The sequence below is a fragment of the Pempheris klunzingeri genome, chromosome 2, assembly GCF_042242105.1.
Source record: "Pempheris klunzingeri isolate RE-2024b chromosome 2, fPemKlu1.hap1, whole genome shotgun sequence".
Taxonomy (NCBI): Eukaryota; Metazoa; Chordata; class Actinopteri; order Acropomatiformes; family Pempheridae; genus Pempheris; species Pempheris klunzingeri.
In genome coordinates this window covers 19126837-19180036 of record NC_092013.1, presented here as the reverse complement: position 1 = coordinate 19180036, position 53200 = coordinate 19126837, and the positions used below count along the sequence as shown (strand labels likewise).

The 53200-nt window shown below is 41.4% G+C and overlaps 4 protein-coding genes across 5 annotated transcripts; 3 read left to right on the top strand and 1 right to left on the bottom strand.

Annotated features, from left to right (window-relative positions):
• The first annotated feature begins 11957 nt into the window (after positions 1–11957).
• On the top strand, positions 11958–15947 carry LOC139212217 (cysteine and glycine-rich protein 1-like). 2 transcript variants are annotated; one of them, XR_011585303.1, is made up of 7 exons: positions 11958–12059; positions 13215–13332; positions 13772–13940; positions 14232–14361; positions 14455–14548; positions 15228–15807; positions 15838–15946. XR_011585303.1 is itself a non-coding variant. In XM_070842713.1 (6 exons), exons 2-6 carry the CDS (start codon positions 13224–13226, stop codon positions 15302–15304), a joined length of 579 nt encoding a protein of 192 aa, XP_070698814.1. In that variant the 5' UTR covers positions 11958–12059; positions 13215–13223; the 3' UTR covers positions 15305–15947. The 2 variants fall into 2 exon arrangements, 1 of the variants encoding a protein (XP_070698814.1); XM_070842713.1 differs by having other exon boundaries at positions 15228–15947.
• Positions 15948–17882: 1935 nt separating this feature from the next.
• Positions 17883–22547, top strand: LOC139211342 (troponin I, slow skeletal muscle-like). Its single transcript, XM_070841634.1, has 6 exons — positions 17883–17902; positions 21463–21502; positions 21610–21741; positions 21841–21930; positions 22155–22331; positions 22443–22547. The coding sequence occupies exons 1-6, from the start codon at positions 17898–17900 to the stop codon at positions 22545–22547; spliced, it is 549 nt and encodes a 182-aa protein (XP_070697735.1). The 5' UTR covers positions 17883–17897.
• Positions 22548–34903: 12356 nt separating this feature from the next.
• LOC139210584 (troponin T, cardiac muscle isoforms-like) lies at positions 34904–39213 on the top strand. The gene is made up of 10 exons (XM_070840647.1): positions 34904–34926; positions 35058–35082; positions 35180–35243; positions 35352–35468; positions 35609–35686; positions 35929–36030; positions 36117–36226; positions 36303–36393; positions 37124–37164; positions 38840–39213. Exons 4-10 carry the CDS (start codon positions 35370–35372, stop codon positions 38877–38879), a joined length of 561 nt encoding a protein of 186 aa, XP_070696748.1. The 5' UTR covers positions 34904–34926; positions 35058–35082; positions 35180–35243; positions 35352–35369; the 3' UTR covers positions 38880–39213.
• A 976-nt stretch (positions 39214–40189) lies between these two features.
• On the bottom strand, positions 40190–48882 carry pkp1b (plakophilin 1b). Its single transcript, XM_070845084.1, has 13 exons — positions 48688–48882; positions 47632–47726; positions 45919–46352; positions 45691–45832; positions 44464–44671; positions 44021–44180; positions 43204–43321; positions 42495–42671; positions 41896–42066; positions 41631–41784; positions 41350–41536; positions 41127–41211; positions 40190–40703 (listed from the first exon to the last, which is right to left on the bottom strand). Exons 1-13 carry the CDS (start codon positions 48875–48877, stop codon positions 40629–40631), a joined length of 2196 nt encoding a protein of 731 aa, XP_070701185.1. The 5' UTR covers positions 48878–48882; the 3' UTR covers positions 40190–40628.
• Positions 48883–53200: the final 4318 nt, after the last annotated feature.

The window sequence follows — 53200 nt, the reverse complement described above, 5'->3', positions numbered from 1 at the left end:
AAGCTTTCTGTGTTTCTAATTGTCATCACCACAACATTATTACCTTAACTTAACTGTACATAACAGTTTGCAGTTATTCACTGTGGCTGTTTTGAGGACTTTTGCTTGTCTGCTTCATGCTAAAACACTGACGGTGTTTCAATCATGCAGTGACCTGGTTTTCTTTTTAAAGAAACAGAGGCCTGGAGGAGCTGGTTTATTCAATTAAAAAAAAAAAAAAAAAACTCATATCAGAGGCAAAACTCTGATTTCAGTTTATCAGAGGCCATTTAATAGGAGCGTCTGCAGCCTTACAACTGAATGGGGTCAATGAGGCCTTTTCATATATCCTAGGTTACATTGCTGGTCTGACATGAATAATTTCTTTTAACCAGGAAACAAAAGTGGGCATTGGTCTATAAGGATCAGAAAAAAGATCATAAGCAGCACAGGATGTTGTGTTGTAAAATCCCTTATGAACACTAAAACAACCTGCCTCTGCAGTTATGCTGCTGTTATGCAACCGGCACAGTTCTCTGAGTGAACTGTACCTCACGTAGAAATAGGAAGGCAGTATACAGCATACTGCAGCACGGTGATGAGTCAAAGCGTGGGCAGTAATCTGTAGTGGACCATCAGTCTGGTGAACTGGGTCATTAGAGCAGGTAGGAGAAGAGAAGCACATTGGAAATACACTTGAAAGCCGTCCAAACTATACAGCTACGACACCTAAAATAGTACAAGTGATTCAGTTCATGCATAAGCAAATAAAACACGCTTTTTCACTTTCACCCTCGAGGCTCACAGGAAAGGCTGCAGTAGAAGTAAAAATGTGTGCAGCTCCCTGTGTCATTGTGTCTAGATCCTACTGAAAACATGTGAGTGGTGGCCCGCGAGACGATATCTATAAACAGATATCTGCATATCAATGCAGAATTCGTAGACGAGAAAATTACCTTCATTAACGTGCAGATATCTATAGAAATTAGCCAAAATGTCAAACCCAACCGAAACCAAGTGACCCAACACACAACAGCTGTTTGTTAAAAAGTGACAGCGGTGCTTCCTTCAGTTGCCACAGTCAAAGTCACAGTTAGTATGACCTATTGAGCATCTGCTTGTCACTTCTGTCAGCTTGTCTCAACACCCAGTAGAGTAAACAACACAAGGCTTTTCTTTTTTCATCCGGCACTTGGGGCAAAAAACGAAAAATAGTTTTTTTTTTTATCTACAGCAAAACAATATGCCGAGCAGTCGTGTGGAAGTTTCCCATTCATACCGAAGACTGTTCATTGTACTAACAACACACCTTTAGCCAGAAGGGGAGGAACTAATTAGCAAGAGCAGTTAACTGGTTGGAGTGAAAACCTGCATACATATGGCTCTCAGTGGCACCACTGAGCTCAGTCTTTAGCACCAGAGAACCAAAAATGACCAACTGAAAAGTCGACCCTCTCCATCTGTCAGTATTATATACATCACACCAACTGCGGACTTTATTTTAGGAAGCACACGGCCCACGGTGTGTTGATGTGAAGTGAAATGCACACAAAAAGTGCCTCGGCACATCTTGGAAAAGAGACTAAATCAGGGACAATCCAACATGGTGTGTCATACCTGCTACAGCTATAATATATATGGTAGGCCATAAACCAATTATTTTAGTTTCCTTACCTTAACCAAAGTTAGCTGCCTAACTAACGCTGCTCTTGATACGCCGCTGTACATGATGGTCCCCCATAGAGGCGACCAACGCCAGCATTCCTGTCAAATACTCAGTACATATTCATTGTTCATACAACAATGTATATTTGCCAGCTAATAGAACACAGGTACATATATTTTGTTACTGACAACATGCAAGTGATGGTGTTGCAAGGTGGTGCAAATCCTGCTCATACACTGCTCCGTAGTATAGAAATCAACAGTTTGACACAAAGTGCTTATTTGAAAAATATTTTATTGATTTAAAAATTATTTTTTTGTTGTCGCTATCAGACCTGCGTCCATAGCAACAGTCTGTTACACATGGCAACGGTCAGTTACACAGAAATAACAGACCACAGGATGCCATAAATGACCGATTAGAATCATGTATTCAACAAAGCCATATGAAAATATGTTATAGCATATTGGTAATGGAGCAGGCCGAGATGTCACTCTGGATAAGAACCAGCATGATGGTGTGATTTTAATCTTCAAATAAACCCTCATTCAGCAGTTCCCTGCCTCCTGGACTTGGGAGTATAATGGATTTCCACAGGAAAGTTGGATTTAATTCAATCAAAACTAAAATACATTTCAGGCTAAGTGGCCAAGCAACTTGGATCGCGATAAAATGGTCGCTGTAAGAAGGTAGAATATTGGAACTGGAAGGTATTGAGGCCTAAACTACAAAAACAAGACATCGCCTTTAAGTTTCGCATGAAAACACAGCAAATGTAGTATTTATCCTATTGTCACATAGTTCTGACATTGTGGAGCTTCCATCTACAGTATCGTCTACGTGGTGCAGTCCATATCTGGGTTTCAGAATGTGCTCCTTTCCTGGAAATTGGTGAGACTGGAGCTAAAAAAGTTACAATCTCAGCTGCGCAGCCACATACCAACAGCAGAGGACCTCCACTATGGCCGCCACATGCTGAACTAAAGCTCACTCAATCAGCAAGGTGAATTCCGTTAATTCCCCAAATCTCTGACATAACACACTGTCACAACATCCATATTTTCTATCACATTTTTTATCACCAAGAGCCTCTTGAGCTCTTCCATCAATGTCTGAGTCAACTCGGCGTCTGCTCACCGGGGGGGTCGAGCTGCAACCCAAATGTCAGTTCTCCAGGGAGGTGCAGTGGCAGTAACATGTCACTCAACAGCTGACAAGATGTTCACAGTGACATAAATTGTAACCTGAAGACTTAATAAACACATTTAATTAGGTTACAGAAGTTCAAGTCAAATGGTTTCTATACTCAAATCTGACTGCACTTCAAGCAAAAGCAAGCACTGATAATTATATATTAATTCAAGAAGTCAGAGCCGATGGCAACCTTTGTTTTCCAAACTCAAAAAACAGGCAATTAAATTATGTTTAATATTCTAGTTTTCAAGAATACACTGCACTTCATTTGTATTTGAATGGTTTTGGGTGAAAATGTGTCTGTTGGAAAAACAAATACACCATTCAAACAAGCGTCGCCAGTGGCAGCCATTACAGACTGTAGGTCAAAACAAAGACAAAGCCAGACATGCATCTCTGCACAATACGGGAGGAGACATCTTCACCTCAGGTCGCCTGTTCTCTGACAGGTCTCTGTTGTGAACACTCGATATTGTGTAACAGCTTTATATGGAACGCGTAACATAAAATATGTATCAGGTTTTCCAAGACCAGCACACATGTCATTTTGGGTTAGCCAAGGTGGAACATGTCTGCCACTGGAGCGTGTCTGTGGGCAAGACTTTCCAAACCAGACAAACCACACACACGCACACGCAGTTGGATTCAGGACACACTGAGACGTGGCATTTACGAGGGAACAAAAATCGCCCTTTGAACTTGATGCTCCCCAGTATTTGAAAACATCCCATCATACCATCCCTGCGCATTCATTGAGATATTATAATCATAATTATTTTGATATGTAATTTGAAATCAGCTGTGGATTTACTGTGCAGTAGCTCAATGTGACCACAAAGCTTGCAGTGGTGCTTCTTTGAAGGACTGATGAAAAGGAAGCTGCAGCATGTGTCTTGTGAATGCAAAGCTTTTGTAAGTGCCTTGGACATGATGCAGGTTGTTAAGAAGGGAGAAAATTATGCCCTCAGCAGCATTTTTCACCACCATAATAGATGTCGTTTTACCACGGGACACTATTTCTGTATTGTCGTACCATAATCCAGGGTGACATTGAAGTTAGTCAAGTTCAAAAGTGCAGCAAAGTCGCACACACAAGCGATATATTTGTTTTATTGGCAATGACATCACCCACCATTAGTGGTATTTTCCAGAGCCAAGCATGGACTCCCGATGGAGAATTGAATTACTTTATGGTCTGTATTGTGTGCATCAGTGCATATGGAACTTCAATACTTTTAGGCACCGACTAGAAAGCGGTGAAGCGCAGCGAATCAAACACTGTCCACTGTATGTAAAGCCAAAATCAATTTTTTAGTCAGTTTCCTTTTTCACTAATTAGCAATGTGAGATGTCCGGTGGACTATCTGCACATTTTAACAGATATTCACAGTTCACAAACTACACATTAACTAATGTTAATGACTCTGGGTGATCCACTTTAGGTCAAAATTTCAATTTGCCCAGTACTTTGGTTTATGTTAAATACCTGTAAAACTAATGACATTCCCATTAGCTGCAGATGCACTTTCTGTATTAGCAAATGTTTGCACGCTAACATGCTAAACTCCAGTATGATGGCGGACATGGTGAACATTGTAGGCTCCCTGCTAAAACTCTTCATGTTACCATTGTCATTGTGAGCACAGCTGTAGACTTTAGACAATTTCTGATTGAAATCATAATGTTGTCGATTTTGACTTATTTCAGCAACATTTTTAGGCCACTTTGGTGAAACATACTGTAAACTGTATATATTTTTTAATTATTGTTAAATATTGCTTTAATATCAAACTTAAGTTTATTAATATATCATTTAAATGTATTATTATCTAAACACATCATCTATTGATAAAGTTGGAATGGGAAACATGTTGGCAAACAGCTGCAAACAACTACATTTAGCGACATTTGTTCAGCATTTGTTTGTATCTGAAATTCAATCCATTATTCACACTCCTTTAAGCCCTGCTTTGGTCACCACCATCAGAAGGAAATATCTTGACATTTAATTGCTAAATGTTCCTCTGTGTTCACCAGCTAGTCGCTAATTTTGTCGGCCTGCCATATGGTACTGGGCAGGTAACATGCAGTGGGTTTATAGAGCTTCTTCATTGTGTTCACACTGTTGCCCCTTTGTCTGAAAATGACACAGAAGAGAGCTGTGAAAGTGAACCATAACCAAACAAAACAATGTTTAAAGACACTAAAATGTAGGGCTGAGAGGAACTACAGATTCAGGTGACAATTCTCTGTCAATATGAGCGCAGACATGACATTTAGTCAGTTCATCAGTTGTTAAGAGCAAAAAAATGTATCAGTGTAGGCAGCTTTAAATAAAAAAGCATGCATTTCTTCTATAGGTATTGGGAAGGTGTCCTTCTGGTATGAGAAAAAAAAAATGAAACTGATTAGAGGATTTAAAATGATACACACCCTTGTGCATGTTTATGTTCGCATATCACACAGTATGTGTGTTTAACAATGTGTAAAATATTTAAAACAAACATGTTAAGCCTCATATTTCAAAGAAATTGCCTCTGGCACTGAAAGAACAGCTCATGTTGATTCACCCTTTGATGAGGACATCAAACAGCGATGCATGAATGATCGCAGTCTGCTGCATCCCGGTGTGAACTTGGGAGACGTGCAGGGTGAAGTGTGAGGCTGATGCAGTGGTAGCCTGTAGCGCACACACACACACACTGGCATGAGTCAGCAGTGCATCCCAGACAATTACTGAGCGCATGACTCTGTGTCCCAGGCAGGACAATAAAAGTCCAGCACGGGACCACAAAGTCTTCGAGGGAATTAGTTCAGCAGCCTTTCCTCAGGCCCCTCTCTCTGCCGGCAGCCACACACATGACACAAATATCTCAGTCAACCACGAGATACTAGATTGTTCCAGGATTTCGGACTCTGTCTGCCAACTGCTCACATGCTGAACAACCACTACTGTTTAATGCACTTTGCAGTCGTTTTCTGATGCACTTGTTTATCTGAACTGTTTCAGACAACAAGGTCATTAAAGGGAATGGAAAGTTCGGATCAATAAAATGATTTAAAATCCACTTTAATTAAAAATCCAACTGTGCAGCCGGCATGCCTCTCACTAGTCAACTTTTAGTAAAATATACTATTATTGACATTATTCGTCCTCGGTATTCAACAAGGAACTCAAACTTACCTAAAAACGAGGTCGACAAAACTTAGTGATGTGATAACAAGTGCAGGGGAGCAGGCTGGGAGCGCTTGGTGATGAGGGTGCCGAGCTGAATGATGAGCGTTATCTTCAGGTGTCCATCAGTCCGTCCCTCTCATGCTCTAGCTGTGCAGGGTGGCTGCTCCGAGCCCTGTGCCAGTACAGTACACTATCCGACGTGCAAATTCCTATATGGGCCAGCAAACGGCAGGCTGCAGCTCAAACAGCACTGAGGACCGAAGCATTCCAGCCTCCGTCCGACGTCTGGATCAAAGTGGGACTGCTCCCTTTCTGCTTGCATAACAATACTCTAGACAGATCCTCTGCTGCAGTTGGTGCCTGTGGATCAGACTACTTAGCCGGCAGGCGCTCTCTCTGACTTGCAAATGGACCTGGAGCTGTTCCAGTTCAAGTTTCTCTGAACTAAAGTGCTGAGCTGAAACTGGGCCATATACCTGGTGAAACGCTCATAAAACTGTCTGATACTCCGTCTTGTCACTCTCTCTTTCTATCTGTCACAGTTCAGCTTGGCGGGTTGCGTATGCATCTTTTTCCGCCTGGCGTTCAGTGTCCTGAGTCACAGCCAGAGCCAGTGAAGTGGACTGATTTGAATTGTCACTGCATGTTTGTAGTTGGCTGCCTACAGGGCACGGGCTCCCTCAGCACGACCCTCAGTGGGAATCTGGGCCAAAGGAAGCCGAATCAGAGGTGTCAGCTCAGGAATAAAAGAATGACAGGAGCGATGACATGGTGAAAGCATCACACACACTTTTTCGCGTTATCTTTGAGGTGGGGATTACAACCTGTGACTAAGACAACCCCCCCTTGTGTGTTGTGAGGCCAGATATTGCAAAATGACTCACACAATCATCTCACAAGGCAAAATATGTGCAGGCCAAGGACATGCGGTGGATCATGACCAAATTTAGTGTGCGCTGAGAGCAATGAAACAACATGCATACTGGTGTGAAGACACAAGGCAACGGGTGGCGTGATGGCGGGTTATGTTATATTCCCTCTTGCTCGTTTGAGCAAATTGCCTCTCCGCGAAGTTTAATCGCTCTGCAGGATGACTAAAGTTCATGAGGAGAGATTATAGACTGAGGCAGTTTGGAAATCAGAGCCCTACATCCTCTGTGTTGAGTCACAGACAGGAGATAAGTGAGGATTACAGTCAAAGATGTGTACTGGCTGGACATAGAAATATTCAGTAATGTGTAATTAATCTGCACACACACACACATAGTAGACACATGCAGCCTGACCTTGAGCGGTACAAATTGCTATCTTCATTATTAGATGCCTTGTACGGGGCTGAACATAATCGCAGCTTAATTAAAAGTGCTAAGATAAAGAATCGGTGGGTTCACAGACAGGTACACACAACCCCAGTGAATTGAATTGATAGCAAAGTCCTTCATCCCTCACCCAACTCTCACAGCTTATTAATTGTGCACTTCACACTCCGATGCGTGCACTTTCTGCTTCAGTTAGTAAACCGTGTCACCTTTTGCATCAGCGCAGCTTACAGCGAGTAGAACACACGAAAAGACAGCACAGAACTGTCAGAGAGAGAGAGAGGGAGAGGGAGAGGGAGGGAGGGAGGGAGGGAGAGAGGAATCAGGGTGTGTCTCAGCATCACTCACACATAATCTCTGCCCATATGTGACCTCTACTGACTAATTTATGAAACTGCATCTCCTCACCTCCCATTATGGCCACAGTGCGTGCCGCAGAGCAGGAGTCAGCAGAGAGCACATTAGACCCAGTGAAACAGCAAACTGCTGCTTGTTGAATGAGACGGAGAGGGTCGTCCAGCTCAGACATCCTGCCAAACTCCCTCCAACTAAAACACGATTATCTCATTTCTCCCCCTCCCCCGGAATGAATCTAATCATGTTTATCGGATGAATAGGGGTTATATTTTCACATCCTAATAGGTCTGAATGACATTATATGAAATCTCACAGACGTTTTTGGCTGCTTTTGTTGGAACAGTTTGCTTTTGTTTTCTCAGGCAGACTTGGACAAGGGCTTCATTGCTAAAAACTTACATTTGGACAGATTAGTTACTTGATTACTGACGTCTGTGGAGAAGAAGGCATTTAGTTTAATGAGTGGGATTTAGGTCACTGCTGACCAATACAACATTCAAAAAATAAATCAGCAGAGTGGGGCTGCAAATAGTGATTTTTTTTCATTGTCCATGAATGTGTTAATTACCCTCTCGATTAATCAACTGTACCATAATATGGTCAGAAAAAAGTATAAAGTGCCAATTACAATTTCTCAAAGCCCACATCAACAAATTCAAATATCCTTTTTTTGTCCAACAATGAGTCCTAAATATATGCATTTTGATATCAGGACCAAGAAAACCAGCAAATATTCACATCTACAAAGCTGGAACATGTGTATTTTTTGGCCATTTTGCTTTAAAAAAAAAAACAACAAAAAATGGCATGATTATTAATAGTTTATCAAAATAGCAGCTGATTAATCTTCTCTCAATCTATTAATTGACTAATCATTTCAGCTCTGCAGCAAAAATAAAGCACACATAAAAAACCACACACTTGGAAATTGCTGAAATGAGAATACATGAGATTATGCTGGCAGAAATAAGACACAACAACAACAACATGGGCATCGGCCACAGCGGATTTAACACTGAAACACCACCGTGCACAAACCAAGATGCACTAACGCACTGACGGCTATTGCCATGCAAACACATTCTCAGCGTGAAGTCAACTCACCTCTTCCAGCTTTTTTTCCCTCACCTGACAACTTGGCAAAGCTTCTGTGAGAAATGCTGCCAAAAGGGAGACCATTACCGGGGGAGGAGTCCTGGCTTCAAGTCAGGTCAAATGCAAAAAAGAGACTGTGCTGAATTCCTCCATGAGACTCCAATAAGCAATCACCACTCCTCCGTACACTGACGGATGGACCACAGCCCAGCCCCGTCCCTGCCTCTTATCTTGCTTTGCCTCTTATCCTCTCCTCTTCCTCTGGATTAAATCCATTGAGTCTCTGTCACTCTACTCCTCTCTTCCTCCCTTTTCCCTCTCTGTCATGAGCATAATCACATGTGCACATACTACACAACTAGCCAAGGCGGATGTCCACAGAGCAGAAACAGAGGGCTAGTGTTGGCCAATCGCTGGCTATAAATAGGCTTCTTGAGTTCATCATTGTCTCTTCCTATGATGTTGAAGAGCCTAGAGGGCTTGGAGAGAGGGAGGAAGCCAGACTAAGCAGCAATACTCTCTGCTGGCTTTCCCTCCCCTCCTTTTATCGACTACACTCTTCCGATCAGTTTCACCTTTCCCGATTCTCCACTTTTGGCTTTAGGTGGGAGATATCTGAGCCGTGCTGGGAGCGCTAACGTCCACATTTTTTTTTGTATTTGTTTGTTTTTTTTACTGTATGACAAGACTAAATTCGGAATAAATGCTTGATAATATGAGATTTTACCTTGGAGCTTTATTTTGGTGAACAGGCTTTACATGGTTATTCTGACCATCTATAACACCAATCATAATGTAAAGGTCACACATGTGATGTGCTCTAATAAAGTGTGGGAGACAGTGAGCCTGCCAATTGTTGAATGTCACAGTGGGCAAGTTCCCAAGTAAAATGCCAACAATGCTCTTTATGTAGTCGTTGTTGTTGTTGTATATTGTGTCATGTAAAACATAAAATAGTTTGTCCTCGCTGTCCAGAGAAAGATCTCTAAAGCCGGTGATTTTTAAACCATTTTCAAACCATAAATCATCCAAACGATTTCCCCTCACTAGTTCAGCGTGTTCCTCGTGTTGTCCATACTTGTTTGCTGATTATAGCTAGTTCAGGTGTCAGGTCAATATCACTAGAGAGAAATATCTGATTGACCTATTGCACTCACTGTAAACCTCCTGAGTCCACCTCACTATCCGCCATTATTTATTCCTCACCAACACCCGCTGCCGCTAACATGAGGATGTCAACGGCGAGAGTGAAGCAGGAGATTGTTCAGTTCTTCTAAAACAGAGCATTCAAACAGAGGCTGAAAACAGCTCCAGTCATGTCTGCTATGAGAAAATTAATGTGTTTCTTGAATAATAAACCTGTTCTAGTAGGACCTCCAGATACAAGTAAGACCAGAATATGGGACCTTTAACCCTAGACAGTACTGCATTACATTCTCATGCACATTGGGCCACCGTAGAGGGCACTTTGTCATGTTTTATCTGCCATAGCAGCAAGCAAGAGGGCACTTTTGAACCTTTTTCCCCTCAAACATGGGGGCACCCCAGTTCAGTGACTAATCCACTGCGCCATAAGGGACAGCCCATGCTTTCAGCAGAAGCTCGTGAGGCAACGGCCACTGCGTTTGTTCACGGATCCAACAGATTTATAGGATGCCCGTTTTGGATATCACTGCTGCTCATCATGCTTTCTCCTTTATTAGCCTAATGGCTGTCAGAGACACAAGAGCATCAGCAGGGAGTGCACACATCCAGCACACAAAGTCACGGAGTGTTTCATGAGAACATACGTACGACCCCACAGAAAAATCCACTGCAGGAGCCGTCACGAGATAATGTCAGACGTGGTTAAGAGCAAGAATCTCAAACAAATACAGCTGTTATCATGAAAGGAAAGGTTGATTGCCTGCTAGCGTAACAAAACATGGTAGTATGTTTCTACATTCTCACACTCAGTAACTCAGTTTGAATCCAGTGCAGCCATGCTATTATTGTAGTATTATGAATAGGGCAGATATTTTGATTTTTCACCATTTTGGCTTTGTTTTGGCATCACTGACTATGAGGTTTAAGTGTACCCTCAGCTTTAAGCGTGTTTGAGGTTGTTCACATCCATATTTGGTGAATAGTGTAGGATCTGTAGCCTTCTTTTATTCATAGAGTATGAAGTTAAGCACAATACAGCAGAACTATGATACCAAATTGACGTAAGCAGCAGTCAAAGAGGTTTTTCGGTGCTAAACAGTGGAATGCTCCCAACTTGCCAAATCGTTCATCTGACCTGAGTTCAGTCGATCACATGTTTCTTTTGCTTAATACCAGACAGACAAAAGGAAGAAAAGCAATTCTCAAAAACAGGCGGGGGGGGGGGAAGATGGCTCAAGTGCAGGCCTGGCATAGCCAAGATATCTGTGAGTCATAGACTGCAAAGGATTTGCAAATCAAAAGCTTCATCTACCACATTTGTTTTGGCCCATTGGGGACAGCAGAAACAAGATTTAAAGACAACATTGGCATTTTTCCCCTTTTTAAGTTAATATGATGAGCTTGATAGCTACAGTTGAAGTATTTACTCATCAATTAGACTTCAGCATTCACTTGGAGACTTCTTTCTGGACACCGGATGAACGTGAATCCAATATTCTCTCCTCTTTTTGCCAACTCCTGAGGAAATATCGAACTCTTTAGCGCTCAATACTAGGCAGGTAGCATAGCGTGGGTTTTTCAGACGTCACTTTTTCAAAACGTTAAGTAGGAATGAAGTCAAGCTAACATGAAACCCATATAGATTAAGGCATCCTTACCCATCCTTCCATTTATCGAAGTACTGACATTACTTTGGGGTATGGAGAACCTCTTCTTTCCATTTGGGGTCACTAATGTGCAGAATTACCTTGAGCCTCAACAGTGTGGGCTCCCTTACACACACAACCAGTTAACATCAGGTACTTTGAATGTTAACTGGGGAGGCAGTGCTGTGATTTCAGCAAGTAGGTCACTTCGGGACACATGGCGATGGCGGATGACTACTTCTCGTAGTCTTCCATCCTTCCTGTCCATCAATAACTACTCTCACCATTTTTGTCATCCTTTTCCTCCCCACTTGACTCTCCCTTTTTTTCTATCTGTGTCCAGACTCCTCCCTCAGTTCAGCCTGGTATCCACTCCTCCCTCTGCCTCTCCTCATCAGACAAGTGTCTTTTCTCAACTCAGTCATCTCTTAACACCAGTGAACAACCACAGAGAGGACCAGCCTTTCACTTCAGGGCAGGTAGGATTGTTTTATTTTTAAGGACAAAGGGTGTATGTAAGTTCTTGTCTTGATTTGTGTAATAAATGAATTCAGAAAGCCTATATCAAAACAGTGAAATTAAGAATAAAATGCAATGCAAGCAACACATTGTTATGACATTTGAGATTTAGAAGTTATTTTAAATCAAATAGCTATGAAGTGGTTTGCACACAGTTAAGAAGCCTAACTTTACAGCTGGAAAATGTCTTTCTCATTGTCTTGGATAGAATGGATTTATCAGAATTACTTTAATAATCCCCAGGAGGAAATTGCTTTTTGTTACACACAGCTCCAAAAGAAGAATACACTTCAAACACAAGTAAAATATAAATATATAAAAGTATGAATAAAAAAATTATTACAAATTATTACAGAGGTAAATTACTGCACCAGGTGAGTCCAGAGTCTTATAATAATAATAATAACAATAATGCCACTACTATTACACATTATGCTTCAAACCTGTTTCCAGAGCATCAGTGGGAAAAGCATCAGATAAGAAGCAACCGTGAGAAGTAGCCACTGCAAAAACCCCATAAGCTCTCCTTTTTTGTAGTCAAACTTGGAGACTATACTGAAACTATCCAAACAGTCTCTTTACTTATTATTTCCTAAAAAAGAAAATGTTACTGGGTAGCTCATATAATCCGTATCAAAGTTTGTCGGGTTGTCTGAGGTCACGACTGTTGACATATGTAATTACAAAATGAAATGCAGGGAATTTCCTGTTTATCCAGCTCGACCTAGTAGATCGCTGACTCTCTGTGTGTATTACATCATTTGGCTGATGTATGTTAAACATTGCATGAGGTCATCGCCATGAAAAAGACATTTAATATTTGAAACTGTATGAGGTGGTTTGGTGTTATCTGACAGACACCAGCAGGTACTTTGCATTTTACAATCGGGAATGAACAGTCCGTCAGACATCCACTCACGCCAGTGTGCTACAACAAGAAAAGGGAAAGAGAGAGCAGTGTGTCACAGCAAACTGGTACCTCTCCTTTTATAGGTATTGTTGTTTCTAGCCTCAAGTGTTGCAGATGGTCCCTGTCTGCTCACTGATCTGTACTCCAGAAGAGAGACATTATATATACAGTGAGTGAAAAATGTACACACCGGGTTCTCCTGCAGGCTTACAGAATGCCTTTCGGAGGAGGAAACAAGTGCGGCTGCTGCCAGAAAACCGTCTACTTCGCTGAGGAAGTGCAGTGTGAAGGGAAGAGCTGGCATAAATCCTGTTTTCTGTGCAGTAAGTATTGAAGTTTGCGGGTTAGCTGCTTTATTTGTATACTGACTCCCAGTACGTAAACAACTGTGAAATCACACTAAGTACCAGGATGGAATGCAGAGTATTTGGCATCAGGGTAGGAAAGTGAGCATCCGCAGGTTTTCACTCAGACATCTAAGTCCTTATTCGGATCCCGTGGAAACATGTGACAGGCTTGGTCTTCCTTATATGGCAGAGGAAGGTGCACAGCAATCCCAACCCACGCAAAACACTGACAAGTATTTATTTGAGTCGGCTAAGCACATGGAGGATATGTCTCTTTAATGCCATGCATAGTTTGTGTTAAGAACTGCTTCTGAGAGTTTAGTGTATTTGGTGTGCTGTCAAAGAATTATGTGTAAATTTCTATTTCTGATTTGTTTTTGTTTTTTTTTTCATTTTCCTTTTTCTTTGTTGTAAGTGGTCTGTAAGAAGAACTTGGACAGCACAACAGTGGCCGTTCATGTGGACGAGATCTACTGCAAATCATGCTACGGCAAGAAATATGGGCCAAAAGGCTATGGCTTCGGAGGTGGGGCGGGCACTCTGAGTATGGACACGGGAGAGGGACTTGGAATCAAGCCTGAAGTGTGAGAAAACCTGCACGTCCTCCTGTTATTCTAGCTAGTGAGAACAGTACATACCCAGATTATAGAGAGAATAATGTTTGAGTTGACCTTTTTGAATTTACAGTGTACAAACTAAACTACCTTTACATAAGCAGGATCAAAAATCTTAACTGAGCGATTGAATATAAAACATTCACAGCTGTAATAGTGGCTTTTTGATCATTTAATTAGCTGCTGTTTCAGTCTCAGAGCTTGTATTCCGAGTAGACTTCAGCTTGCTGCCTTCTTTAAAGCTCTGTTTTGTCTTGACAGACAAGCTCCTCATCGTCCTACAAATAACCCCAACGCCTCAAAGTTTGCCCAGAAAGCAGGGGCCTCAGATGTGTGTCCTCGATGTGGGAAAACAGTGTACGCAGCGGAGAAGGCCATCGGAGGAGGCAATGTAAGGGGGATTCACGCATTCCATTATCTCAGTTTTGTTTGCCAGTTTTCTGCACGTCTTTGAGCTTGAACCAACTCTCTGCTCTCTCATCAGTCCTGGCATAAAGGCTGCTTCCGCTGTGCCAAGTGCGGCAAAGGACTTGAGTCCACGACCGTCGCTGACAGAGACGGAGAGATCTTCTGCAAAGGTCTGTGTGCATCAACGAGAGCTTAATGACGCACGGGCGGGGGGGATTGTCTTATGCAACACTGAATTGAATAACTTTGGGGTGCTGGAAAAACAGGCCTCAGTAATGGGTATTTTTCACTATTTAATGAGTTCTTATGTGCTAAATGATGTATTGATTAAATCAAATAATTGGCAGATTAATCAATGAAAATAATTATTAGTTGCAGCCTGACGAGATATTTGTAGTATGCTTTATGAAACAAATGCAAACTGGGAAAACTCAAATGTATCACTACTGCATTACTTTATTGCAGTCGTTTTGAGGTGGGCAGTGTGACTGTGGGACAAACAGTACTTCAGATGTCACTGGTTGAGTTTCAACTGAACTGTGACATCTGAACCTCAACCTGCAGAGCAGAAGCAGTTGCTCTAAATTACTTGAGACAGAGGCCCAGCAGATCATTGGCCCCGCTGACCTTTTGCCATTTAGAACATTTCCATTCGCATTTGAAGTGGACTTTGTGTTTCTAGTTACAGAGTTTAAATAAGCCAGCTGACGACTTAAAAAAAAAACAAAAAAAACTCTGATCCTGTGGCTCTGCAAGGTTTAATAAACCATTAGTTTGTGTAATTCAGGCTCCTGTCTACCAGTGTGTCATACACAGTGTTTCTCTGTGTCTCTGTAATGCCATTCACAGGCTGCTATGCGAAGAACTTTGGTCCTAAGGGGTTCGGCTTTGGTCAGGGTGCAGGAGCCCTGGCTCATTCCCAGTAAAGCCTGAAGTCTCAGCCCACCTGGGACTGACATCTGCACTCTGATATCATCGCTTCCAGGATCCGTCAGTCAATATCTAGCCTATTTAACGCTGGCCTTTCACTCTAGCTAAAGGCAAAGAGGAATGAAAGAAGCACACACAACACACTGTTTCTGCAGGCTTCCCCGGGTAGATTTCGCTCCATGTGTTGCATCCAAATCTGTATTATAATGTCTTTGTTTTTGACTGGGTAACAAACAAGATATCGTGCTTAACCATTAACAGCACACAATGTATTCTAACTCCGTCTTTGGATGTGCACATTGTGTGTTTAAACTGAGTTAGAAGCAGGCTGGCTCCATTCCAAAAGAGAAAAAAAAAAAAAAATGGAAACAAATTAAATTATGGTTGCAAAACAATGAGACACTTTCACTGTAATAACAGAACAGAGTTTGGCAACTGTTGAGTTTGATTAACATCTGAAGCAGTCGGTGTCTGAGTGAGAACAAAATAAGATCAACACGTTGCAAGACTGTCAGCTCTGAAAAAACAGCCTCGCATCACGCCTCAGTTACACTCAAGATAGTGCCGTCCCTTCTGCCTTACATGTCAAACGGTGTACATATGGTCTTAATACTTCTATTATTGCTAAGACACAAAATAAATAAGCAAAAAAAAAAAAAAAAAAAAAAAAGCAGTGGAATTTTTTTTCTTGTACCGATGATGCAAAATTTAACATCCTTTACACAACTGTCATTGTTCATTTGTGGCTCTGATCTGATGAAATCAGTGCGCATGTTTCTGTGGTCTTGGGTGTGCTTGTTATTCTTTCTTATCGTCACCAAACAAGGCAAAATGCCAGCTGTTGTGGTGAACAACGGCGTCGCAGTGCTCAGCCCCGTCTCTGCCTGCGCCGAGGAGTTGACACAATGGCCACAGTGCCGGGCAGCTGTGGTGGCGTAGGGATGGTGGGTGCAATTGTTTGTTTTGGCACCAAATACAACATGCGTGAGTCACATCAACAGCAAAACTAGGTCTGAAAGCCATGCAAAGATAAAAAGGCATTATTATTCTGGGATCTGTTCCAGAGCTTCCATAGGTTTAGATTCATAATAATTAAGCAGGACAAAAATGTGTTTCATCTCCAACTACGTAGACCTCTTAAAATGGACATGTTTGATCTATATGTCCTGCTGTAGGTATGAAAATACCATGAAGGCATAGAGTTTATTTCCCTTCAGCCCTTCACCCACCAGAGGGCAATAGAGAGGCCTTTATCATTCCGGTGAAATGGTAAATTAATTTGCAAAAAGTCATGTTCACTTGAAAAATAAAGCTAATAATGATCTTTTTTTTTTTTAACCTGTGTATAATTTACTATAATACAAAGTGAAAATTGCATCACTTTGACAGTTTGTTTTGCTTTTGTCATTTTGTATCTGTTGCAATGTTTTTAAATTCTATTTAGTGACGCCTTCAGAGTATCTTATTATTGAAAATGAATCTCTCCCCCAACCGCAATTGTCCATTAGTAGGTGAGCAGAGCAACCATAGCCTAGCTACTAGCTCAGCACAGGCAGGGTCTATCGAGCTTTGGGTCTCTCCACATGTTGAAGTGGTGCGCATGGGGGCTGCAGAAAGAGCAATAGTCTTATCCTTTCCAAAACCGAGTGGTAGTTTTGTCTGCTTTAAACATCAGCTGCAAGTGTTAGCATGCCCAGCTAAGTAGCTTACCAACAGCAGAAGTAACCGTATTAGGAGGTTTGACAGGCGTAGCAACAGTAACAGTAAGGAAGCGACAATTTGCTTTCATATCAGACTTAACATTGCATTCAAAATATGAAATTGAACCAAATACTGCTGGAGTGAACAATTCTTCTGTAGCACAGAAAAAGCGTTCCTTGTGAAAACTCCTGTACAGTAAAGAGCTATATAATCCACTGGCATCTGTATATGAGTCAAGGTTCAGTTTCCTAGAGACAGACCGGCAAACACACATAGCACTTTGTTAATCCTGCTGCCATATATACTGTGGAATTATAATCAGCTGCCATGAGCCAACAGCCTGGATCTCAGTGTTATAAATCAAATCAGCACGAGGGACTTAAAAGTCCTGACTCAGCGGGAGCAAAAGATCAATCAGAACTGAAATGTTAACAGTCCAATAAAAAAAAAAAACAGAATAATGAGAATAAGAGAACAGTTACAGACATCCATCTGCAGATTCATTTCACTAGAGAGACTGATTCAACACGAGCAGTATTACAGGGACAAAGAGCAGGGTTAGTGGCCCAGCAGGTCACAGTCACTGTGGTCTCGAGAGGCTGACAGCTCGCCAGTTATCCCACTGAACTGCCTGCTGCTCCACTCTAAGATGGAGACAATGAGGCGGCCACACATGTGTTTCCATAAATATAAAGCATGTGTTTGGTGTCTTTAAGGCATGTGTTAGGTGACAGTAATACCATAGTAAAAATGGTAGTAATAATACCATATGACTGCGCATGCGATATACAGACAAGAGAGAAACCTGAAAAACATAAATGGAGGAGCAGAAGAGTGGAGATGCTTTCATATAGGAGGTCGTACAGGAGTGGTTCGAGGAACGTGAAAATGACGTGAATCTTCTGCTATGGCCATCGCAGTCACCAGCTGTCAGTTCAGACCAATGGGATGTTTTGGACTGACCTGTTTTGTAGGACTGTGCATTACCATCATTAAATGACGACATATATTTTGTGTGTTCATCCCTTCACTTTCAGACTCTGAACAGAGTCCGAGTTCAGACTCTCCATAAACATGGAGTGTCGCATGGCTGTGGGTTCAGTTTCTGTCGTGCCAAGGAGCAAAGAAGCTGCTCTGTCTTTGTCATCAGCGAGCAAAACAGACTTTCACAAAGTTGGCCCTAAAGGTTTTTACTGGAAGCCGTTTGACGCTGTGAAAATGGACAGTGTGTTAATGATAGTGGTTAAAAAAAAAAAAATCAGTGTCATTTTGTGAGCAAAAATGCCAAGAAACAGAGAAAACACTCTACCCTCTACCAGTAATAGTTAATCTAGTAAACATAACGAGTCCACAGGGGAAATGAAATACATAACGTGACACAGTAACCTTTAATGTTGTCTTAGCAACACATTATTCACACAGCTGGTTAGCGCTAAACCAACAGCAGAAAATCTTATTTATCTACCTAAAATGACATACGCAGAAAACAACAGTCAAAAAATATCTAAAATAAATGATGATGCTACAGAATATGGACCTACAAGGCTCCGTGGTCAGGTCATTGTGTATACCACCGCTGACTGACTGCCTGTCCGTTTTTCAGTCTAACAAATAAACTGTTAAATGCCACTATCATATAAATATCAGCATAATAGCCGTCAAGAACCTAAAATAATCTTTTGGTCATAGTTACTGCTCACTCATGTTTAAGTGCACAGGCACAATGCACGCAGGTACATGGATACACAGGCAGGTAGACCTTTTAATCACTTCATTAGACCTTTATTGATGTTTGTTGGGCTATTACCCAGCTACATACCCACCGTTTAATATTTGTGTCACAAGAAACAAAAACAGATAAATGATTAAACTCACATTTACTTATCAAAACGGTTGTGGATTCAGTTTGTCATTTGCGAGTGTGTCACTTGTTTAGCAAGTTTTAGAACCTTTTAGAACCGACTATATATAAGAAAAAGTATCCTAACAACCAATCTAGTGACTTTTGGTACTTCAACTTGTCCTTTAGGAGAGTTGTTAATACTGCGATCCTCCATCCTTCCTGATCGTTGTGGCTCCGGTTACTTGTTACGGCCTCATATTACAAACAGGCAGCACTTGTGCTGCAGGAAAACTAGAGTTTTGATCAGACACATTCCCAAGGCTCACATTAATAGATGAGAGCAGCAACAGTCCACAGCTTTCCATTTTTCAGTCACGCTAGCGGCGATTTCAATGTCAGTCTGCTGGTTGGCCCACTGCTTTGGTTACCTCGAGATCAAAGCTGCTGAGTTATGCATGTGACCGACATTCAAACTGGACTTCTAAGTTTGTGCCACTGCTGTACACGCTCAGTTAAATCAATTAAATCTCTAACACAAACATGAACCAGACAAGTGATTTGTGGATTAATTAAAGGATCTATTGTCCTTGTATGAGTGAACTGAGCATTTAGGTGTGTGTTCACACTGTGTGTGCACAGACCCCAAATACAGAGCACACACACATATATGTAAGCTGGGACCCAGTATCAAAGAGTGGCAGCATCACATGGTGCTGCAATTTGTCTATGTTTAGGTGGTAGGCCTTAGCTAAATGTGCACTGGAAACTGCATTCCTGCCTTAAAACCACGGCTTAGCTTTGTCTGCAGCTATTATCCTAATCAGACCGAGGGGGCCTGCAGTCTCGGGGGGGGGGGGCAGGGCACGTCTCAAGCATCACTCTCAGTAGCCAACAAAATGGCAGAAAATCATCCACAGTAACAAGATAAATTGTTTGGCTAGGACTGATCAAAGCTAGCGTCGAGATGTGTGTCACTGGAACCTTCTGTCTGTTAAGATGAACAAAGCTGGCATAACACTGTAGGGAATATCCCACCTACAGCTTCAATAGCTTATGCATGTAAAAGAGGAAAAAACAGATTAACGACTGGCTGCTGAGGTGAAAGTCGACAACAATATTGTTTATCTCGGCCTGGTACACAGAAAACCCCACGCGTTATTATGAAGAAGCCGAGAGTCGTGATCTGTCAACACAACAAGAGAATCATAATCACTGTTATCCTGAGACCACTCCCTCTCATAGTGTGTGTACTTGTGTGTGTGTGTGTGTGTGTGTGTGCGCGTTTCTATTTGAGTCTCCTTGTGATAAAGAGGAGGGCCAAAGGGGTGGAAGGAGATAAATATTCTGGTGCGTTCTCCTCTCCATCACTTTGTGTCTGCCTGCATCCAAAGCATCAACACAGCAAGGTAAGGACATGAACCTCTGCTACACTAAAATCGATGCAACTTTTCAAAGTCTTTAACTCTGTGTTGAGTTTAAATTATGAGACTATGCTGCTTTTCTTTATCTTTTGTGAAAGTAAAGTGAATTTCTATACATGTTAAAAAGTGGTGATCAGACAAAACATGCCTTTGATATCTTACAGACCAAAACAATTCATCGCAAAACAAGAATCTTTCTAGTATGTATTAGTGGGTCAGTTGCTTGGTTAAATCAATGTGGGGCCAGAACTGTTCTGAGAATTGGGGGCTCTTGTCTATATTTGTGTCTTTTTCCAGCGGAGAAGTGGGGGTGTAAGGAGGAGATGTTATCTATCTGGAATGGCTGCCATTGTTGGGGCCTTGCATGCTTCTCCCTGTCTGCCATCACTTTGCTTTCTGGCAGATGAGTGTGCTATCAGCACTGGGAGGTGGCAGGTTGATTTTGTCCAGCAGGCCTTTCTACGAGTGAGACAGCAACAACAACAATACCTGATGAACAACACAGTTTAAAGGCTGGCCGTGTGAAAAGTCACGTCCCTTAGTAATTCAATACAGAATTCATGAAACATTGCTGAAGCACAATAAAAGCAATGAAGTGGCAAGTTAGTTAACACTAGATAACGGCCTTTAACAGATCAATGGATGTCTATATATGGACTGCACATTTCCATCCTTGTAACACAATACAGGCGACTGTGTGGTGGAATACATCTACACTGGAGCTAAAAGGGAAACCTTAGTTAAGACCCACTGGGGCACCAGACCCAAGTGGTCCCCACGGTTGAGCACTTCAGAGGCAAAAGGTTTTATTTTTGTCTTCTAGGGGGAACTGACATAGCCAGGATGCCTGAGAAAGCGTAAGTGTATTGTGTTTCTGTTATTCTTTCCATTTCCAAATCAGAGTATCAGTGTCATACAGCAAATGGGCTTTATGTATAGCGACACATACTGGCATATAATTTGGTGACTATCAGATGCAATTCATTAAATCTTTTGCAATTGAATTCTAATGCATCTTCACTATCCTTTCCTTATTTTCTACCCACAGGCCAGAGGTAAGATTTCACAAGACAACTCACTGAGAAACCTCATAATTCAATCTAAAGCACACATATTAAGAATAATATGTGTGCATTGTGAATAAAGTTTAACATGAAATTAAATAAACTTTTTTTTTTCCCCCCCAGAGGAAATCTAAAATCTCAGCCTCCCGCAAGCTCATGCTGAAGGTGAGTCCTCAGTCCAATTTGCACAGACTGCATCTTCAATTGGAAAGACAGTAATTCTAAAAAGTTCTGTTCTAAGTTTTACAACTATTTTGTGTGTGGTATTTCAGAGCATGATGGTTGCCAGGGCTAAGGAAGAGCTGGAGCAGGAGCTGGAAGAAAAAGAACAAGAGAAAGCAACGTACCTGGAAGAAAAGTCTCCTCCAATACAAACCAGTGGGATGTCCTTAGCAGAGCTACAGGTGTCATTTTACATAAACCAAAGAGTTGCTCATAATTGCAAACAAAATCTTCACTGCACTTTTGTTATACTCACTGAAATCCTCTTATTTGCTTTATAGACATTATGTGAAGAGCTGCATGCCAAAATAGATGTGGTGGACGAGGAGCGGTACGATATTGAAGCCAAAGTCTTGCACAACAGCAGAGAGGTAAGAGAACACAGCCAATTTCCACAACAAAGCGATGATTGGACAATGAAGCTAGAACAACACACTGATGTACGCCAACAAGCACAATGTGTCAAAACACCTACAACTACAGTTAAGCTTTAAATCAACTGATCCTCCAATGAGACAGTTGGTGTTAAAGTTGAATAGCTGTCACTGTCTGTGGCAACTGCCCGAGATTAACTTCCCCTCTACTTTCTCCACAGATCAAAGACCTGAACATCAAGGTGCTGGACCTGCGAGGGAAGTTTAAGAGACCTAACCTGAGAAGGGTGAGGGTCTCCGCAGACGCCATCCTGCGCTCCCTACTGGGCTCCAAACACAAGGTCTCTTTGGATCTGAGAGCTAATCTGAAATCGGTCAAGAAGGAGGACACCGAAAAGGTGAGCTTGAGAAAAATCAAAGTAAAAACTAAATACAGACAAACCTAAGGAGACGCTTTTGGCCAAAACACAATGAGAGACTGTGACCTCCCTGTGATTCTCTCTGATCAGGAGAAGACGGTGGAGGTGAGTGACTGGAGGAAGAACGTGGAAGCCATGTCGGGCATGGAGGGCCGGAAGAAGATGTTTGATGCAGCAAAGGGCCCCAACCAGTAAGCGGGTGATAAAGAGCTGGCTTTCACCTGAGATCAAACCAGCAAACAAGAGCCCAGCACAAAACATAAATGCATTTAGTCTCCAGTACTTCAGTACTGTTCAGTTCAGTTCAGTCTCAATTAGATTTTGTCTGATGTTTTATACCGAGTACATTTTTCCAATAACCACTCACATTTACTATGTTTTGTTTATCACTGAAATAAACACAGCATTTACGGCCTCTTTTTTGTTGGTAGTTTTGCATTGACACACGTTAATCAGCTGTTCCGATGTATGGTCAGGAGATTTAGGATTTTGTTTTGATGCACATGCATAGTTTTATGGACCGCACACGCACATTTTAAGTGAAGATGCAGAAACACAGCTCAGTCAGATAACTCAAAAACTAAGATCAGTGATCTAACGTGCTTATTGAAGACCCAACTTTCAATTAAACAACAAGACAGAACAGCAACAACTGTGGCTATAATTCACCATTACGTATATTATCAGTACTACCGATGCAAATAAGGTAGATGCAAGCAGATGCTAAAACACTGCAACACTGTACTTAATGCTGTGGGTAATCCAAACTAGGTCCCTCTCCTCGTAAGGACAGTATCTCAGATGTCTGTCATATACCTTTTTTTGTGAATGTTTGGTCTTAGCGTCTGATCTGGCCACATTCTGGGAAGCTGCAAATAGTCTCTTTTTCACAGAGTTGGCGTACTGTGCTGGAGACTCGTGGGGGTGGAGCTGTGGAGGCGTAGGACAGCAATCAAGCAGATATAGTGGAGGGTTGGCCTCTCAACCGCGTGCCACATGAAATGGCGTGAATCCAGTTACAGGGTGTTGGTATTACATGCCAACTCCACCTGATGAGGGTGCTCATCTCAGGCACTCGCCTATTCAAAGAGCAGCTTTGCCAGTTCGTTTTTTTTCATGGGGCGGTTGAACTGCTCCACTGCTTGATCACACTGGGGATGGTATGCTGTTGTCCTGAGTTTACACAGTCCCAAGAACTCCCAGAGGGGCAGTTGGAGCAACCTGGTTAGCATAACTGTTTCAATTTTTAATGGCCTGCTTTGATCCTCTTTTCAGCTTTATTTGTTGACTCCATCCTTCTGGTCAGCGCTAAATCCTGCAGTTTTTTTTTGACCGCCAGCTCCCACCAACCGCCAAGTTGACTGCTCCCACTCCCACGAGATTTGTGTAAGGTGCCAATCCTGATGCAGCCCCCTAGCTTGCAGCAGTCAGACCTTGTGATGCTATGGGTCCCTTGTCCTCACCTACAGTCCCACAGACACGCAAAGCAAGCATTTCAAAGACGGGTTGCCTATGAACCTACATCAAAAATGTTCAAGCCCTTACTGTATTTCGACCACAGCAGAAAACAGAGAGAAAGAGGAGATCTGCCCGTCTCTGCCATCCACTGCAGCAGAGGAGGACACACAAGTGTAGTGGAGGGGGCATGCATCCGCGCTGCCTCATCCTACCAGGAGTGCCAGAAGCTTTTGTGCATCCGAGCAACCAGCGTGCCATCAGTGTTGAGCGCCAGCGGGCACATGTCTCCCCCTTGCAGATAACTACTTAAACTGGACAAAAGATATTATGTACATTTTCACATTTCCACCTAAAGTGAACAAAAGATGCTCTCTCTCTCACACACACACACACACACACACAAGGCCAGCATTTACATATTCTGTGTTATTTTAATGTCAACACCTACACATTGGATTTGTTTACATACTGTTGTATTATTCTCAAATTGCTTTGTTTATGATGGTTGATTTGCTTGCTTAAAGTTGTGTTCATTGAAATCTGCACGGGGGAAAGTTTTCATGACAAAAGAAAATCACTTCCTAAAGAAGCTAAATCACAGAATTTGGCTGAACAACAGCAACATCAGCGTTTTTCACTCTGCACTATTGTCTTATTGCTCACATGTGTGCTACCTACTGTGCTGCAATGCTCAACACCTGCTGCCGCAGGTGGGCAGCCAATACTGAAATGAATCATAGGAAAATAAGTGCAGTCTGCAGCAGTGGTGGGTGGACAAACAGCACTGTAACATGTTGAACCAATCGTCTCCACAGCAATAGTGTCCACTGGTTCCTGGAGAGATCCTCAGACCTTCACAGCTTGGGGTATGACATAGAGGTAAGGTCCACAGTGAAGGGGAACGTGGAGGGCCTGGGCCGTCCTATGTATCACTTAACCCATGACTATCCTCATATGTGGGACAAGTTAGCTGTGTTGCAATACTCAACACCTGGTGCTGGAGGTGGGCAGCAAGCTCAGGTCATCCACAACTAGCTGTATTTTATGTCCAGTTCAGCTTTAACACGTTGAATAGCAGTGGGAGGCTCTGCCAGAATTTGTGGAGGGGAGGGATGTGTCATTGGTGAGGCAGCAATAAATATGCAGGGTGCTGGGGATGCTACAGTTACAGCCAGCTGTGCCCTTTCACGCTGCCTGGCCATGTTCGATGCAGCATCAATAGTTGTTGCTCAATGTTCATGAAATGTATGTTCAAGAGAGGGATCTAACCAATCCACAAATATCCAAAATAATTCACACTTCTGAGCCTCGTTAGCATAAGAGGGGGATGACTTTTTAATGAGACAGATTAATTCTGCTACACAGATCTCAAGTGGTTCACTGCGTTTACATGGGCAGGGTGTTAATATATGTCTTGACAGCAGCCAGATATTGAGTGCCAGCAAAAACAGCACTGACACTTTGTTTTGATTCCACATAATAAAAACTGTGTCCCGGAGACGGCTGGATCAGCTAGTTTAACGGCCAACAGACTGCATTTATCATTTATTAGAGCCACTCTGAACTGCTGAATCAAAGTCACCCCCCCCCCCCATCTCCCTGACACAGATGGGAAATAGAGGACACTACCTGACAACTCCAGCTTGAAAAGATGCAAGTTGGAATCCCGTGCTGGTGTAGCGTGCATGGGCGGAATTGATTGGCAAGACTGCTGCAGCTGACTGCAGTAGAAATGCAGTAGAAAAAATAGAAACAATATAGTGTACTATATACCTATCCTTATCTTTTCTCTGGCTTTGGGAGGTTCTGAGTATCCCCTCTTCAATTTGCACATTTGGATCATTTCCCACAAATACATCACAAACTACTCTGAACTTCTGGGATTCGCTACCTCCTAGATATAAACGTGTATAGTTCCCCTTAAGTTCAACCTGAGGCTACAGTGACAATAACTTCCGTCTTCCTGAGACACCAATGTTACTTTTAGGGTTCAATAGAGAATAAGGCATGTGCATGTTTTGTTCTCTCAATACAAAGCACAAAAGATATTCAATGTGCAATGACAAAAAACCCCAAATTACAGAGGGTGGAATCGGTTCATTTTTGGGCGTTTTAGCAAGAAAAATTACGACAGCAGTTACTCACCAGGGGAGCTGGTCCATACAAGCAGAGGAGGTTGCTCGTCTATTTTTGAGAGGCAAGAGGGATATCAGTATGTACTGGTTGAAATAAACTATTACCAAATCTCACAATCAATTAGAAAATACTTTTTATTATTATTAAATATTATTGTATCACATAATATTATTAAAATGTTTCGACAGTGACACCTGCAGGCAAAGGGTAAAGAGCAGTCTGTGTGACGGGGCGGTGAGAAGACAGGACACATCCATGACAGGACCCTGCTGTGCTCCCTTTGGGCAGGACCTCTTATGTGGACTTAATGCTTTTCTTGTTTTAAATGGTAATCTGTTATTGGCCAAACAATGTAAAATGATGCTCCTCCCTAACCAATCAACACCCAGAATATTGACATTGCGTCGCTCCGATGACAATCTCAGAGGATCCCTGTCCTCCCTTGTATGTGGCCTAATTGTTAACCAGATATAATCAAAATCTCTTACCTGGTGTTTGCGATATCTCACAAATAAACACATGTGGCTGACATGTCTTTGGCTGAGGACAATATAAATAGGAAATGTAGTACTGATCCGACTTTGCCTTCATCTATAATAATGTCAAACTGAAAACTGGAAACCAAACCGTGTGCTGATTTCACTTTAATGCCCTGTTAGAGACTCAATGACGGCTGATGATGAAGGAAGCGAGAAAATGTTTATGTAACACACATCGCCCTCGCAGCAACCTCTCCGCTGCCATTACGGCTGAAATGCAGGACTGTCAATAGACACCTTTAAGAAACGCAGGTGTTCCACACATGTTGTGTAGATGTGAATAAACACAGGTAGAGACAACATATAAGAAATCTGTGTAACGTAATTCTTGTATTGTGACGCAGCGCTGCCATCCAGTGACTAAAAAGTGCCATTAGCCATTAACAGGACAGAATCGTCAAATACAATAAATAATAGTTCCCAGTTGATTAAGTAAACCAAACTAAAACTAGTGCAGTCTAATACAACAAAAAGAAATTCTATCTTCATGAAGGTTATAATGTTTTGGGGATTTAATGTTCATGTGTTTTTACTCTAAACAGCAGAAAAGAAAAACTAGATTCACATATGATGGAGCTGGTGAATTTAACACATTTTTCAAAGCATAGCTTTTAGTCTGCAAAAATTGCTTGCATCATACTACATCAGCAAATTTTGTTGTATTGCATATCCTTTATAAAATAACAGCATAAGCAATTCCTGGCAAGATCTGGGACACTTTATCACCAGAATGTTTTATGGCTGGAGTGCTCTGAAACCAAAATACACCAAGGACCACTAACATTTTTCAGCTACACACTGTGAGGTAGTTTTCTCTCTTTAACTTGGACCAAGGTCACCTGTCACCAAGCTGATAGCTGTGCTGCAGTGTCCAGGCATTGCAAGATAGACTATCTCCTGTTGAAGAAACATGCTGATGGTGACCTGGAGACTCCATATAACACGAATGGAGGAGTGAGGTGAATGGTTGAAATGCTTTGTTTAGATTTTAGAGAGCCAATAGACATCTCACACATATTTGTGGTGTAGAATGACCACATTTGAGCATGCAGTAAATTTGGCACGCCTATCAGGGTTAAAATACTGATCACAGAAAGCAATCTGGAGAATTAAGGTGGCATCCAGCAGTGCTCACTCTGTTTTTTGCTGCCGTCTCTGTTCTCCTTGGCCAAGCATCAATAAACATTGCTGTGTAAGATATGAAGGTTTCCAGCGAGCTTTTCCTCAGAGTCAGTGCTACCCAAATCAAACATAGTGTACACGGTCTGTTGTACCTGGTTCCAGCGTGCCGTGCTCAGGGATGTTCTGGAAATGGTTCACCATGCGTTGCCATCTCAGTCTCCATCACATCACATTAGCCTCCACAGCCCCAGCCCTCCCTCCCTCTCCTCTGCAGCAGCATCCAAGGTTTTCTGTAAACCTGATTCTGATCAGAAACAAACACAATAAAAATGTTTAGTGTCATTGTATTACTTAGATTTGCTTAAATAATGGAAATATGTGAAAACCACAGAACATTTTTTTAGGGGGTATAGATGGTAAATCATGGAAAGTACCATAAAATGTATTCTTTCTCTGAAAACGTGCTTTTATTTACAACATGTATAAACAAATCCAAGTCATATTTAGTGTAATGTATAACCCAATAATATAATTAACAGCATATACAGTGAAAAACAGCACAAAATGCTGCTTACTATTCTAATTGTCATCCTATCTGGGCTCCACTGTACATCACAGTATATTTGGCACCTGCAAAACATCTACAATATATTATCTACTAGGAAGACGATGTTGTTAAAGCTGACTGTGGTCATTCACTTTAAATAATATACACTGCAGTGGACCAACATAGCATTTGGGTGGAACATCACAATTCCTTCTGTTAAAACTATGATGTCTAATGATGTCTAAAGTAACTATTAATCCAAATAATATGTTGATTTATTACACCTGACAAAATGAAATTACAAAATATAAATAAATTAAAAAAATGCCATGTGGCAACAAATTCATTCAACTATTTTATTAAAATCGTATCACATCTTAACTGGTTTTAATGATAAAAACTACTATTTAACTTACCCCAGATACTATTTCAGGTTTTTTTCCTGAAATAATTTCCCTAAATATTGATCAGTTAGTTGACTTTGGGAGCCCTCGTGACCCTCTCAGTGTCACGTGTCCATGGAAAAGGGAAGTGCAAACTGAATTTGTTTGTCATTAAATCTGTTCAAATATTTGTCCCCACATGGAAATAGACCCCCCTTTTCATAACTACGTAGTAAAACATGTTTCTATATGTTTACCTTTTAGTAAAATGGAGGTAAAGTCATTGTTGCTACATGGCAACGCCCTGCAGCAGAGGGCTAATGCTAGCTAACATTAGCCATTGTTCCTCATTAGCTGGCGGGTTTTAAGGGGTAGCTACTCTCTCAAAACAAAAACATACTTCTCACACTCAGCCATTACTGAAATATTCACGCGGACTAATTTGGAAGTTATTGAACATTTAAAAAAAACAAAACTTACGGTGCACAGTTCGCGTTTTCTTCAATCTAAGTCCTCATGAGCGGCCTCCTCACGGTCCTGAAGAAGCAGCTGTGAGTATCACAGATATCCTGAAGTCCATCACATCTCCGGGAAGGTAAACACGGCCAGGTTTTCTCTGCAGGTGCAGCAGTGAAGTCACATGATCTCTGCACCTGCGGCCGGCCACGATGCTAGCTAGCGTTAGCTAACTTTGTATGTTCAGAAAACAGTGGGCTGCACAAACACAATAACATGATATGATGTAATATATAATAATGTAATCATGATATAAGATCGCAATGTAAAACAACCGAAAAACACACCGACTAAACCACTCAGTTTCAGCCCCTCAGGACCATGTGACCATGTGACCCGGTGGGTTTGAGGAGCTTTGCCTGAAACATTGACTGTATAGATTTGTGGCCCTACAGTGTTGTAAGATATATGAAACCCTGCATTACCCTGTAATTTGGTTATTTTCAGACAAGTTAATGTATAAATGTAAAAAAACAATTAACCTGCAAGTTTCTCTTACAGATTCTTAGGTTCATTGAAGCTAATCAGAGGAGTTATAGAGTTTGTTTTGCAGTAACCGCAGTGTGACGTTATTAATTTGAATGTGGAAGAAGGATTAAAGCTGTATATATACAGTATATACAGCTTTAATCCTATCCTAATATATCTATTCAGCTTTAAACCTATACACACACACACACATATACACACACACACACACACACACACACACACACACATATATATATATATATATATATTAATATGTGATGTGTGCTGTTGCATGTGGATGGTAGCTGGGAGGGTGAATAAATATTTCAAGTCAAATGCATTATAGTTTTACATTAAAGCACTCTATTTGAGAGCTTGTTGAGAGATTGTCATTAAGTTTAAGAGTTTAAATAGTGTTATTTCATGGTTGTGTACGAACGTGAATTAATCTTGAATCTAATATATATATATATATATATAACATATGGTTATATGTTGTTTCAGATCTTTACTGTTTACATTTAATGATAATTCTTAAATGTGATTATTTCAATACATCCATGCAGTCCTGAATAAAAGAAGTCCCCCAAAGGTGGCTTGCAGAAATAGAGGAAAGTGCAGACAGATGCTTTGGGTGCATCCTCTTCACTTTTTATTTCTGACACCAGGTGGCAGTATCAGCCTACAGGCAGTTTACTGAGGAAACGACAAGAGATTTTCCCAAGCAGCAGGTTTCAGCCTGGCAGCTTCAGATCAAAACATGAATCAAAGTTTTGTTTAACTTGGCAACTGCACTGCTTATTGATAAGTGCATATTAAAATAAATCTCATCATCATGTCAGGGTTAAATGATATAAGGATGAGGAGGTCTCTGTTGTTTATTTTAGGTGGCTCAGGTGCCAGATGGGTGCGGTTTGCAATAATACAATCAGGAGGAGAGAGATTACACAATCAAATCAAAGCTCCCAGAACTGAATACTGGGATTTTACTGCCTTGCAGATTTTGTTGCACCCCTCTCAATGGACTCCCACAGAGGTGCCTTATTGAGGAGTTGAAAATGTATCATACGTACCTATCAGTTTATTGTATATGCATATTTCTATGTCTTCCATTTGATGTTAAGACTGTCAAGCATCAACTAATTAGACAGCTTAATCCACCATTTTGAAGGCATTGGAAGTGTAGTAGATGTCTACTGCAGAGCAATGGATTTCTGCCAGCAGCTGTCTTATATAACAGTATTTAATACACAATATTTAAAGATGTATCATCATGTATAAGCATGGATAAACTGTCAACAACAGATGTCTGAGGGCTTGAAAAACTGGACTTCCTTAAGGCTTGACAGAACAAACATTCAAGTCTGGTCTTGATGTGAAAATAACCTCCTATTTAGCAATTATTAAGAAAAAGTAAATAGAAACTATATGAGCTCCTGAAATACTTAAGTTCTGTATTAGGTCATTTGAATGGATTCATTACAGGCCTCAGAGACCTGGAACACTTATTACTGACTTGCTATTTGCTTGACTTTGAGACGTGCTTGCTTTGGCAAGATATGACAGTTGACTTGAGCATTTGTTGATTGACTTGAGACCACACAAGACTTCAAAAAAAGCATCCAACAATCCGCAACCAAATCCGGAGTCGAGGTGGAGGGGTGGGGTGGGGGGCGCTCCATTAGATCAGAGATATCTTTTGGCTTTGGCTCACGAGAGACATCAGTTGAGTCATAATCCTGACTCAGGGTCGGACACAACATTAACAGCAAGCACTGGGAGTATCAGACTTGATGTGGCATGGCCGTAAAGGGTGTTCTTCATAACAAGTCATTGCATGTGAGGATTAAGGGAAGATTAAAGGCGAGGTGCATGAGATGGTGCTGGTGAAGGGAGTGAGTTTAATTTTACTCATTCCCTTGGCAACCTGCTGTGGGAACGCTCATTGATTACATAATTCATCCAGTTTAGGGAATAAATTATTGCTGTTTTTCAATGCAGTGAGGTAATGAGTGTGATACAGTAAATGTGCTTCTGATCAGTCCTACTGAAAGAGGTAACACTAAATAATGTGTTTCTTAGCTCATAAGTTAGAGGAACTTGAGCCGTCCCTTTGTGTATGTGTGAACCCACAGGAGTAGGTTTACAAGGCTTATTTCTAACCTTCCTCGTGTCTGTCAGACCTGCGATACTGAAACCTTTTGAGAGCAATAATCCTGTGCTGTTCGGTCTAGGTTTTGCCATGTAATAATAGACAATGCAAGTCCACGGAGAATGCATGTTTTCCAACTCTAGTTAATGCCATCTGCCATCTGTTTGCAGGTATGTGCCCACCCATTGTAGACATGGGCGGCTTGCCGCCATGTGATCCACTACTGGGTTTAAAAGCTTATGGCCCTCAGAGAAGGGCACAGTATACAATTCCCCATTGAACCACGTCTGCAGTGCACATCACACTCTGTGGGTAAGTTTCTGTGCTCTTCTCATATGCTTTTAAACATTAAATGGATGGATTGGTTCAAGTTCTATTATCCTTCAGACATGTGTGTTAAATCTCAGTCTGTTGTTTATGCTGTGTCACTCATTGGCCGTGCATTGGACTTACTTGTGCAGGTGGTGCATCCTAAACATGTCAGACACAGAGGATGCCGCATATGAGTAAGTAAATGGATCATTTCTGTAAAATGGAGAGTGATTATATCAAAGCAATGCCAGCACAGATTGAATCAATTGTAACAAAATATTTTTGGTGTGTGTTTTTTTTGTTTGTTTTTTTCTTCTGTCAGGGAAGAACGTAAGTCACTTTGTCAGTTCACTGAATCTGCACACATTGGCAACACAAGTCTTCACAGTTTGTAATTGAAGTGTCGTTACTCGGCTGCAGATTCAGACATCTGCTTGTTGTCAGTAAGAAATTCTGACCCGCTGGATGCTACACAGCTGCTTCACGTGCCATAATGCATGAATGCTGTGGTTTTGCTGCATGTAAACATATCAGAAATGCATTTATGGCCAGGTCAGTGTTTAATATGCGTGTGAAGTCCAAGCAGCTGACCTCTGCTCTTTACTTCTGTCTGTGTGTACGATGTGATGAAGAGGAGAATATTGCTGGTATGTACTTTAATATGAGCAATATCTACAAAAACAATGTAAAACTTTGTTTCTAAATGCATCAGCTCTAACAGGCTGGTTGGTTTTTTTTTTTCTCCCACTTTGTTACCTGCTTTACACACTTGAGCCTTGCATGCAAACATTCTTAGGTACTTAACACACTGCATCTGCTAAGCTGCTGGCTTCGACACACAGCATGCTGTATTTTTGGCATGTCAGTGCCACTGCTGAGGCAGCTGCTGTCCTTGAGCTGTCTTACCAGGCTGACCTTTGTTCTCTCAGTCAGTCGTCTCTCTCTCTCCGAGGCTGGAGACGGGTCACCTGGTATGAACATCCCAGTGGATCTCCCCTTTTAATTCAAATAGTGCAGTGGGTCGCCATCAAAGAGATAAAGAGTCGTACCTCTATTTCGGTCTACTTTGTGAGGCTGTCCGTGTGGGCCACTGTAGAGTCCCTGAAACTAAGCAGCACCTGTCTCCCTCTATGTGGAGTAGAGACGCTGTCAAAGAGCAATGTAAGTCAGCTTATGTTCTCAATAGAGGACCTTGGGGAAGATAGCGGCACAAGCACAATACCCACTTTCAATTTTTTGCCGGTTAGAGGCCCTCTAAATGCAGGTTGGCTTACCTTCTGTGCAGTGGAGTGAGGTTGAGTTACCCTCTGTGGCCACAGGGACTCTAGACTGACTAAAGGCTTAGTGTCACTTTTTCCCCACAAAGGCCCAAAGAGGAAATCAATGATGGGAACAGAAATCACAGCATTACTTTGCAAACAGTGCAGAGGCTAAATGCAACTGTGTGAAAACTGTTGGAATTCACTAACTTTCATTTTTGATCAACCTGATTTTTTTTAATTACATCTCCACAAGTTTGTGATAAAAGGAACATTTAAAATATAAGAGTGTCATTTGAAAGAAGCTGCATATCCTCCATAGCCCTCACTGCATAGTCGGGGGAATCAGTGAATCAGTGACACATTCTCAGATTAAAGGTTAAAATGAAAGGCCAGGATATAGAATATATGCAAAATGAAATAGTACAAAAAAAGAATAGAAGAAAATGCTGTGCACAAATATGTTGATGATAAAATGTTGTCTTGGTTTTGAACGCAAAAATGCATGTAGATGGTAGAAATACTGTTGATCTAAATCTAAATACTGTGTGAGATTGTCACATTGTTTGCCTGCTAACTGTACGTGCTTGCTTTGCACAGAAGAGGAGGAGGAATGGGAGGAGGAAGAGGTAGTAGAGGAGGAGGAGGAGGAAGAGGTAGTAGAGGAGGAGGAGGAGGAGGAGGAAGGTAGTACTGCTTATGCTAATATCTGTTTGCATGCATGCAATAAATAGACATTACTTTAACTGTTGTTACTGTTGGCAACCATGTGAGTCTGATGACAGTCATTAATACTTAGCTTTTTTACGAGCTGAGAAATAACAGCCTTATAATCAATTTAATGATTTACTTAGCTTAATATTTACACATAATGTGTCATTTCATATTTCATCATACATGTACATGGTTCGCAGTAGTTAGTGATAGTATATACCCTAACCCTATAATTTGATACTATATATAATCACATCAATGTGCTGTATACCTGCTGAAAATGCAGTAATTGTGAATATCTCCATTTCAAGTTGTACAGTGAGATTTGAAAAGGTAAATTTAACACTTGAACATGAATAGAAACTCATGTAGATACAGTATTTTAGATTTTCTACCTAAGACTGTCTGCGCACCAGGACCTGGGATCACTATAGAAAATAAGAATTGCCTTTTTGTACTTAAGTGTCAAAGAGAATTTATTACTCCGACACCCATAAATGAATCATATTCGAATGATTAACAAAATGAGCAAAACATTTGCTGTGGCAGACTGATGGACAAGATGGACAGCATATGAGTAATCTGTGATGATAATCTAAAGCAGTCTCCTCCAAACATGGCCACATACCTTTGTGGCTCCAGTCCATCAGCACTGACAGACGATGCTCTGATATGTTGCCTCAGTCGGCTGCTATGTGACTTAATACAATGCCGGTGTAAGCTTTATTCTCATTCTTATATCAGAGTAAAAACAACATGTTAATAAGAGATAATATAACAAATATAATAAAAAAAAACAACATGCATCCTTACAACCATATATACTTTTAGAAGACACTGTTCACCAGTGTCATCACTGTCAGCATGTCATTGTGAGCTCTCTGCACCTTTTCTTTATCACTCAATGTTGACTTTCCCCTGACCGTCTCATCTCTCAGCAGATGGTGCAGAGGAAAATGATGGAGGTATGTTACACAGAGGCTACGTGCGTGACTCAGGAAAAATGTTGCTCTGCGGACTTTAACATGCATGAAATTTTTTTTTAAATATCTCATCATCTAAAGATTTTACTTTGATTTTTCTTTTTATGGGTAAGAAGAAGACTCAAAGCCCAAGTCAAAGTAAGAACAAAGCTTACAAATATTAATATAACTCATAAACCATGACATACCATGACGTACCAAGATGAAAAGATTTTTATTTTCCCATCTTCTTCAGGCCTGGTTTTGTGCCCGGTTTGGCAGCTCCTAAAATCCCAGATGGTGAAAAAGTGGACTTTGATGTGAGTTCATCTCGGGACTGATCAAAGTTACACCTGCAAAACTGCCTTTTGGACAGATTTTTCACAAAATGTTTCGGTTCACATTTCGACCTCTTGCTGCAATTTCAGGACATTCATCGCAAACGGATGGAAAAGGACCTGACGGAGCTCCACTCTCTGATTGAAGCTCACTTTGAGAAGCGGAAGAAGGAGGAAGAAGAGCTCCTTAGCCTGACCGATCGCATTGTATGTTCACGTCGCGCTCTTCTACTGCAAAGTATCACATGTTCAGTCTCCAATATTATTTCATTTTAGAATAAAGTGGTTTCTTAAGGTCATATCTTAAGTCAGCGGGATTGGTTTTGGTCTTTTCTCTCCTGCTTCAGGACAAACGCAGGTCGGAGAGAGCAGAGCAGATGAAGATCAGGGCAGAGAGAGAAAGAGAACGGCAGAACAAAGTCGCTGTACGTATGTTTAGACAAATCACATTTACAGATTATAACTGTAAAACAGATTAACTTCCTAAACCCTGCAGGTATCCAAGGAGCAGCCATAGCAACATTTTGGAAACAGGTCGTGTTGCTGCTCTACCCCCAGGCCAATCCCACCTCTGAATTATACTTAACTTAATTATACTTTATTTTAATCAAATTCAGACAACGTAACATATCAAAATACTGTAGGCACCACGTCTTTTTTCCACCAGGAAGAGAAGGCGAGAAAAGAGGAGGAAGAGGCAAAGAAGAAAGCGGACGATGATGCCAGGAAGAAGATGATTCTGTCCAACTTGAGTTTCACTGGATACAAGGTGACGGTTTCCTTGTATTTAAACGTTGTAGACCGATAGAGGCACGTAACACGCTATGTAAGTACCTGTTTCTTCTTCCTGACCAGCAGACACAGACTGGGACAAAAAGACAAACGGAAAGAGAGAAGAAGAAGAAGATCCTGAGTGATCGACACAAAGAGTTAAACACTGATCACATGAAAGAGGACAAACTCAGGTAAAATAATCCGACCATGCGGCGTCATTCGTCATGTGAGCACTGTGAAATGCTCTCACTGTCTTGTGTGATGCAGGGAAAAAGCTAAGGAACTGTGGGAGTGGATCCGCCAGCTGGAGGCAGAGAAATTTGAACTTCAGTACAAGCACACAAAGCAGAAGTATGAGGTGAGATACCGAACGTTCTGTAAATGCTCAGCAGTGGCTTCATAATCGTGTTGACATCACTGAGTTTTCTTTTGATTCAGGGACTCGGGGACATTTACTTACATACAGAACTCAGCCAAAGATCACTCGTTTATCGGAAATAATAAATGAAGTAGTACAACAAAGTGAGGAGTGAGAGATATCAGTGTAATATGAGTTTAAAGAACACAGAAACAGTGAAGAGAGAAGTATGTTTGGAGGTTATTTAGCTAACTTCTTGTTTGTCACACATTTTACACGAGACTCTCTTAGTACAGTGAAATGGGATTTAAACAGTGTTACCACATCAAATTGCAGGAGCAACAGTTCATTCCATACACACTAGTTGCCTTTTGGCAGCTCTAGTTAGTTTAGCAAGTGTTTTTTCTCCATCACGTTGGGGTTCGACTACCGCTTTGTGTATGTGCTGGGCCAAGCTGTGTTACTAACAAGTAAGATCATCAAAATCTTTCAATTACACGGAACAGGTTGGAAAAGGTAGATACATTTATCTTCAGGTATCACTAGTTGTGGCTATCATACCAACTGGCTTTAACTTAACAGAGGATAGAGGGAAGTAACTGCAGTTTTAACATTTTTCTTTTCAGAAATTGCACATTCCTGTGGCATAATATTTTTAGAAATGTAAAACCAAAAAGTTAGATTCTCTTTTGACAAAATATTCACTGCAGTAAACACATATTTTCCACAGATCACCGTGCTGAGAAACCGGATCACTGACCATCAGAAGATGTAAGTCTATTGTATAATGGGTGCTCATATCACGGTATCACATATTACGGTTTTATTTAGTTCCTTCTATCACTTGCATTTTTGCCTTAAGTTTGACATGCAACTTCTTCATATAGTCGATCATCTCTTTTCATAACCGCTAATGTTAACCCCTGAGTTGTGTAAAAAAAAAAAAAAATACTTTTTGGACAACAGAGTGGACTTTCCATCAAGATGGATAGAAATACAATATCATACCAAAGTTGATACGAAAAGGCAGAAAGTTACATTAAAGTAGGCAGTAATCAATAAATCCTGCTCACACTCATACATCTGCCCTGATGGAAACCATTCACCTACATGTAGTGACCTCATTAAGTTTCCACCGCCTCCTATTTCAACCTCCCCTCAGCTTCTCCCACTGCACTCATCTCCATTTGTTTGAAGCGGCGTCAGTAACAGCTGTTTGTGCCAGCAGCCCAACAGCAGGACTAAAGTTTCCTAAGTACACCCGGCCAAACAGGACAGGGGAAACAAAAAGGACGAGCACATGAGAGGCGTTTTAACAAAGGGCAGGCTGGGGTATTTGAACAACATATATGCGCTCAGTCTCGAAGGAAAGACGGGCTGTAATGCAAGTACAACAGCTGAGAGATCTCATAACGGCCATGTGATATCATTTGTGTTAATGTAGCTCTAATTACACAGTGACCGGCCCCTGCTGCCATCCAAGTCATGCTACGATGAGGACTCGGCCTCTAAACAACACTTTAACAAGCTTATCATATTAGGTTTCCTGCACAGTGAGGCATTGGCTGTGCAAACCAGGAATGCTGCAGTACTGTAACTGATCATTTCAAACAAGTATCCCTGTGAAACAGAGCCTTAAACTATGCTTGACCCTTTTCTTTTTGTCTGAAACTATAAGAGCTGACAGCACTATAAGTTGTCACCGTTTCACCTACAGTTTATACATTTGTGTTCATAGGGGATCTGCAGGGGTCAGGTACCTCGGTAGCAACAGCAGATAAAGATAGCAGTCAACTATTTGGTAGCAAATCCCCTTCCAACAGCAGACTACTATGAAAAGCTTCCAGTAGCTGCAGAATCTGAGGCCAGCAGCAGCTTTCTGCTCCCAGCTGGGGGGTCTGATCCCCGCAAGGAGCTACGAGATGATTATTCGGGGAGAAAATTAGAACAAACTAAATTCTTAAACACTAAATTAGGCTTATTTTTCTCTAATCTTTGCTTTTTTTTTTTCAACTTTTTTCTTCTTCTGTATAATTTTACCTTTTGTGACGTAAAAAATATAAAGCGAAAAAAAAAAAAAAATGCAGGTATGGCAAAATTCTGAACTATGAGCATAAATTGCTTCAAATAAAATGTTAATGACATTAAATCCAAATGTTAAGACTGTTGTTCGTGGCCTCATACACCTGCGTCTGACCTTTACCTTCTATGACAAGAATTTACTTAAAATAATTTACATTTCAAATGCAGCTACATACTTATTTGCATCGGTAGAATACATTAAATTCGGAGTCCAAACAGCAGAAGCATCTTAAAATACGTGGTTCAACACACAAATATATTTCCCATGGAAGGGAATCAACAAGGTTCAGTGTGCATTACAGGTTCTGTAGGTTATGTGCTGCCTCGTGAGACGGAGCTGTGCTGACTTTCGTTTTATTCACAGTTCAAAGGGAGGCAGAAGCAAGCGTGGCCTGAGGAAGTAACATCTGTCAACCTGAGAAATACTGGCAACGTCTGACTTCCATGAAATTATTTACAGCAACACAAACCGCAGAGAAATGCAATGCTATCGAAATACTTGAACAAGCAAGAACAAACTGCTGCAAAATGCTCTTAGATCTGTGAGAGGAAGTGCATGCGGAGTTCATATGCATGAATGCAGCCGTTTGGTAAGAAAGTCTCTGAACAGGCAGCTTGTGTTTATTTAATAGGGATTTTACAGGTGTGTAGCCCATTATTCTGACTTTAGTATCCACTAAACCTGTCATTAATTGAGTACTAAAAGTGAAACTGAGACTAATTGTTCTTGTGTGTACAATTTTGTGGTTGTAATGAATTAAAAAAAAAACAAACAAACAAAAAAAAAAAAAAACTTCAAATCGGAAAGAGCGTCCTCTTTCTCTAAAGTCTTTGGTTCCGTCACTCGTGGGAACTTTAAGAACACTGACTCAGAGGTAAATTTTAAAAAAAGCCACTCCACAAAATGGCTTTGCCAAACCTGTTCATGAGTAGTTTACTTTGGCAACCAAGACATGATTTTTACTTTTATTTTCTCTCTAGCTTTTGCTATTACACATCCAGGCATGCTTAATGTGTGCCCACAGTATTACTGATTTTCTATTAATGATCACATAAATCTATCAACGCAAAATAAAACGATTATGAAAAAAAAGATCGGCTGAGCCAGAAGCCTCGTAAATCTAAATATCACCCACGACCCCACAGTTCCCTCATGGCTGTTGGCTGGATTATGTGGTTTGAACTGTAGGGGACCGAAGTTCAGTTTGGCTCAGCAATTACATTATGCACAGAGCGCAACAACAGCTGCAGTGTCTGGCTCTAAGAGCTCTTAAACCTCACAACATAAATTATACGGGTGTGGTAAACTGAATTTGAAAGATGTGTTTTTATTCTGCCCCACAGCATTTGAAACTCAGCAGCTAAAACCTAAAGGGATTTGATGAAACTCATGTGCTGCACTAGTGACCAATTGATAATGAACTGAGATTCTAAGATCTATTGATTATTCGCATATTATTAGTGACCTTTACAGCTTTATTGACACTTTTTGGGACAATACAAATAATTTTATGATCACAAACATACATAGGATTAAAGATGGAGGCACCACCAACAAACGGTTTCTTTACAAAATGTAAACAAACATCACTGCTTTAAACAATCTCACTATTTTTATAGCAAACTTAACAGATTCGGTCCTCTGTTATCTACTGAAAGTTCATTTTTTCATCATCATTTTTACTTTGTTGCATTACATTAAAAAAAGAAAAAGCTATTTCAGTGCAAAATAAAATCTCAACTCTTATCTTATTAGCTACAAAGCAAACTAATAGTACCAGACTGTCCATTTGCAAGCACAGACACAAGATTTACATTAAAAGACTTAACACTTAAAAAAAAAAAATCTTTAAGCAAAGCCAATAAAAACTTGCAGTCTGATTGCTACTAGCATGTTACATCTTAACCTTCACCCTTTATTTCCTACAAAGAAAAAGTAACCTTACAGCATGTACAGGGCTAATGATGTAACCTTTTGTTGAAGGAAACATAAGATGCAAACATGTAAAAAATCTGTGTGAAGTCTTTGTGAAATGAGAAACAGGAGAGGATGCCGTCCAGCCTCAGTGCGTTTGCGCCTCGTGCTCTCGCAGAGGACTTGCAGATGAGTTACATCGGTAAACAGCTTTCAGAGATCCGTGGAGGCAGCGGCGTTAATCAACAACTTGAAACGACTTATGCGCTGCCATGGTGATGTCATTCACAAACGAGGACTTAGTCATCCCTTGCTGTAGGACAGATAGTCATCAGTATCAACAGGCCTCAGCATTTACAATGAACTTGCTTTAAGTAACAAACCCATGAAATAATATGAGCTGTGCTCACGGCAATTTTGTAGTAATGCACCTTTTCGGTTATGCACCTTTCTTTGGTTGGGGTTGAAATGTGTGCGTACCCTCAGAAGCTGTCGCACATGTGCACACACTCCTGCAAGTGCTTCCTCGAACCTGAGATACTAGATTCCTCAGCCATATTACTTCTTCTGTCTCGTGCGCATTCACAGAGCATAATCTGAGAACACTGCCTAATCCCTCACCCTTTCTCCCTCTGTTTCTCACAAATACCTGAGAGAGGTGTGGACCTTTGAGCTGAGAGTAGGACACACCCAAACCATGACAGATCTTGGCACTCAGGGTTAAACTTCGACTCACCTTTTTCAGGAAGCTCTGTAAGTCCTTTTCTGACCAGAGGTTGTAGAGAAGCACGGCTGCAGCTTTTTTGGATTTGGGGAAATATCTTAAAGAAGAGGAAAGAATTGCTAAAGATTAGTTTGGACCACAAAACACAGATCCAGGATGAGCCATAGGTGTACCCTGTATATTCAATAATCTTATCAAATGCATATTCTGCCTCTCTGCTCACATGCGACCTTACTCGTTTCGGCTGAGATCTTTCAGTGAGTTTATCAGGTTGTTGTTTAACAAGTGCTTGCCCATCTCAGGCTCCTTCATTAGCAGGTAGTTTGCACTGCGGCAGGCCATGGCCAGCGTGTCATCAGACTCATTCCCTTCCTTGGTGCCGGCGCTGAGAATGCCCAGCAGCTCTGGGAGGGCTTTACGTGCTTCAGTAACAAGACAAGCAGAATCCACTGGCTGTTTAACACAAGCAAACGCACATCCTTTTTCAAATGAAGGTTTTGTCTTGCATGTGCTTACCTAGGGCATTGTGCAGGTTGGGGTTCTTGGCCAGGTTTCCTACCAAAGCCACTGTGTTCCTCTGCAGGTTGACTCTGTTTGACTTTAAAAGGGGACTGATAACCGTCAGGCCATTCAGTTTCTGCACAATGATCTGGCTCATTACACCAGAGACCTGTGGATACAGAAAACCATACAAGCTCCTTGTATCCTCCTGGTATGCATATATCACTTTTATAAACTTAAAAGTTGACCTAAAAGTTTTTCAGCACATTTTTTTTCTTACAATTCCCTCATGAGCAGTGAGGTTCTGCATCGCTCCACAACAGGCTTCATGTGTTTCTTCTTGCTGGCTCGATCCAAGCAAAGACAGGTAACTCTGCAGAGTTTTGGAGTGGATCAGCCAACCTGCCCCAGTGGGCTGTGGATCCTCAATGACTGGGAAGTCAAAGTGGCGCTGGACAAGAGAGGGGACAAATTATCCTAAATATATAGCTGCTACTGCATTTCCATTGATCTATAATCTATATCTGAATGATTTGTAAAATGGTGCTACATGCAACACAGTGAAGCTTGATGTGGGTTTTACCTCATGTAAAGATTTAGAGTAAATGGTAAGACCTTGGTAAGACATTCAGAGCACAATGCCTCACACTTTCATGCCAAGCATTTGAAAAGCTGACATGTAATTGTAACTGCCATAATGCTGCTAGTAACAAGTCTGCCTTAGGAACAGGCTTAAAAGAAAAGATGAGCACTGACAGATACTGTCTAGACAAAATGACAGGCACTTATGGGGATTTTCCTACAAGAATTTCTGGTCTGATGCCATAATTAAAAGCATCCCTTGGGCACTGTGTGAATATTGGTCTCTCTTCGCCTCACCTCAAGTTCTGGCAATTTGTTCTGTGGACTGAAGCAGCTGATGGGGCCGGCGTCACCCTGACTGGGGTTCCTGTTGACCGTCTTGGCCAAAGCCGTCATCCTGCTGAACAGAGCAGGAGCCTCGGCCTCCAGCTGGAACGTCAGGTTGTGCAGGATGCACACGCAGTTCTCTACGGACTGCACAACACTGAACGTGAGGGCACACGTAGGACTCAGAGTAACGTGTGTGAGTGTGTGTTGGACTCATCCTGACTAATGCATTAAATGATGACTTCTTCAGACTCGCACTGAGATATTCAACCAATAATTAAGCTGTAATACAGAAATTCACATGCAAGTTAGATTACTTTCTATATAGTGCATTGAAAGATCCCAATAATTAAGTTGTAATACAGTAGAAAGGGTTATTAAAGCCACATACTACAGCGCTGTAGAGAACATAACCACATTATGACTGAGCTTTGTCTTTTATTGCACTAGAACCCCTCTGCAAGCCACAATAGGCAGCTACATAATAGCTGCTTAACTCCAACCTGCAGCTCCTCACTATAGTGATGAAGGGTTTTTTTTTTTTTTGTTCATTTTCCACATGAAGGTGTGACGCTCATATGAGGGAGGGAGAGAGCAGGAGTGAAAGAGGAACACACAGACAGAGAGACAAATTGCACGATTAACAGTGTAAATAAGCATTGTTCTTTCTCTTGCTTACCTTATCATCTGGGTTTCCTGCTTCCACGCGGTCTTTAACGTAACCGGCCAAAGAGTCGACCAGACCTCGACATTTTCTCATCGTCTGTCTGTTGCTTTGCTTCGTGCTGCTTAGGTTTCTGGTGGAAACGAAAATGTAACATGTTAAATAATGTTTTGATTCATTTAAGAGTATACAGACACATTACTGTGAGAGATACTCTTGGCAAGCATAAATGGTATATTTTACCAAGATCATAGCCACTGCTATGAGTGTGGAAAAGTAATATTTAAAGTCCAAAAATTATACAGCATGTCATCCCGGTACGACACAGGTAATGTTTTACATCACAGCCACCTGATGGCTGATGTAGTACAAGATGACTATTCTCAAGCTAATATCATGATTGATGGTGATGTTATACATTTACATTCACAATTGTTTGAAAGCCTTTAGACTTTAAAAGCAGCAGCTCTGACAGAAAGGCTTATTTCATGGTGCAGACAGGCTTGGAAAGATTTGGAAAGATTCAGATTCAAACTATGTACCACGAGCTCAGCTCTATAGCAGCACAAACTACAGCTCCTATATGAGCATAACGTTCAATCAACATCATATTTAAAGAAAAAAACACTTTCTGTAGGAAATCATTTCTTAAAACATGCCAAATTATACACAATTCCCTAATGTATGCTTAATATTTACAGCTGTATCTATGCATTTAGTGCTTGGCTCAGAGTTTGGCTACACAGGTAATAATAATAACCCTTATGAGAGCTAAAGCAAAGACGCTGAGGTGATATCAGGTGCTTATCAGGTGTTGCATTTTTCTGCTTGCCTTAGACATCCGGTAGTGTGAAAGAAGACCTCGGGGTCACGGTTAGTCTGGTAAGGACCTGCTGTGTGAGGCAGGATCACACGCTCCATTAAGACAGGCAGAGCACTCTTCAGCAGGTCAGGCTTCAGGCTGTCTAAAGAGGACAAATTCCACAGGAGACCTGGAAAGAAAACAAAAACCACAGCCGATTAAGCATCAAGAGGATACAATATTGATGCCTTTGGTAAAAATATAAGAAGTCATGCTGATTTTATAGGTTTAAGGTTTTTGTACATTTGATGGTATCAAATATTGTAAGTACAGGAAAATCTGTACTTGGCCTTAGAGGCCTTGGAGTGTTGGCCTTAAAACAGGCCTAAGTCTTTTTTGTAATATTGAGATCAGTTATCGTTTATTAAATGCTTCAAATGTCAATGGTTGCATATATCAACACCAACTTGTACCTGTCAGCTGTTTCTGTGTTTCTACAGAGTCGCTATCTCTGAGCAGAGCCACAGCCTCTGTGATGCCACCGCAGTGATGGATCTCCTCCTTGTTATTGTTGTTTTTAAAGGACAGGTTGCGGAGGGCGGCCGAGGCCGTCTGGCTGACTTGTGAACTGGGGCTGCGCAGCAGACGCACCAGGGGAGGGATCCCATTGAGCTTCAACACCTGCGAGACAAGAAAGCTTCAGGAGCTGAACAACACAGTAATTTACCTCGATGCAAATCATGATTTATTCCACACGAAGCCTGTATTTTCTGTGATTACAATGTGTAAGATAATACTCCACTTTGTGAAAAGACATAAAAAATTTTTTTAAAAAAAACATATCAGCAGCAAGGCTACAATACAAACTGGGAAAAGTGGGCAGGTGCCCAGGGCCCCAAGGCCCCTAGGAATAAACCTAGGATTAATGCATGTTAAAGTTAGGATCCTTAGGATTTTTATCTAATCAAATCATGTTTTTGATAACATGTAGTATCAGCAGTTTGACCAACAGGCATTCAATGCATTTTTTTTTTATCCTGTATTTATCTCTCTGTATGCCAGTTTTTATTGTTGCTGGTGGACTCCGGCAGTCCCGTGCAGCAGATAGACTGATCCCTGCTGAGTAATCACAGCCATGCTGTTTATCGCTAAATAACATTACTGTTTGTCAGCCCTGGACGTAGCACAGCTATCGTCAGACCCGTGTGTTATCTTTACTGTCGCCAAACTTTCAAATCCAAGCAAATGTATACAAGCTAATTCTGAGCGGAGAAAGCTGTTTTTACACACAATATGTGTACTGCTGGCAAAATGACCCATGTTACCATCACATGCCACTGAGAATCCATGTGAGTGGGTAATATTGTGGAATCTCTGTTCAGTTGGTTTTGGTAAATAACCAAGTTGTTTGAAAGTTTGTTTAGAAATATGCCCCAACAAAGTGCAATAAACTAAAACAGGTCCTCTTACAATAACACATCATCTTGTGGCTCTGTGACGTTGACAGAGCAGAGAGTGTCAAAATCTAGATTTAAGAGGTTACAACTGGTTACCCCGAGCAGGTTAATTCAACCATGGCCAGCAAGACCTAATTTGAGAATGGGGTACATAGATAATGATTGACATTTCCACACTGAATCTTTGGTTACACTCAGGTGTCTGACAGTATGACAGGATGTTAAGATGATGAGACAAACCACCTCCTCTTTGGCCTTGTCGTCAATGAAAGTGTTGTGCTGTATGTAGGAAGCGCCGCAGTGCTGATACGTCTCGTCGTTGGAAAGAAACTCCACAGCCTCCTTCATAGTGATGTCAGCACCGACTCCACTGTTGCCATTTGACCTGGAAGAAAATCGGAATGATTTCTCCACTGAAATACTTCACTCATCTGATTTGTGATTAATAAAATGAGATGTTTTCCTACTCACCCAGACTCTCCTTTGCTTTTCGAGGCGCTCTCGCTAACGGGAGGCTTTGGGGGTGATTTGGACACGTCAACTTGGCTGTAGACCAACTGGGTGTTTGATCTGGTCTGCCCTGTGCCGTTCATAGTGTACTGAGGCTGAGGCTGAGGCTGAGGCTGGGGAACGGTGCCCATTATAAACTGACTGGTGGCCTTTTCAGCCCTGTAGGCGCTCTTGTTGGAAAGCGGTATCTGCGGAGGACCAGAGCGTTTCAGCACAGAGTGCCGCCAGGCCAGATCAGGCTCACTGCGGCTGGTGTAGGACTGACCGACCGCCATGGAGCTGAACGGGGCGTAGCTCCTTTCATATCGATAGGCAGACCCTGCTGTGTTCCTCTTCACACTAGATCCCTTAATATTGTTGACAGCTTTCCGGTTGATGGTTTTCTCTAAGTTGAGCTGCAGATACAGATCAATCAATCAATCTTTATTTATATCGCACCAATTCACAACAGCGTTATCTCAAGACGCTTTACATAAAGAGCAGGTCTAGACCAAACTCTTTAATTAAGAGAGAGACCCAACGATTCAGGAATTCAAAATTAAAAGATTCAAGAATCCCCACATGAGCAGCATCAGATATCATACTGAGCAGCAGAGGCAGGAAGAACTCCCCTTTAACGGGAAGAAACCTCGAACAGACCCAGGCTCAATGTGGGCGGCTTCTGTCAGGCTCCATGTTGGGTGGAGGTTGGTGGAGAGAGAGAGAAAAACACAACACAAACAGCAACCAACATACTAACAGTGACTATAGCACTAACAACAGGAGTGTGACTACAAAATTTGCATTAGCAATATGGCAATATGCCAAAGAAAACATGTGTTTGTAATGAAAGATAATCTGGTCTTGTGAAGGCGTATGTCACCAGCAACAAATCAAAGAGGAGGAGTGATAGGGAGCAGGCAGTGACAAATTAAATTGTGAAAGAACTTTTTGGTGTGCAGCTGTGGGTGGGTTATATGAATGCCAGGCAGCCTGTACAGGAGAGGCTGGTAAACACATTTCAATGTGATGAGACACAAAGAAAAGTGAGAAAAGTAAACAGGGAACTGCACGTTTCTTATCACCGGTGCTGTATTCACACATTCACAATGCATTAATGCTGTACTAAAGTGCAAAAGGAAATTCTTGTGTTATTTCTACAACAAGGACGCGTCACAAAGTGGTGAAATATAACACTTTCACAGGGAATTACCTGTGAGCCCTGAGTGCTTCCCTCAGACCACAGCTGTGGGCTGTGAACTAAAGAGTCCCCCCTCATGCTACCCACTACTTTAAGAAAGTGTTGAGTGGCCACCAAAAGAGTTTATACGGTTTTCATTTCATATTTTCACATTTCATTTATTCATCTTAAACGTGCAATACTTGATTCTGTTGATTGATTCATCAATTGGTTGGCAGAAAGTCATAGGAATTTCTCATGTAAAAATGAAAATAAGAGTCAAACATGTAGAAATAAAAATTTCTTTAAAATAAGTGTTCATATAATAAATCTATTTAAATATTTAACTTGTATAAAAACCAAAAGATATCAGGTACTGTCCTCTGTGGTAGCCACAGCCCTGCCTGAGAGTCATAGTATTTTCTCTAGGACGACACTGTGATGACAATATTACCAGGAAAGTCAGGTCATCCGGTCAGTGGTGTGATGGACACATAATAAGCTCCATATCTTACAGCTTTAGAAAAGCCATTCCCGAAGAAGACGCTTCCATCTGGTGTGCTCCACGGTGACTTCAAGCCATCTACAAACACGGCGTCATTCACTGGGCCTGAGGACAAATGTGGAAAGTTATCAGCTATTATCATGTACACCGCATACCTGAGATCAGTGTCACAGATTTATTGCCCTGAAGAAAGAGGAAAAACACCTATCACCTATTCAGTCTTTGGTTCATCCTAGTAGTACTAAATAAGAAGTCTAAACCGGCCTTTAAATGGTAAATGGTCTGTATTTGTATAGCACCTTTCTAGTTATTTCAACTACTCAAAGCGCTTTACATGACATCCTCATTCATACAGGAGGGATCTAATTTGGAGGAGACTATTCTTTCATACAAGTTGGGGTTCAGTGTCTTACCTTCTGATTGAGGGACGACCCACTTTACCACTGAGCCACAGCCGCCCTTTAACACTCTAACTGGTATATAGTAGGATTACTTAATCATCTCATTACTTATTTAGACTAAAACTAGTCAACTTTGAACATATTCAGTCTAAAAACACTGGGGAAAGCATTAAATAGTGGAACAAAAAAAAATACTAAAGTCTGCCAATCCAATTCAAAGATAGCTAAATAAATATGGATAAAAACGAAACTGGGGTCCATTTCCTTCAGGGCTTTAGCCGGGATTTCCAAAATAATGACTAATACCACCCCCCCCAAAAAAAAAATAAGCAAAGAAAATATAAGGTGGCCATATTTTTTGTACTCATCTGAATTCTTCCAAATGTTCCTCTTCTCATATTAAATGATATTTTCTGCACATTTCATTTAAAAGGAGCACTTCCTTGAAGGAAACTTCCCTAATTTTAAAAACATTTTTTTTTTTTTTTTTTTAAAAATCACCAAAGTAACAAACTGTAAACTCCGACAGCACCACTGTAATTCCTCTTTTAATTACATTCATTCTGATTAGTTAGATAAAGCATTACAGATGTATTGCCAAAGTAACCCCCGCCCCTCCTCAGAAAACAAACCAGCCCTTGCTGGGGCCCATTGTCTGCTCTCACTTGTTGGAGATAAAGAAGTAGATCCACTCCTGCTGCTGAAATGCCTCCCCTTGGTCCTCCTCATGGTCTGCACTTGCTCCAGGACGCGCCGCGGGCCTGAGCGGCACTGGTGCGCGGAGGGCAGAGCCAGAGACGTGTCGTCCACATTCCCGATGGAAATGGCCGATTTCAGCGGGTCCACGCTCGTCATCTTGCTTCTCCTCTCCCAGGGTGGAACAGTATCCACAGGACCGTGTGAGGTAATAAAAGCGCACCTTGCCCTGCTCCGCCCGGTCAGACCGCGCCCCGTCAGGAACAGGACGCCTCCCGGACCGAGCTGCGGGCTGCTGTCGACTCTCACTCTCTGCACGCCCTCTTTGCTTGTCTGAACAAACACCACTGGGTTGGTAGTGGACATGTGCAGCTGTTTGATGTGACAAACCAGCTCAACCACCATCTGGTGTGATTGTTTCCCTACTTGGATGACTACTTGGGTTTTATACTACTTTATTCCTGCTTCACTATATTTGCAGGAGGTAAATGTTGGTCTCACTCCACTGCAGTTTGACTGCTAAAGATATCTCCCAAAATCCATCATAAGTTCATACAAAAATAATATTTAGTTATCATTTACAACATAAATGTGTGCCTACAAATTATAATGAGTCATTAATGATTAATTCATGTTATGTTAGATGATCCAACAGTGTCAGAATACTCCAGTAAAAGTAGACGAGTACACAGCAAAATGTACCATAAGGATTAAGAGTAAAAAGACTAGTTTGGCAGTGAAATGACATCTGTGGCTGATTTATTATTACAAATGACACAATTAGATTTTTAATGTTGAAGTGAAGCTTCTTTGAACTATTTTATGTACAGTTAAATTAGTTCAGTGGTTCCCAACCTGGAGATGAACCTGAGAGGTCTCGACACGATTAATGGAGCTGGAAACAGAAAAAAAATAATAAATTAAATATTATTGGATGATATTGAACAATTTTACCTCTTTGGGAAGTTGACGGTCATTTAACATTTATTTGAATAAAGCTCATTTGAAAGGGAAAAACGCTCACTGATAAAACTGCTTTTTTGTGAACAGTCACAAGCCAACAAGGTCCAAAACTACTGCTTCAGTCTTTAACAATGTTTACTGCAGTTATCAAATGTCATTTTATGCAAAATCTTAATCTTAAAAGTAACTAGTGCAGTAAAAAGCACATTTCCCTCTCAGTGGAGTACATAACATGTAAAAAAGTTTTACTTAGCTACTTTCCAACTCTATATGTTTTATAATAACAGTACTTTGATGTTTGAAGTACATTTTGCTGATAATACTTCTGTGCTTTTAAGAAAAAAAATTTTTAATGCACAACTTTTACTCATGATGGAGAAATTTCACATTATCTTGGTACTTAAACTTCAGTTAACGATTGTAGTTTCACATCAGAGCGGCTGCCACTCCTGAGCCTTCCTATCGTCGAGAAACGGGTCAATGAAGGCTTCACTTCATCACGCTGCGCCGCATAAAGTTCATTATAGGCCACTACAGCCATTCATTGCAGCCATGTCACAATTAAGGGCCTCGGCTACAACTAACCAAACAAAATGTTGCACAATCACCACACGATGAGGGCGGATAAGGAAAGAGTCACACAAAAGGCCCTCAGACGCAGAGATGTAGATTAGAAGTGAGGTGATAAGTAAAAGTGGGTTCACCCTCCACTACAGATCTCAGACCTGCTCACAGTGAATGTTATTCCACCTTAACTGCCAATACAGCAAGAGCTGAAAAATGATGCCATCCTAGTACACTGCAAGGTAAGATCAGTGCTTGTGCTTTTTTTTTTTTAGCAACACTATTAAAACTGGTTAATAGAATAATATAGTGAGCATAAGACATTAGATGCAGTCCAAACAGAATCCATTTATCATCAGGTAGTTTTCAGCTTCAGGGTCAGAGAAAAGGCCAGAACAATTTTACAAAGAACATTTTATGAAAACATCAACTAACTTTCCTAACTGAAGAAAAGGAAAATGAGAGGAAATACAGGGCTCTCACCTGTCTCCCTAACAGATCACAGGAGAAACAAGGAATCAAAAGAAATGGCGTCTCACCCCGACATCTACCCGGGACTGCTTTTAGTCTACATTTACAATAATCACACTGGAGGGGAGTTAATTCTAAGTCATCCCTAAACACAAGGCGGCACAGCAGGGTCCGGCTGGGAACCGGGAAGGAGAAGGAGTGGAGTCGGGCTCGGCAGGTGCCATTTTAAAGCAGGCGCTATCAGGGCCCCAGCCAATCAGCAGCCACCACCTGCAACTCAGTACACAGAGAAAAAAAAAAACCCAGAACAGGGCAAAAGCACCACCCTCAGGCAGGGAGGAAACACAGCAGACAGTCACATCCAAATGCACTTATGACCTGGGTCATAACGAGGATGTAGGTGCAGGTACAGGATGTAAATATCAAAACAAGTCAAAGAAACATGACTGTGACTGTTATTGTTGATACAAAAGCAGCTTACTTAGCAGGAAAAGTCGGTACACACATATTGAAATTGTCACAAAGGAAGGCCAGGTTTGCACTGAAGATGTGTGGCAAGTGTTTGAACTGACAACCGCTCTCACTGAAGTGCTCTGCTGTTAAGACCACACTGACTCCTCATCCTCTCCTCACCAGTGGAAATACTTGATCTATCTTGTGTGAAGATTCAGTGGTTCATTTTTGGTGTGTACAAAAACAGAGCTTCTCCAGACTTTGCTTCAAGATAATTTGCATTGTCCTACTTTACATGTAGTATTCATTGTATTCAGGGTTTGTGTCATGCAGTCAGACGTTTCTTATTGGAGACAAAGCCACAGTAGGCCTATTTGTTTGTAGCTAATGGGACCGAATGCGATGGTTTCTTTTTTCTTTTCTTTTTTACCTGGTGTGTACTAAAGGCATTGATGGCAATGAACATTCCAGATGTACCACACCCATGGGTGCTCTTACCCAGAGGGTGTACATGTGTCAGCTGGCATGTTTTAAACACATCCTCTTCCAAACATGCCACCTTTTTCTTGTAATTGCTGCACAACAAACACGTTGTTTTTTTCTTCCTTTGGAACAAGAGCTGCTTTCATGTGGTTCATTTTAGTTCACCTGGCTCATGTGGGCTACTTCTATTGCTCTCTAGTGGTGGATGTTTAGATCTGATGTGTATCAGTGAACGCACACACACACACACACACACACACACACATATATATATATATATATATACACACACACACACACACACACACATATATATACATATATATATATAACACACACACATATACAGTGGGGCAAAAAAGTATTTAGTCAGCCACCAATTGTGCAAGTTCTCCCACTTAAAAAGATGAGAGAGACCTGTAATTTTCATCATAGGTACACTTCAACTGTGAGAGACAGAATGTGGGGAAAGAATCCAGTGAAGCCCGAAAATATTCACTCCCCCTCGCAAGTTTTGACTTAAAGTTACTTTTATTCAACCAGCAAGTTTTTTCTTGATTGGAAATGGCACAGGTGTCTATTATAGATAGATAATATAATATATATAGATTATAACATGATGTACAAGAGGCATCATTGTGGAAAAAAATATTTCTCAGCTTTTATTTACATTTGAACAAAAAGTGGCAAGTCCAAAATTATTCATACCCTTCTCTATAATCAATAGGAAAGCCTTTATTGGCTATTACAGCAATCAAACGCTTCCTATAATTGCTGACCAGCTTTTTGCATGTCTCCACTGGTGTTTTTGTCCATCCATCTTTAGCGATGAGCTCCACCTCTTTCAGGTTGGAGGGTCTCCTTGCCATCACCCTGATCTTTAGCTCCCTCCACAGATTCTCAATTGGATTCAAGTCAGGACTCTGGCTGGGCTACTGCAAAACGTTAATGTTTTTGTCCGCTAACCATTTCTTCACCACTTTTGCTGTGTGTTTTGGGTCGTTGTTGTGCTGAAATGTCCACTGGTGCCCAAGTTTCTCTGCAGACTGCTTGATGTAGTTGTTGAGAATCTTGATGTATTGCTCTTTTTTCATGGTGCCGTTTACTGTGATTAGGTTCCCTGGTCCATTGGCTGAAAAACACCCCCAAAGCATTAGGTTCCCACCACCATGTTTGACAGTGGGGATGGTGTTCTTAGGGTTGAAGGCTTCTCCTTTTTTACGCCAAATGAAGGACACATCATTGTGGCCAAACAATTCAATTTTTGTTTCATCTGACCATAAAACAGAAGACCAGAAGTCTTCTTCTTTGTCCAGATGAGCATTTGCAAAGGCCAAGCGGCCTTTTGTGTGCTTTATCTGGAGAAGTGGCGTCCTCCTTGGTCTGCGTCCGTGGAACCCAGCAGTGTGCAGTGTCCGTTGGACTGTCTGCCTTGAGACCAGCAGAGCCCAGATTCACCAGGATGGCCTTGGTGGTGATCCTGGGATTCTTTTTCACCTCTCTCACTATCCTCCTGGCCAGCACAGGTGTCACTTTTGGCTTCCGACC

Excerpts from the sequence above, each read along its gene's own strand:
- LOC139212217 (XM_070842713.1), top strand. The coding sequence starts at position 13,224 with ATGCCTTTCGGAGGAGGAAACAAGTGCGGCTGCTGCCAGAAAACCGTC. Across the intron at positions 13,941-14,231 it reads CTTGGAATCAAGCCTGAAGT|ACAAGCTCCTCATCGTCCTA; the intron begins GTGAGAAAACCT and ends TTGTCTTGACAG. Across the intron at positions 14,549-15,227 it reads CGGAGAGATCTTCTGCAAAG|GCTGCTATGCGAAGAACTTT; the intron begins GTCTGTGTGCAT and ends TGCCATTCACAG.
- LOC139211342 (XM_070841634.1), top strand. Across the intron at positions 21,503-21,609 it reads CCCGCAAGCTCATGCTGAAG|AGCATGATGGTTGCCAGGGC; the intron begins GTGAGTCCTCAG and ends GTGGTATTTCAG. Across the intron at positions 21,931-22,154 it reads TCTTGCACAACAGCAGAGAG|ATCAAAGACCTGAACATCAA; the intron begins GTAAGAGAACAC and ends CTTTCTCCACAG.
- LOC139210584 (XM_070840647.1), top strand. The coding sequence starts at position 35,370 with ATGGAAAAGGACCTGACGGAGCTCCACTCTCTGATTGAAGCTCACTTT. Across the intron at positions 35,687-35,928 it reads AACGGCAGAACAAAGTCGCT|GAAGAGAAGGCGAGAAAAGA; the intron begins GTACGTATGTTT and ends TTTTTCCACCAG. Across the intron at positions 36,031-36,116 it reads TGAGTTTCACTGGATACAAG|CAGACACAGACTGGGACAAA; the intron begins GTGACGGTTTCC and ends CTTCCTGACCAG.
- pkp1b (XM_070845084.1), bottom strand. The coding sequence starts at position 48,877 with ATGACGAGCGTGGACCCGCTGAAATCGGCCATTTCCATCGGGAATGTG. Across the intron at positions 44,672-45,690 it reads ACGACAAGGCCAAAGAGGAG|GTGTTGAAGCTCAATGGGAT; the intron begins GTGGTTTGTCTC and ends CTTGTCTCGCAG. Across the intron at positions 41,212-41,349 it reads AAAGATCTCAGCCGAAACGA|ATATTTCCCCAAATCCAAAA; the intron begins GTAAGGTCGCAT and ends CTCTTCTTTAAG.